At 35.8% G+C, this 72,089-nt stretch overlaps 3 protein-coding genes across 3 annotated transcripts; 1 reads left to right on the top strand and 2 right to left on the bottom strand.

Annotated features, from left to right (window-relative positions):
• Window positions 1–13,369: 13,369 nt before the first annotated feature.
• LOC123037144 lies at window positions 13,370–15,784 on the bottom strand. The gene is made up of 3 exons (XM_044456641.1): window positions 14,510–15,784; window positions 13,879–14,424; window positions 13,370–13,765 (listed from the first exon to the last, which is right to left on the bottom strand). Exons 1-3 carry the CDS (start codon window positions 15,782–15,784, stop codon window positions 13,370–13,372), a joined length of 2,217 nt encoding a protein of 738 aa, XP_044312576.1.
• An 81-nt stretch (window positions 15,785–15,865) lies between these two features.
• On the bottom strand, window positions 15,866–17,857 carry LOC123037143. The gene has a single exon (XM_044456640.1). It carries the CDS (start codon window positions 17,855–17,857, stop codon window positions 15,866–15,868), a length of 1,992 nt encoding a protein of 663 aa, XP_044312575.1.
• Window positions 17,858–18,686: 829 nt separating this feature from the next.
• LOC123037142 lies at window positions 18,687–52,877 on the top strand. The gene is made up of 5 exons (XM_044456639.1): window positions 18,687–18,729; window positions 49,348–49,606; window positions 50,836–51,032; window positions 51,117–51,605; window positions 52,849–52,877. Exons 1-5 carry the CDS (start codon window positions 18,687–18,689, stop codon window positions 52,875–52,877), a joined length of 1,017 nt encoding a protein of 338 aa, XP_044312574.1.
• Window positions 52,878–72,089: the final 19,212 nt, after the last annotated feature.

Genomic DNA, 72,089 nt, shown 5'->3' with positions numbered 1-72,089 from the left:
AAAAATTTGAATGCAGATTTTTAGAGAATCGAATCAGAAGTCTTTAGAGGTATGCCACTTTGGAATCGGCTTAAGTTTGGTAAAGTTATGGACTCTCGAAGTTCAATTTTGGGTCAAAGTTAAACAAGTCAAATTAGAAATAACTGACATGAAAATGGGTGAAAAATTTGATCAAAGTTAAATTGAAAAATTTGAATGCAGATTTTTAGAGAATCGAATCAGAAGTCTTTAGAGGTATGCCACTTTGCAATCGGCTTAAGCTCGGTAAAGTTATGGGCTCCCGAAGTTCAATTTTGGGTCAAAGTTAAACAAGTCAAATTAGAAATAACTGACATGAAAATGGGTCAAAAATTTGATAAACGTAAATTGAAAATTTTGAATGCAGATTTTTAGAGAATCGAATCAGAAGTCTTTAGAGGTATGCCACTTTGGAATCGGCTTAAGTTTGGTTAAGTTATGGACTCTCTAAGTCCTATTTTGGGTCAACGTTAAACAAGTCAAATTAGAAATAACTGACATGAAAATGGGTGAAAAATTTGATCAAAGTCAAAATGAAAAATTTGAATGCAGATTTTTAGAGAATGGAATCAGAAGTCTTTAGAGGTATGCCACTTTAAATCGGCTTAAGTTTGATAAAGTTATGGACTCTCTAAGTCCAATTTTGAGTCACTCTGTTACAAGTTCTCGGAAAACTAGAAATAACTGACATGAAAATGGGTCAAAAATTTGATCAACGTTAAATTGAAAAATTTGAATGCAGATTTTTAGAGAATCGAATCAGAAGTCTTTAGAGGTATGCCACTTTGGAATCGGCTTAAGTTTGGTAAAGTTATGGACTCTCGAAGTTCAATTTTGGGTCAAAGTTAAACAAGTAAATTAGAAATAACTGACATGAAAATGGGTGAAAAATTTGATCAAAGTTAAATTGAAAAATTTAAATGCAGATTTTTAGAGAATCGAATCAGAAGTCTTTAGATGTATGCCACTTTGGAATCGGCTTAAGTTTGGTAAAGCTATGGACTCTCTAAGTCCAATTTTGAGTCACTCTGTTAAAAGTCCTCGGAAAACTAGAAATAACTGACATGAAAATGGGTCAAAAATTTGATCAACGTTAAATTGAAAAATTTGAATGCAGATTTTTAGAGAATCGAATCAGAAGTCTTTAGAGGTATGCCACTTTGGAATCGGCTTAAGTTTGGTAAAGTTATAGACTCTCGAAGTCCAATTTTGGGTCACTCTTTTACAAGTCATCGGAAAACTAAAAATAGCTGACATGAAAATGGTTCAAAAATTTGATCAAAGTTAAATTGAAAAATTTGAATGCAGATTTTTAGAGAATCGAATCAGAAGTCTTTAGAGGTATGCCACTTTGCAATCGGCTTAAGCTCGGTAAAGTTATGGGCTCTCGAAGTTCAATTTTGGGTCAAAGTTAAACAAGTCAAATTAGAAATAACTGACATGAAAATGGGTGAAAAATTTGATCAAAGTTAAATTGAAAAATTTGAATGCAGATTTTAAGAGAATCGAATAAGAAGTCTTTAAGGTATGCCACTTTGGAATCGGCTTAAGTTTGATTAAGTTATGGACTCTCGAAGTTCAATTTTGGGTCAAAGTTAAACAAGTCAAATTAGAAATAACAGACATGAAAATGGGTGAAAAATTTGATCAAAGTTAAATTGAAAAATTTGAATGCAGATTTTTAGAGAATCGAATCAGAAGTCTTTAGAGGTATGCCACTTTGCAATCGGCTTTAGCTTGGTAAAGTTATGGACTCTCGAAGTTCAATTTTGGGTCAAAGTTAAACAAGTCAAATTAGAAATAACTGACATGAAAATGGGTCAAAAATTTGATCAACGTTAAATTGAAAAATTTGAATGCAGATTTTAAGAGAATCGAATCAGAAGTCTTTAAGGTATGCCACTTTGGAATCGGCTTAAGTTTGATTAAGTTATGGACTCTCGAAGTTCAATTTTGGGTCAAAGTTAAACAAGTCAAATTAGAAATAACTGACATGAAAATGGGTGAAAAATTTGATCAAAGTTAAATTGAAAAATTTGAATGCAGATTTTTAGAGAATCGAATCAGAAGTCTTTAGAGGTATGCCACTTTGGAATCGGCTTAAGTTTGATAAAGTTATGGACTCTCTAAGTCCAATTTTGAGTCACTCTGTTACAAGTCCTCGGAAAACTAGAAATAACTGACATGAAAATGGGTCAAAAATTTGATCAACGTTAAATTGAAAAATTTGAATGCAGATTTTAAGAGAATCGAATCAGAAGTCTTTAAGGTATGCCACTTTGGAATCGGCTTAAGTTTGATTAAGTTATGGACTCTCGAAGTTCAATTTTGGGTCAAAGTTAAACAAGTCAAATTAGAAATAACTGACATGAAAATGGGTGAAAAATTTGATCAAAGTTAAATTGAAAAATTTGAATGCAGATTTTTAGAGAATCGAATCAGAAGTCTTTAGAGGTATGCCACTTTGCAATCGGCTTTAGCTTGGTAAAGTTATGGACTCTCGAAGTCCAATTTTGAGTCACTCTGTTAAAAGTCCTCGGAAAACTAGAAATAACTGACATGAAAATGGGTCAAAAATTTGATCAACGTTAAATTGAAAAATTTGAATGCAGATTTTTAGAGAATCGAATCAGAAGTCTTTAGAGGTATGCCACTTTGGAATCGGCTTAAGTTTGGTAAAGTTATAGACTCTCGAAGTCCAATTTTGGGTCACTCTTTTACAAGTCATCGGAAAACTAAAAATAACTGACATGAAAATGGTTCAAAAATTTGATCAACGTTAAATTGTAAAATTTGAATGCAGATTTTTAGAGAATCGAATCAGAAGTCTTTAGAGGTATGCCACTTTGCAATCGGCTTAAGCTCGGTAAAGTTATGGGCTCTCGAAGTTCAATTTTGGGTCAAAGTTAAACAAGTCAAATTAGAAATAACTGACATGAAAATGGGTCAAAAATTTGATCAACGTTAAATTGAAAAATTTGAATGCAGATTTTAAGAGAATCGAATCAGAAGTCTTTAGAGGTATGCCACTTTGGAATCGGCTTAAGTTTGATTAAGTTATGGACTCTCGAAGTTCAATTTTGGGTCAAAGTTAAACAAGTCAAATTAGAAATAACTGACATGAAAATGGGTGAAAAATTTGATCAAAGTTAAATTGAAAAATTTGAATGCAGATTTTTAGAGAATCGAATCAGAAGTCTTTAGAGGTATACAACTTTGGAATCGTCTTAAGTTTGATAAAGTTATGGACTCTCTAAGTCCAATTTTGAGTCACTCTGTTACAAGTCCTCGGAAAACTAGAAATAACTGACATGAAAATGGGTCAAAAATTTGATCAACGTTAAATTGAAAAATTTGAATGCAGATTTTTAGAGAATCGAATCAGAAGTCTTTAGAGGTATGCCACTTTGCAATCGGCTTTAGCTTGGTAAAGTTATGGACTCTCGAAGTTCAATTTTGGGTCAAAGTTAAACAAGTCAAATTAGTAATAACTGACATGAAAATGCGTGAAAAAATTGATCAAAGTTAAATTGAAAAATTTGAATGCAGATTTTTAGAGAATCGAATCAGAAGTCTTTAGAGGTATGCCACTTTGCAATCGGCTTAAGCTCGGTAAAGTTATGGGCTCTCGAAGTTCAATTTTGGGTCAAAGTTAAACAAGTCAAATTAGAAATAACTGACATGAAAATGGGTCAAAAATTTGATCAACGTTAAATTGAAAAATTTGAATGCAGATTTTAAGAGAATCGAATCAGAAGTCTTTAAGGTATGCCACTTTGGAATCGGCTTAAGTTTGATAAAGTTATGGACTCTCTAAGTTCAATTTTGGGTCAAAGTTAAACAAGTCAAATTAGAAATAACTGACATGAAAATGGGTGAAAAATTTGATCAAAGTTAAATTGAAAAATTTGAATGCAGATTTTTAGAGAATCGAATCAGAAGTCTTTAGAGGTATGCCACTTTGGAATCGGCTTAAGTTTGATAAAGTTATGGACTCTCTAAGTCCAATTTTGAGTCACTCTGTTACAAGTCCTCGGAAAACTAGAAATAACTGACATGAAAATGGGTCAAAAATTTGATCAACGTTAAATTGAAAAATTTGAATGCAGATTTTTAGAGAATCGAATCAGAAGTCTTTAGAGGTATGCCACTTTGCAATCGGCTTTAGCTTGGTAAAGTTATGGACTCTCGAAGTTCAATTTTGGGTCAAAGTTAAACAAGTCAAATTAGAAATAACTGACATGAAAATGGGTGAAAAATTTGATCAAAGTTAAATTGAAAAATTTGAATGCAGATTTTTAGAGAATCGAATCAGAAGTCTTTAGAGGTATGCCACTTTGGAATCGGCTTAAGTTTGGTAAAGTTATGGACTCTCTAAGTCCAATTTTTAGTCACTCTGTTACAACAAGTCAAATTAGAAATAACTGACATGAAAATGGGTCAAAAATTTGATCAACGTTAAATTGAAAAATTTGAATGCAGATTTTAAGAGAATCGAATCAGAAGTCTTTAGAGGTATGCCACTTTGGAAACGGCTTAGGTTTGGTAAAGTTATGGACTCTCTAAGTCCAATTTTTAGTCACTCTGTTACAAGTCCTCGGAAATCTAGAAATAACTGACATGAAAATGGGTCAAAAAATTAATCGACGTTAAATTGAAAAATTTGAATGCAGAATTTTAGAGAATCGAATCAGAAGACTTTAGAGGTATGCCACTTTGCAATCGGCTTTAGCTTGGTAAAGTTATGGACTCTCGAAGTTCAATTTTGGGTCAAAGTTAAACAAGTCAAATTAGAAATAACTGACATGAAAATGGGTGAAAAATTTGATCAAAGTTAAATTGAAAAATTTGAATGCAGATTTTTAGAGAATCGAATCAGAAGTCTTTAGAGGTATGCCACTTTGCAATCGGCTTAAGCTCGGTAAAGTTATGGGCTCTCGAAGTTCAATTTTGGGTCAAAGTTAAACAAGTCAAATTAGAAATAACTGACATGAAAATGGGTCAAAAATTTGATCAACGTTAAATTGAAAAATTTGAATGCAGATTTTAAGAGAATCGAATCAGAAGTCTTTAAGGTATGCCACTTTGGAATCGGCTTAAGTTTGATTAAGTTATGGACTCTCGAAGTTCAATTTTGGGTCAAAGTTAAACAAGTCAAATTAGAAATAACTGACATGAAAATGGGTGAAAAATTTGATCAAAGTTAAATTGAAAAATTTGAATGCAGATTTTTAGAGAATCGAATCAGAAGTCTTTAGAGGTATGCCACTTTGGAATCGGCTTAAGTTTGATAAAGTTATGGACTCTCTAAGTCCAATTTTGAGTCACTCTGTTACAAGTCCTCGGAAAACTAGAAATAACTGACATGAAAATGGGTCAAAAATTTGATCAACGTTAAATTGAAAAATTTGAATGCAGATTTTAAGAGAATCGAATCAGAAGTCTTTAAGGTATGCCACTTTGGAATCGGCTTAAGTTTGATTAAGTTATGGACTCTCGAAGTTCAATTTTGGGTCAAAGTTAAACAAGTCAAATTAGAAATAACTGACATGAAAATGGGTGAAAAATTTGATCAAAGTTAAATTGAAAAATTTGAATGCAGATTTTTAGAGAATCGAATCAGAAGTCTTTAGAGGTATGCCACTTTGGAATCGGCTTAAGTTTGATAAAGTTATGGACTCTCTAAGTCCAATTTTGAGTCACTCTGTTACAAGTCCTCGGAAAACTAGAAATAACTGACATGAAAATGGGTCAAAAATTTGATCAACGTTAAATTGAAAAATTTGAATGCAGATTTTAAGAGAATCGAATCAGAAGTCTTTAAGGTATGCCACTTTGGAATCGGCTTAAGTTTGATTAAGTTATGGACTCTCGAAGTTCAATTTTGGGTCAAAGTTAAACAAGTCAAATTAGAAATAACTGACATGAAAATGGGTGAAAAATTTGATCAAAGTTAAATTGAAAAATTTGAATGCAGATTTTTAGAGAATCGAATCAGAAGTCTTTAGAGGTATGCCACTTTGGAATCGGCTTAAGTTTGATAAAGTTATGGACTCTCTAAGTCCAATTTTGAGTCACTCTGTTACAAGTCCTCGGAAAACTAGAAATAACTGACATGAAAATGGGTCAAAAATTTGATCAACGTTAAATTGAAAAATTTGAATGCAGATTTTTAGAGAATCGAATCAGAAGTCTTTAGAGGTATGCCACTTTGCAATCGGCTTTAGCTTGGTAAAGTTATGGACTCTCGAAGTTCAATTTTGGGTCAAAGTTAAACAAGTCAAATTAGAAATAACTGACATGAAAATGGGTGAAAAATTTGATCAAAGTTAAATTGAAAAATTTGAATGCAGATTTTTAGAGAATCGAATCAGAAGTCTTTAGAGGTATGCCACTTTGGAATCGGCTTAAGTTTGGTAAAGTTATGGACTCTCTAAGTCCAATTTTTAGTCACTCTGTTACAACAAGTCAAATTAGAAATAACTGACATGAAAATGGGTGAAAAATTTGATCAAAGTTAAATTGAAAGATTTGAATGCAGATTTTTAGAGAATCGAATCAGAAGTCTTTAGAGGTATGCCACTTTGGAAACGGCTTAGGTTTGGTAAAGTTATGGACTCTCTAAGTCCAATTTTTAGTCACTCTGTTACAAGTCCTCGGAAATCTAGAAATAACTGACATGAAAATGGGTCAAAAAATTAATCGACGTTAAATTGAAAAATTTGAATGCAGAATTTTAGAGAATCGAATCAGAAGACTTTAGAGGTATGCCACTTTGCAATCGGCTTTAGCTTGGTAAAGTTATGGACTCTCGAAGTTCAATTTTGGGTCAAAGTTAAACAAGTCAAATTAGAAATAACTGACATGAAAATGGGTGAAAAATTTGATCAAAGTTAAATTGAAAAATTTGAATGCAGATTTTTAGAGAATCGAATCAGAAGTCTTTAGAGGTATGCCACTTTGGAAACGGCTTAAGTTTGGTAAAGTTATGGACTCTCTTAGTCCAATTTTTAGTCACTCTGTTACAAGTCCTCGGAAAACTAGAAATAACTGACATGAAAATGGGTCAAAAATTTGATCAACGTTAAATTGAAAAATTTGAATGCAGATTTTTAGAGAATCGAATTAGAAGTCTTTAGAGGTATGCCACTTTGCAATCGGCTTTAGCTTGGTAAAGTTATGGACTCTCGAAGTTCAATTTTGAGTCAAAGTTAAACAAGTCAAATTAGAAATAACTGACATGAAAATGGGTGAAAAATTTGATCAAAGTTAAATTGAAAAATTTGAATGCAGATTTTTAGAGAATCGAATCAGAAGTCTTTAGAGGTATGCCACTTTGGAATCGGCTTAAGTTTGGTAAAGTTATAGACTCTCGAAGTTCAATTTTGGGTCACTCTGTTACAAGTCATCGGAAAATTGGAAATAACTGACATTGAAAAATTTGAATGCAGATTTTTAGAGAATCGAATCAGAAGTCTTTAGAGGTATGCCACTTTGGAATCGGCTTAAGTTTGGTTAAGTTATGGACTCTCTAAGTCCTATTTTGGGTCAACGTTAAACAAGTCAAATTAGAAATAACTGACATGAAAATGGGTGAAAAATTTGATCAAAGTTAATTGAAAGATTTGAATGCAGATTTTTAGAGAATCGAATCAGAAGTCTTTAGAGGTATGCCACTTTGGAAACGGCTTAGGTTTGGTAAAGTTATGGACTCTCTAAGTCCAATTTTTAGTCACTCTGTTACAAGTCCTCGGAAATCTAGAAATAACTGACATGAAAATGGGTCAAAAAATTAATCGACGTTAAATTGAAAAATTTGAATGCAGAATTTTAGAGAATCGAATCAGAAGACTTTAGAGGTATGCCACTTTGCAATCGGCTTTAGCTTGGTAAAGTTATGGACTCTCGAAGTTCAATTTTGGGTCAAAGTTAAACAAGTCAAATTAGAAATAACTGACATGAAAATGGGTGAAAAATTTGATCAAAGTTAAATTGAAAAATTTGAATGCAGATTTTTAGAGAATCGAATCAGAAGTCTTTAGAGGTATGCCACTTTGGAAACGGCTTAAGTTTGGTAAAGTTATGGACTCTCTTAGTCCAATTTTTAGTCACTCTGTTACAAGTCCTCGGAAAACTAGAAATAACTGACATGAAAATGGGTCAAAAATTTGATCAACGTTAAATTGAAAAATTTGAATGCAGATTTTTAGAGAATCGAATTAGAAGTCTTTAGAGGTATGCCACTTTGCAATCGGCTTTAGCTTGGTAAAGTTATGGACTCTCGAAGTTCAATTTTGAGTCAAAGTTAAACAAGTCAAATTAGAAATAACTGACATGAAAATGGGTGAAAAATTTGATCAAAGTTAAATTGAAAAATTTGAATGCAGATTTTTAGAGAATCGGATCAGAAGTCTTTAGAGGTATGCCACTTTGGAATCGGCTTAAGTTTGGTAAAGTTATAGACTCTCGAAGTTCAATTTTGGGTCACTCTGTTACAAGTCATCGGAAAATTGGAAATAACTGACATTGAAAAATTTGAATGCAGATTTTTAGAGAATCGAATCAGAAGTCTTTAGAGGTATGCCACTTTGGAATCGGCTTAAGTTTGGTTAAGTTATGGACTCTCTAAGTCCTATTTTGGGTCAACGTTAAACAAGTCAAATTAGAAATAACTGACATGAAAATGGGTGAAAAATTTGATCAAAGTTAATTGAAAAATTTGAATGCAGATTTTTAGAGAAACGAATCAGAAGTCTTTAGAGGTATGCCACTTTGGAATCGGCTTAAGTTTGATAAAGTTATGGACTCTCTAAGTCCAATTTTGAGTCACTCTGTTAAAAGTCCTCGGAAAACTAGAAATAACTGACATGAAAATGGGTCAAAAATTTGATCAACGTTAAATTGAAAAATTTGAATGCAGATTTTTAGAGAATCGAATCAGAAGTCTTTAGAGGTATGCCACTTTGGAATCGGCTTAAGTTTGGTAAAGTTATAGACTCTCGAAGTCCAATTTTGGGTCACTCTTTTACAAGTCCTCGGAAAACTAGAAATAACTGACATGAAAATGGGTCAAAAATTTGATCAACGTTAAATTGAAAAATTTGAATGCAGATTTTAAGAGAATCGAATCAGAAGTCTTTAAGGTATGCCACTTTGGAATCGGCTTAAGTTTGATTAAGTTATGGACTCTCGAAGTTCAATTTTGGGTCAAAGTTAAACAAGTCAAATTAGAAATAACTGACATGAAAATGGGTGAAAAATTTGATCAAAGTTAAATTGAAAAATTTGAATGCAGATTTTTAGAGAATCGAATCAGAAGTCTTTAGAGGTATGCCACTTTGGAATCGGCTTAAGTTTGATAAAGTTATGGACTCTCTAAGTCCAATTTTGAGTCACTCTGTTACAAGTCCTCGGAAAACTAGAAATAACTGACATGAAAATGGGTCAAAAATTTGATCAACGTTAAATTGAAAAATTTGAATGCAGATTTTTAGAGAATCGAATCAGAAGTCTTTAGAGGTATGCCACTTTGCAATCGGCTTTAGCTTGGTAAAGTTATGGACTCTCGAAGTTCAATTTTGGGTCAAAGTTAAACAAGTCAAATTAGAAATAACTGACATGAAAATGGGTGAAAAATTTGATCAAAGTTAAATTGAAAAATTTGAATGCAGATTTTTAGAGAATCGAATCAGAAGTCTTTAGAGGTATGCCACTTTGGAATCGGCTTAAGTTTGGTAAAGTTATGGACTCTCTAAGTCCAATTTTTAGTCACTCTGTTACAACAAGTCAAATTAGAAATAACTGACATGAAAATGGGTGAAAAATTTGATCAAAGTTAAATTGAAAGATTTGAATGCAGATTTTTAGAGAATCGAATCAGAAGTCTTTAGAGGTATGCCACTTTGGAAACGGCTTAGGTTTGGTAAAGTTATGGACTCTCTAAGTCCAATTTTTAGTCACTCTGTTACAAGTCCTCGGAAATCTAGAAATAACTGACATGAAAATGGGTCAAAAAATTAATCGACGTTAAATTGAAAAATTTGAATGCAGAATTTTAGAGAATCGAATCAGAAGACTTTAGAGGTATGCCACTTTGCAATCGGCTTTAGCTTGGTAAAGTTATGGACTCTCGAAGTTCAATTTTGGGTCAAAGTTAAACAAGTCAAATTAGAAATAACTGACATGAAAATGGGTGAAAAATTTGATCAAAGTTAAATTGAAAAATTTGAATGCAGATTTTTAGAGAATCGAATCAGAAGTCTTTAGAGGTATGCCACTTTGGAAACGGCTTAAGTTTGGTAAAGTTATGGACTCTCTTAGTCCAATTTTTAGTCACTCTGTTACAAGTCCTCGGAAAACTAGAAATAACTGACATGAAAATGGGTCAAAAATTTGATCAACGTTAAATTGAAAAATTTGAATGCAGATTTTTAGAGAATCGAATTAGAAGTCTTTAGAGGTATGCCACTTTGCAATCGGCTTTAGCTTGGTAAAGTTATGGACTCTCGAAGTTCAATTTTGAGTCAAAGTTAAACAAGTCAAATTAGAAATAACTGACATGAAAATGGGTGAAAAATTTGATCAAAGTTAAATTGAAAAATTTGAATGCAGATTTTTAGAGAATCGAATCAGAAGTCTTTAGAGGTATGCCACTTTGGAATCGGCTTAAGTTTGGTAAAGTTATAGACTCTCGAAGTTCAATTTTGGGTCACTCTGTTACAAGTCATCGGAAAATTGGAAATAACTGACATTGAAAAATTTGAATGCAGATTTTTAGAGAATCGAATCAGAAGTCTTTAGAGGTATGACACTTTGGAATCGGCTTAAGTTTGGTTAAGTTATGGACTCTCTAAGTCCTATTTTGGGTCAACGTTAAACAAGTCAAATTAGAAATAACTGACATGAAAATGGGTGAAAAATTTGATCAAAGTTAATTGAAAAATTTGAATGCAGATTTTTAGAGAAACGAATCAGAAGTCTTTAGAGGTATGCCACTTTGGAATCGGCTTAAGTTTGATAAAGTTATGGACTCTCTAAGTCCAATTTTGAGTCACTCTGTTAAAAGTCCTCGGAAAACTAGAAATAACTGACATGAAAATGGGTCAAAAATTTGATCAACGTTAAATTGAAAAATTTGAATGCAGATTTTTAGAGAATCGAATCAGAAGTCTTTAGAGGTATGCCACTTTGGAATCGGCTTAAGTTTGGTAAAGTTATAGACTCTCGAAGTCCAATTTTGGGTCACTCTTTTACAAGTCATCGGAAAACTAAAAATAACTGACATGAAAATGGGTCAAAAATTTGATCAACGTTAAATTGAAAAATTTGAATGCAGATTTTTAGAGAATCGAATCAGAAGTCTTTAGAGGTATGCCACTTTGCAATCGGCTTAAGCTTGGTAAAGTTATGGGCTCTCGAAGTTCAATTTTGGGTCAAAGTTAAACAAGTCAAATTAGAAATAACTGACATGAAAATGGGTGAAAAATTTGATCAACGTTAAATTGAAAAATTTGAATGCAGATTTTAAGAGAATCGAATCAGAAGTCTTTAAGGTATGCCACTTTGGAATCGGCTTAAGTTTGATTAAGTTATGGACTCTCGAAGTTCAATTTTGGGTCAAAGTTAAACAAGTCAAATTAGAAATAACTGACATGGAAATGGGTGAAAAATTTGATCAAAGTTAAATTGAAAAATTTGAATGCAGATTTTTAGAGAATCGAATCAGAAGTCTTTAGAGGTATGCCACTTTAGAATCGGCTTAAGTTTGATAAAGTTATGGACTCTCTAAGTCCAATTTTGAGTCACTCTGTTACAAGTCCTCGGAAAACTAGAAATAACTGACATGAAAATGGGTCAAAAATTTGATCAACGTTAAATTGAAAAATTTGAATGCAGATTTTTAGAGAATCGAATCAGAAGTTTTTAGAGGTATGCCACTTTGGAATCGGCTTAAGTTTGGTTAAGTTATGGACTCTCGAAGTTCAATTTTGGGTCAAAGTTAAACAAGTCAAATTAGAAATAACTGACATGAAAATGGGTCAAAAATTTGATCAACGTTAAATTGAAAAATTTGAATGCAGATTTTAAGAGAATCGTATCAGAAGTCTTTAGAGGTATGCCACTTTGGATTCGGCTTAAGTTTGATTAAGTTATGGACTCTCGAAGTTCAATTTTGGGTCAAAGTTAAACAAGTCAAATTAGAAATAACTGACATGAAAATGGGTGAAAAATTTGATCAAAGTTAAATTGAAAAATTTGAATGCAGATTTTTAGAGAATCGAATCAGAAGTCTTTAGAGGTATGCCACTTTGGAATCGGCTTAAGTTTGGTTAAGTTATGGACTCTCGAAGTTCAATTTTGGGTCAAAGTTAAACAAGTCAAATTAGAAATAACTGACATGAAAATGGGTGAAAAATTTGATCAAAGTTAAATTGAAAAATTTGAATGCAGATTTTTAGAGAATCGAATCAGAAGTCTTTAGAGGTATGCCACTTTGGAAACGGCTTAAGTTTGGTAAAGTTATGGACTCTCTTAGTCCAATTTTTAGTCACTCTGTTACAAGTCCTCGGAAATCTAGAAATAACTGACATGAAAATGGGTCAAAAAATTAATTGACGTTAAATTGAAAAATTTGAATGCAGATTTTTAGAGAATCGAATCAGAAGTCTTTAGAGGTATGCCACTTTGGAATCGGCTTAAGTTTGCTAAAGTTATGGACTCTCTAAGTCCAATTTTGAGTCACTCTGTTACAAGTCCTCGGAAAACTAGAAATAACTGACATGAAAATGGGTCAAAAATTTGATCAACGTTAAATTGAAAAATTTGAATGCAGATTTTTAGAGAATCGAATCAGAAGTCTTTAGAGGTATGCCACTTTGGAATCGGCTTAAGTTTGATAAAGTTATGGACTCTCTAAGTCCAATTTTGAGTCACTCTGTTACAAGTCATCGGAAAACTAGAAATAACTGACATGAAAATGGGTTAAAAATTTGATCAACGTTAAATTGAAAAATTTGTGGTCAGAAATAAAAACGAGTTGAGTTGCGTATGTATTAATGTATTAATTTTATTATTGCCAGTTGCGAAGCCTATTTGACACTGAATTGAATTTCGCAATATGACGCCGTCTTAGCGGCGTTGCCAGAAACCCAAAAGACATTGCATACATGTTTTTTTTTACATAGATTAAATATATAAAATAGAATAGAGATGGCATTATGCGCCTATATATTAGAGATGATTAAAGCTGCAAGCGTTCACGAACATCCCGGCCCGCCCTGAAACACAGTTTCTGAATGGGGCAATACAGCAACTTTCGAGATGGGTCTGATCATCTCTCCTGTCGGGGTCTTCAATTTGACTGCTCGAACGAGATTGTCCTTCCCTGGATAGGTTTCCATAACCCGAGCGATGTGCCAAGATGCCGGTGGTGAATTGGACTTTTTACGAGCACAACATCACCGGTCGAGATGTTGGGTGTTGAAGTAGTCCATTTTGGACGTTGCTGCAGAGTAGTCAGATACTCCTGATGCCATTTTCTCCAGAATCCTTGAAGCATAGACTGGATGCTTTGCCAATATCCTAATCGGCCCACTGGGATGTGACTCAAAACGGGATCTAGCACTGTTGTTAATGGTCGCCCAATTAAGAAGTGAGCTGGGGATAGGTAGTTGGTTTCCGTATCCGGTGTGTAGCACAAGGGGCGTGAATTTATCACTGCGCTTATTTGAGCAAGAAGTGTGCGCATCTGTTCAAAGGTGAGCGTTGAGTTTCCGGTAATTCTGCGAAGATGCAGCTTGACACAACGAACTGCCGACTCCCATTTCCCTCCCCAGTGAGGGGCTCTCGGGGAATAAATACCCATTGGATACCATCATCCGCTAGTGTGCTAGACACGGTGTCCTTGTGTGTCTGTGAAGAAAGCAATTCTTGCATCTCGTCGAGGGATCGCTTAGCTCCAATAAAATTTGTGCCATTGTCACTGTAGATCTTACTGCACTTGCCACGTACCGATATAAAGCGCCGCAAGGCAGCCAAGAAGGTTTCTGTCGTCAAATCTGTGGCAAGTTCCAGGTGGATGGCCGAGGTGACCATGCAAACAAATAGGCATATGTAGCCCTTGCTGATACGTGGCTTCCGAACCTTTGCATCCTTCAGAAGTATTGGACCTGCATAGTCGCAACCAGTATATATAAATGGAAGCGCTTGTGTAATGCGTACGCTGGGTAAATCAGCCATTTGTTGCTGGGATGTGTGGTAGCGTTGACGAAAGCAAGCTAAACAGTCGTGGGTTATTTTGCGAATTAGATTACGTGCTCCAAATATCCAGAATTTTTGCCGAACAATAACAAAAAGTGAGGAAACGCCAGGGTGGAGGTTCACTCGGTGCTCGTGTTCCAGAATCAGCTTTGAGATGCGGTGTGTTTTTTGGTAGCAATACTCGGTGTTTTGCATCGTTTGACAACTGCGATTGGTGCAGTCGTCCGCCTACCTTCAGCAAATCGTTTTCGTCGATTATGGGTGCCAGTTTGATCAGCTGTGATCGGTTCCTTAAAGGTTTTTTACCGAGGAGCAATTGGTAATCGTCTTTGAAACAACCTTGTGCTTGTTTTATGCACAGAATCCTTGCCTCCCTAATCTCGTCAAATGTGAGAGCGCTAGATACCCTTTTGGGAGTTAGGTTTCGTGTACGTTGAATAAACCGCTTCACGTAGCCAACAATATGGACGAGCTTGATCCAAGAAGACACTCGCTCGGTTAGTTCATCAAATGGATGAACCGGGGTTGCTTCAGCCAGTGTGGCCAAACAGTTGGATTTGACTTCTCCTTGAATGCGTTTGTCTGTAAGAGATAAACCGAAACGTGAGTCGTTTAACTTTACCAGATACTGCACCTTGTCCCGTAGCCATAAAGGCCCATTCCACCACAAATGGAAGTCGATGAGATCAGCAGCCATCAGTCCCCTGGACGCACAGTCCGCTGGGTTTGTTTTGGAATCTACGTGATGCCAAGCACTCCTTGGAATAGTGTCAAGGATTTCCGAGGTTCTGTTTCCAACAAATGTCTTGAGTTGGGCTGGCGTATACGATAACCAGGTGAGCACTATTGATGAGTCGGACCAGCCAAAAACAGTTATGTTTTTGTGGCGCAATGCAGATGTGATCGAGCGAATCAGTTGGCTAAGGAGAAGTGCTGCGCAAAGTTCTAGACGTGGCAAGGATTGTTGTTTCAGTGGAGCCACCCTTGTTTTCGCAGCCACAATGGATACCGAGATGGAGCCATCGTCACTCGTGACTCTGCTGTACACCACAGCAGCATATGCCTTGGTTGACGCATCCGAAAATCCGTGGAGTTCGATGTTGTCCGGGTCGTTGGCGACAAATCGTGGTAGTTGAAATGTTTGAAGATTGTCCAGATCTGCTCTCCACTTTAGCCAGTTGTCCGCCAGTTTAGTTGGGAGTGGGTCATCCCAATCCAAATTCAAGAGCCATAGCTTTTGGAACAGGATTTTGAATTGGATTACAATGGGTGCCAAGAGTCCGAGAGGATCAAATATCCTCGAGACGTCGGACAAAACTTGTCTCTTTGTGCAATCAGGATTTTTAGCAAGACCGGCCTTGTACGTTAGAATGTCTTTTCCAGGATGCCAGTACAGTCCGAGAACCTTTACTGGTGACGTTTGCGCAGGTTGTGTGTCGCTATCATCCGTTTGTATACATGGTGTATTTGATACCCATTTCCCGAGTTCAAGATTTGCACGAGACATCAGCTGAATCAGCTCGTTTCGGTTCCGAAGTAGCTCATCCTCACTGTTTGACCCAGTAAGAACGTCATCTACATAGAAATCCTACAGCAGGATTTTCGACGCATTTGGGTATTCCTCTTGATGATCTACAGCAAGTTGTTCCAGCACTCGCACGGCCAGGAATGGTGCGCATGAAGTTCCGTAGGTTATAGTGCACAATTGGAAGTGCTTGATGGAATCGGATGGATCTTCTCTCCAAACGATTTTCTGGAAGTTTCTGTGCTTTTCGTTGACCCATATCTGGCGGAACATTTTTACGATATCCGCTGAGAATGCAAATTTGTACATTCGAAAACGAAGACACACAGCGAATAGATCGCGCTGGATACTGGGACCTGTAAACAGGGTGTCATTTAAAGCCTTACCATTGGCGTCACGAAAAGATCCATCGAAAACTACTCGTAGCTTCCGACCCAGAACTGGGTGGTGTGGTAGATAAAACTGATTTCCAGTAGCGTTTTCTTCTGGTGGCACCTCTCGCATGTGCCCCAGATTTGTGTATTCCCGCATAAAGTATACGTACTGTGTACGCAGCTGCTCGTTCTGTTGCAGCCGCCGCTCAACCGATTTAAAGCGTTTGAGCGCTCCTTGTAGAGTTTCTCCGAAATCGGGGCTTTCAGTGTTGAATGGAAGATCCACGATATACTTCCCGTTTTCATCGCGACTGTGAGTGGCGAGAAAGTGCTTCTCGACCTGATCATCCTCCGGATCCAATTTTACGCTGCTTTGAACGTTTTCCAATTGCCAAAACTTCTGAAGCGTGGCGTCTATGTCTACTGTTGTAGTCAGTGCAATAGCGTTGCTTGGATTTGATGTGATGAGTGAGGTTATTACCCATCCGAACACCGAAGAAATGGCGATAAGATTACCCTTGTTGCCGTACATCTTTCGTCCTGTAAACACCGACCATACGTGTTCGCTTCCCAATAGAATGTCAACAGGTGAGTTTGTGTTGAATTCTGTATCCGCCAACTGCAGATCCTTGAATGCCTCGAGTGCCGATGCATCGATGTTTTGGCGTTCCAGCGAAGAAGTAATTCTGCCTAGGACGTGGGCGTAGACAACCAAATGATCCTCGGAGATACGGGACTTGATATGCAAGGTGCTGCATCCCCTTGTCGTGTCTGCTTTCACCGAAGAGATTCCCGTGACCAAGATGCGTGATGCCGAACGTGTCAATCCGAGAGCTTGAATGCAACGCTCGGATACGTAGGAAAGCTCCGAGCCTGTGTCCAATAAGAGACGGCATGTTACGAGGTCACCTTTTGCGTTTTGAACATAAACCATGGCAGTTGGTAAAATGCTTCGCTTAATTTCCGTTTCCTGTGTAGATTTTGCAGTGCCCTGTGCACATACAACTGATTGAGTGCCCTCTCCTTGGGCGAAATGACTGAGAGTCACCGAAGTGTTGTTGGACGCACCTATGTTTCGCTCGTCCTCGCCTTCTATCTGGGCAAGATTCCCAATAGCCTGTGGATTCGCTTGGACATGTAGAAGGGAGTGATGGTTTCCCTTGCATTGCCTACATTTGTATGTCGACTTGCACTTGCTGACTCCATGACCAGGTCGCAAGCAGTTGTAGCACAGTGATTTCTCCTTTACGAAGGATCGTCTCTGCATTCCAGACATATCCAAGAACAGCTGACAGTTATACAGAGTGTGTTCTTTTGAATTACATTTGATGCAGCCATTGCCTTCGATCGCAACCATCGATTGTGTGACCCTTTTTGGTTTTTCTGCATGTGTTGTTGTCTTGCTACCAGTCGCAAGCTCCCTTTTACTCAGTTCCAGTTCCTCGCAACGAGAATCCAGAAATTTGAAGAATTCCTCGAGAGTGGGGGAATCTGTGTCCATGCTGCGCTCAATCCACCTACGCCGCGTGTCGGCGTCAAGTTTCTCCAGGTTCAGATAGATGATCCAGCAATCGCGTCCCATCTGGTTGACTGCATCCAATCCGCGAATAATTTCGTTTGCTCCGTCTGACACCTTCCGTAGAATTGATGCATCTACCTTTGTAGTTGTTGGCAGGTTCATAAACTGCTCCAAAAATGAGTTTACAATGTGCCGTGGCGATTGTACCTTTCCTTCAGACGTTCCCAAGCGGTGTTGTAAGCTGTATCCGTAATGGCCAAATGCCGTACCAAGTTGGCAGCCTCATCAACAATAAGTGTTTTCAAGTGATGGAACTTCTGTGTGTTGGACAAATGTTGCTTGTTATGAATTGTGCTTTCATAAATGTCTTGAAAAGAGGGCCACTCTGTGTAGTTGCCAGAGAATCGTTTTATTTGAATTTTCGGCAATTCACTGAGATTGGAATTCGCCGCATGTACCGAACTTGAATTCGCCAAAGAGACGTCACCACCAACATGAACCGGCGTGCTCGAATGACCCTGATTTGCAGCCAGTCGCTCAAATAGTTGTTGGTTTTGTTGTAGCAAATTTACAATTGCGTCGCCGTTGAAGTGCAGACCGTTGCTGCCATTCACAATGCCTGTAGATGTACTCGGTTGTAGAGCATCACTTCTGTCCTTGAGAATTGCGTTCGCCCTTAGGTACTTTTCTTCGTAAATTGCGTTATCCATCTCCGGATCGACATAACCTCCTACCTCCTCGTGGAGAGCAATGCAATCGCCGAACTGGTTGAACTCCTTCCAAGCTTCGTGGAGAAGTTGTACGCGCGTGGAGATCTCCGCCTGTGTTGCAGATTCCGCTTGCTCAGCCCATGAGAGACAACGTGTGATGTTACCCTTGAGTCTGGAACGGCTTTTCACCAATGCTTTTAACTGTTCCATAGCAAACAATTAACCTGAGAATCAAAGCACTTCACTAACTGTCCAAGAATCCGGAACGAAGGACCAACAATATGGTCAGAAATAAAAACGAGTTGAGTTGCGTATATGTGGACTGTATTAATTTTATTATTGCCAGTTGCGAAGCCTATTTGACACTGAATTGAATTTCGCAATATGACGCCGTCTTAGCGGCGTTGCCAGAAACCCAAAAGACATTGCATACATGTTTTTTTTTTTTACATAGATTAAATATATAAAATAGAATAGAGATGGCATTATGCGCCTATATATTAGAGATGATTAAAGCTGCAAGCGTTCACGAACAATTTGAAAGCAGATTTTTAGAGAATCGAATCAGAAGTCTTTAGAGGTATGCCACTATGGAATCGGCTTAAGCTTGGTAAAGTTATGGACTCTCGAAGTTCAATTTTGGGCAACGTTAAACCAGCCAAATTAGAAATAACTGACATGAAAATGGGTCAAAAATTTGATCAACGTTAAATTGAAAAATTTGAATGCAGATTTTTAGAGAATCGAATCAGAAGTCTTTAGAGGTATGCCACTTTGGAATCGGCTTAAGTTTGGTAAAGTTATGGACTCTCGAAGTCCAATTTTGAGTCACTCTTTTACAAGTCATCGGAAAACTAGAAATAACTGACATAAAAATGGGTCAAAAATTTGGACAAATTAAATTGAAAAATTTGAATGCAGATTTTTAGAGAATCGAATCAGAAGTCTTTAGAGGTATGCCACTTTGGAATCGGCTTAAGTTTGGTAAAGTTATGGACTCTCTAAGTCCAATTTTGAGTCACTCTGTTACAAGTCATCGGAAAACTAGAAATAACTGACATGAAAATGTGTCAAAAATTTGATCAACGTTAAATTGAAAAATTTGAATGCAGATTTTTAGAGAATCGAATCAGAAGTCTTTAGAGGTATGCCACTTTGGAATCGGCTTAAGTGTGGTAAAGTTATGGACTCTCGAAGTCTAATTTTGGGTCACTCTTTTACAAGTCATCGGAAAACTAGAAATAACTGACATGAAAATGGGTCAAAAATTTGATCAACGTTAAATTGAAAAATTTGAATGCAGATTTTTAGAGAATCGAATCAGAAGTCTTTAGAGGTATGCCACTATTGAATCGGCTTAAGCTTGGTAAAGTTATGGACTCTCGAAGTTCAATTTTGGGTCAACGTTAAACAAGTCAAATTAGAAATAACTGACATGAAAATGGGTCAAAAATTTGATCAACGTTAAATTGAAAAATTTGAATGTAGATATTTAGAGAATCGAATCAGAAGTCTTTAGAGGTATGCCACTTTGGAATCGGCTAAAGTGTGGTAAAGTTATGGACTCTCGAAGTCTAATTTTGGGTCACTCTTTTACAAGTCATCGGAAAACTAGAAATAACTGACATGAAAATGGGTCAAAAATTTGATCAACGTTAAATTGAAAAATTTAATGCAGATTTTTAGAGAATCGAATCAGAAGTTTTTAGAGGTATGCCACTTTGGAATCGGCTTAAGTTTGGTAAAGTTATGGACTCTCGAAGTTCAATTTTGGGTCAAAGTTAAACAAGTCAAATTAGAAATAACTGACATGAAAATGGGTCAAAAATTTGATCAAAGTTAAATTGAACAAGAAAGGAAAGCTAACTTCGGGCGGAGCCGAAGTTGAAATACCCTTGCAGAATATTCTGCAAATTATATTCTCCAAAATCATTCATAATGCATTCTTAATACTCATAAAAATCCCAATTTCCTAACTTTAAAAACACTAAAGTTATGGCATTTCCAATCGTTCAGTTATATGCCAGTTATAGAATATAGTCGGCCGATCCTTATGAAATTTGATATGTCGGATTGATTAGGCAAAAATAAAACCCATAGAAAATCCCAACTTCCTAACTTAACAAACACCAAAGTTATGGCATTTCCGATCAATCAGTTATATGGCAGCTATAAGATATAGTCGGCCGATCCTTATGAAATTTGGTACGTCTGATTGATTGGCCAAATATAAAACCCATAGAAAATCCCAACTTCCTAACTTTACAAACACCAAAGTTATGGCATTTCCGATCAATCAGTTATATGGCAGCTATAAGATATAGTCGGCCGATCCTTATGAAATTTGGTACGTCGGATTGATTGGCCAAATATAAAACCCATAGAAAATCCCAACTTCCTAACTTTACAAACACCAAAGTTATGGCATTTCCGATCAATCAGTTATATGGCAGCTATAAGATATAGTCGGCCGATCCTTATGAAATTTGGTACGTCGGATTGATTGGCCAAATATAAAACCCATAGAAAATCCCAACTTCCTAACTTTACAAACACCAAAGTTATGGCATTTCCGATCAATCAGTTATATGGCAGCTATAAGATATAGTCGGCCGATCCTTATGAAATTTGGTACGTCGGATTGATTGGCCAAATATAAAACCCATAGAAAGTCCCAACTTCCTAATCTAACAAACAGCAGAGTTATGGCATTTCCGATCAATCAGTTATATGGCAGCTATAGGATATAGTCGGCCGATCCCGGCCGTTCCGACTTATATACTGCGTGCAAAGGAAAGAAGGGTGTGTGCAAAGTTTCAATTCGATATCTTTAAAACTGAGAGACTAGTTCGCGTAGAAACAGACAGACGGACAGACAGACGGACAGACGGACAGACGGACATGGCTATATCAACTCAGGAGGTGATCCTGATCAAGAATATATATACTTTATAGGGTCGGAGATGTCTCCTTCACTGCGTTGCACACTTTTGACCAAAATTATAATACCCTCTGCAAGGGTATAACAATGATAGATTCTTAATGAGTACGAATGTCGCTATGGCATGAACCACCAAAAAAAAAAAATCTTTTTTTTTCAAGAAATGGCGTCTACTCAAAGAATAAAGTCGATTTTTTCACTAATTTTTCGACTTTGTCGAATTTTTAAAAATATTATTAATTCAAAATTTTTATTTTTTGTTGGTTCATGCGATAGCGATATATTTAAAGAATATTCACGCCAAATTTCAAGTAAATCGACTGATTAGAACTTGAGTTAGAGTGGCGACCGCATCAAAAAAAGTAGTTTCGAGAAAAACGCGTTTAAAGTTCCAGTCGTTCGCTCAACTGGTCTAGGTGCCACGTCACTAAAACGGCAATAACTTTGAAAATAATTTGAGTTTTGAAAATTCCTTTTAGAGAGATATTTTTGAATATCCAAACTATCGAATTATGAAAAAAAAAATTTTCGATTTTCTCAAATTTCTAGACTAGAAGACCCCCTTAAGTTTGGTAAAGTTATGGACTCTCTAAGTCCAATTTTAAGTCACTCTGTTACAAGTCCTCGGAAAGTCCTCAAAGTTAAATTGAAAAAATTTGAATGCAGATTTTTAGAGAATCGAATCAGAAGTCTTTAGAGGTATGCCACTTTGCAATCGGCTTAAGTTTGGTTAAGTTATGGACTCTCTAAGTCCTATTTTGGGACAACGTTAAACAAGTCAAATTAGAAATAACTGACATGAAAATGGGTGAAAAATTTGATCAAAGTTAAATTGAAAAATTTGAATGAAGATTTTTAGAGAATCGAATCAGAAGTCTTAAGAGGTATGCCACTTTGGAATCGGCTTAAGTTTGGTTAAGTTATGGACTCTTGAAGTTCAATTTTGGGTCAAAGTTAAACAAGTCAAATTAGAAATAACTGACATAAAATTGGTGAAAAATTTGATCAAAGTTAAATTGAAAAATTTGAATGCAGATTTTTAGAGAATCGAATCAGAGGTCTTTAGAGGTATGCCACTTTGGAATCGGCTTAAGTTTGGTAAAGTTATGGACTCTCTAAGTCCAATTTTGAGTCACTCTGTTACAAGCCCTCGGAAAACTAGAAATAACTGACATGAAAATGGGTCAAAAATTTGATCAACGTTAAATTGAAAAATTTGAATGCAGATTTTTAGAGAATCGAATCAGAAGTCTTTAGAGGTATGCGGCTTTGGAATCGGCTTAAGTTTGGTAAAGTTATGGACTCTCGAAGTTCAATTTTGGGTCAAAGTTAAACAAGTCAAATTAGAAATAACTGACATAAAAATGGGTGAAAAATTTGCTCAACGTTAAATTGAAAAATTTGAATGCAGATTTTTAGGTAATCGAATCAGAAGTCTTTAGAGGTATGCCACTTTGCAATCGGCTTAAGTTTGGTTAAGTTATGGACTCTCTAAGTCCTATTTTGGGACAACGTTAAACAAGTCAAATTAGAAATAACTGACATGAAAATGGGTGAAAAATTTGATCAAAGTTAAATTGAAAAATTTGAATGCAGATTTTTAGAGAATCGAATCAGAAGTCTTTAGAGGTATGCTACTTTGGAATCGGCTTAAGTTTGGTAAAGTTATGGACTCTCTAAGTCCAATTTTCAGTCACTCTGTTACAAGTCCTCGGAAAACTAGAAATAACTGACATGAAAATGGGTCAAAAATTTGATCAACGTTAAATTGAACAAGAAAGGAAAGCTAACTTCGGGCGGAGCCGAAGTTGATATACCCTTGCAGAATACTCTGTAAATTATATTCTCCAAAATTATTCATATGATGCATTCTTAATACTCATAAAAAATCCCAACTTCCTAACTTTAAAAACACCAAAGTTATAGCATTTCCAATCATTCAGTTATGTATATGGCAGCTTTAGAATATAGTCGGCCGATCCTTATGAAATTTAATATGTCGGATTGATTGGGCAAAAATAAAACCCATAGAAAATCCCAACTTCCTAACTTAACAAACACCAAAGTTATGGCATTTCCGATCAATCAGTTATATGGCAGCTATAAGATATAGTCGGCCGATCCTTATGAAATTTGGTAGGTCGGATTAATTGGCCAAATATAAAACCCATAGAAAATCCCAACTTCCCAACTTTACAAACACCAAAGTTATGGCATTTCCGATCAATCAGTTATATAGCAGCTATAGGATATAGTCGGCCGATCCTTATGAAATTTGGTATGTCGGATTGATTGGCCAAATATAATACCCATAGAGAGTCCCAACTTCCTAACTTAACAAACAGCAGAGTTATGGCATTTCCGATCAATCAGTTATATGGCAGCTATAGGATATAGTCGGCCGATCCCGGCCGTTCCGACTTATATACTGCGTGCAAAGGAAAGAAGGGTGTGTGCAAAGTTTCAATTCGATATCTTTAAAACTGAGAGACTAGTTCGCGTAGAAACAGACAGACGGACAGACAGACGGACAGACAGACGGACAGACAGACGGACAGACGGACAGACGGACAGACGGACATGGCTATATCAACTCAGGAGGTGATCCTGATCAAGAATATATATACTTTATAGGGTCGGAGATGTCTCCTTCACTGCGTTGCACACTTTTGACCAAAATTATAATACCCTCTGCAAGGGTATAAAAATTTGAATGCAGATTTTTAGAGAATCGAATCAGAAGTCTTTAGAGGTATGCGGCTTTGGAATCGGCTTAAGTTTGGTAAAGTTATGGACTCTCGAAGTTCAATTTTGGGTCAAAGTTAAACAAGTCAAATTAGAAATAACTGACGTAAAAATGGGTGAAAAATTTGATCAAAGTTAAATTGAAAAATTTGAATGCAGATTTTTAGAGAATCGAATCAGAAGTCTTTAGAGGTATGCCACTTTGGAATCGGCTTAAGTTTGGTAAAGTTATGGACTCTCTAAGTCCAATTTTAAGTCACTCTGTTACAAGTCCTCGGGAAGTCCTCAAAGTTAAATTGAAAAATTTGAATGCAGATTTTTAGAGAATCGAATCAGAAGTCTTTAGAGGTATGCCACTTTGGAATCGGCTTAAGTTTGGTTAAGTTATGGACTCTCTAAGTCCTATTTTGGGTCAACGTTAAACAAGTCAAATTAGAAATAACTGACATGAAAATGGGTGAAAAATTTGATCAAAGTTAAATTGAAAAATTTGAATGCAGATTTTTAGAGAAACGAATCAGAAGTCTTTAGAGGTATGCCACTTTGGAAACGGCTTAGGTTTGGTAAAGTTATGGACTCTCGAAGTTCAATTTTGGGTCAACGTTAAACAAGTCAAATTAGAAATAACTGACATGAAAATGGGTCAAAAATTTGATCAACGTTAAATTGAAAAATTTGAATGTAGATATTTAGAGAATCGAATCAGAAGTCTTTAGAGGTATGCCACTTTGGAATCGGCTAAAGTGTGGTAAAGTTATGGACTCTCGAAGTCTAATTTTGGGTCACTCTTTTACAAGTCATCGGAAAACTAGAAATAACTGACATGAAAATGGGTCAAAAATTTGATCAACGTTAAATTGAAAAATTTGAATGCAGATTTTTAGAGAATCGAATCAGAAGTCTTTAGAGGTATGCCACTTTGGAATCGGCTTAAGTGTGGTAAAGTTATGGACTCTCGAAGTTCAATTTTGGGTCAACGTTAAACAAGTCAAATTAGAAATAACTGACATGAAAATGGATCAAAAAATTAATCGACGTTAAATTGAAAAATTTGAATGCAGATTTTTAGAGAATCGAATCAGAAGTCTTTAGAGGTATGCCACTTTGGAATCGGCTTAAGTTTGATTAAGTTATGGACTCTCGAAGTTCAATTTTGGGTCAAAGTTAAACAAGTCAAATTAGAAATAACTGACATGAAAATGGGTCAAAAATTTGATCAACGTTAAATTGAAAAAGTTGAATGCAGATTTTTAGAGAATCGAATCAGAAGTCTTTAGAGGTATGCCACTATTGAATCGGCTTAAGCTTGGTAAAGTTATGGACTCTCGAAGTTCAATTTTGGGTCAACGTTAAACAAGTCAAATTAGAAATAACTGACATGAAAATGGGTCAAAAAATTAATCGACGTTAAATTGAAAAATTTGAATGCAGATTTTTAGAGAATCGAATCAGAAGTCTTTAGAGGTATGCCACTTTGGAATCGGCTTAAGTTTGGTAAAGTTGTGGACTCTCGAAGTTCAATTTTGGGTCAAAGTTAAACAAGTCAAATTAGAAATAACTGACATGGAAATGGGTGAAAAATTTGATCAAAGTTAAATTGAAAAATTTGAATGCAGATTTTTAGAGAATCGAATCAGAAGTCTTTAAGGTATGCCACTTTGGAATCGGCTTAAGTTTGATTAAGTTATGGACTCTCGAAGTTCAATTTTGGGTCAAAGTTAAACAAGTCAAATTAGAAATAACTGACATGGAAATGGGTGAAATATTTGATCAAAGTTAAATTGAAAAATTTGAATGCAGATTTTTAGAGAATCGAATCAGAAGTCTTTAGAGGTATGCCACTTTGGAATCGGCTTAAGTTTGGTAAAGTTATAGACTCTCGAAGTCCAATTTTGGGTCACTCTTTTACAAGTCATCGGAAAACTAAAAATAACTGACATGAAAATGGGTCAAAAATTTGATCAACGTTAAATTGAAAAATTTGAATGCAGATTTTTAGAGAATCGAATCAGAAGTCTTTAGAGGTATGCCACTATGGAATCGGCTTAAGCTTGGTAACGTTATGGGCTCTCGAAGTTCAATTTTGGGTCAAAGTTAAACAAGTCAAATTAGAAATAACTGACATGAAAATGGGTCAAAAATTTGATCAACGTTAAATTGAAAAATTTGAATGCAGATTTTAAGAGAATCGAATCAGAAGTCTTTAAGGTATGCCACTTTGGAATCGGCTTAAGTTTGATTAAGTTATGGACTCTCGAAGTTCAATTTTGGGTCAAAGTTAAACAAGTCAAATTAGAAATAACTGACATGGAAATGGGTGAAATATTTGATCAAAGTTAAATTGAAAAATTTGAATGTAGATATTTAGAGAATCGAATCAGAAGTCTTTAGAGGTATGCCACTTTGGAATCGGCTAAAGTGTGGTAAAGTTATGGACTCTCGAAGTCTAATTTTGGGTCACTCTTTTACAAGTCATCGGAAAACTAGAAATAACTGACATGAAAATGGGTCAAAAATTTGATCAACGTTAAATTGAAAAATTTAATGCAGATTTTTAGAGAATCGAATCAGAAGTTTTTAGAGGTATGCCACTTTGGAATCGGCTTAAGTTTGGTAAAGTTATGGACTCTCGAAGTTCAATTTTGGGTCAAAATTAAACAAGTCAAATTAGAAATAACTGACATGAAAATGGGTCAAAAATTTGATCAAAGTTAAATTGAAAAATTTGAATGCAGATTTTTAGAGAATCGAATCAGAAATCTTTAAAAGTATGCCACTTTGGAATCGGCTTAAGTTTGGTTAAGTTATGGAACTCTAAGTCCAATTTTGAGTCACTCTTTTACAAGTCATCGGAAAATTAGAAATAACTGACATGAAAATGAGTCAAAAATTAATCGACATTAAATTGAAAAATTTGAATGGAGATTTTTAGAGAATCGAATCAGAAGTCTTTAGAGGTATGCCACTTTGGAATCGGCTTAAGTTTGGTTAAGTTATGGACTCTTGAAGTTCAATTTTGGGTCAAAGTTAAACAAGTCAAATTAGAAATAACTGACAAAAAATTGGTGAAAAATTTGATCAAAGTTAAATTGAAAAATTTGAATGCAGATTTTTAGAGAATCGAATCAGAAGTCTTTAGAGGTATGCCACTTTGGAATCGGCTTAAGTTTGGTTAAGTTATGGAACTCTAAGTCCAATTTTGAGTCACTCTTTTACAAGTCATCGGAAAATTAGAAATAACTGACATGAAAATGGGTCAAAAATTTGATCAAATTAAATTGAAAAATTTGAATGCAGATTTTTAGAGAATCGAATCAGAAGTCTTTAGAGGTATGCCACTTTGGAATCGGCTTAAGTGTGGTAAAGTTATGGACTCTCGAAGTCTAATTTTGGGTCACTCTTTTACAAGTCATCGGAAAACTAGAAATAACTGACATTAAAATGGGTCAAAAATTTGATCAACGTTAAATTGAAAAATTTGAATGCAGATTTTTAGAGAATCGAATCAGAAGTCTTTAGAGGTATGCCACTATTGAATCGGCTTAAGCTTGGTAAAGTTATGGACTCTCGAAGTTCAATTTTGGGTCAACGTTAAACAAGTCAAATTAGAAATAACTGACATGAAAATGGGTCAAAAATTTGATCAACGTTAAATTGAAAAATTTGAATGTAGATATTTAGAGAATCGAATCAGAAGTCTTTAGAGGTATGCCACTTTGGAATCGGCTAAAGTGTGGTAAAGTTATGGACTCTCGAAGTCTAATTTTGGGTCACTCTTTTACAAGTCATCGGAAAACTAGAAATAACTGACATGAAAATGGGTCAAAAATTTGATCAACGTTAAATTGAAAAATTTAATGCAGATTTTTAGAGAATCGAATCAGAAGTTTTTAGAGGTATGCCACTTTGGAATCGGCTTAAGTTTGGTAAAGTTATGGACTCTCGAAGTTCAATTTTGGGTCAAAATTAAACAAGTCAAATTAGAAATAACTGACATGAAAATGGGTCAAAAATTTGATCAAAGTTAAATTGAAAAATTTGAATGCAGATTTTTAGAGAATCGAATCAGAAATCTTTAAAAGTATGCCACTTTGGAATCGGCTTAAGTTTGGTTAAGTTATGGAACTCTAAGTCCAATTTTGAGTCACTCTTTTACAAGTCATCGGAAAATTAGAAATAACTCACATGAAAATGAGTCAAAAAATTAATCTACATTAAATTGAAAAATTTGAATGCAGATTTTTAGAGAATCGAATCAGAAGTCTTTAGAGGTATGCCACTTTGGAATAGGCTTAAGTTTGGTTAAGTTATGGACTCTTGAAGTTCAATTTTGGGTCAAAGTTAAACAAGTCAAATTAGAAATAACTGACAAAAAATTGGTGAAAAATTTGATCAAAGTTAAATTGAAAAATTTGAATGCAGATTTTTAGAGAATCGAATCAGAAGTCTTTAGAGGTATGCCACTTTGGAATCGGCTTAAGTTTGGTTAAGTTATGGAACTCTAAGTCCAATTTTGAGTCACTCTTTTACAAGTCATCGGAAAATTAGAAATAACTCACATGAAAATGAGTCAAAAAAATTAATCTACATTAAATTGAAAAATTTGAATGCAGATTTTTAGAGAATCGAATCAGAAGTCTTTAGAGGTATGCCACTTTGGAATCGGCTTAAGTTTGGTTAAGTTATGGACTCTTGAAGTTCAATTTTGGGTCAAAGTTAAACAAGTCAAATTAGAAATAACTGACAAAAAATTGGTGAAAAATTTGATCAAAGTTAAATTGAAAAATTTGAATGCAGATTTTTAGAGAATCGAATCAGAAATCTTTAAAAGTATGCCACTTTGGAATCGGCTTAAGTTTGGTTAAGTTATGGAACTCTAAGTCCAATTTTGAGTCACTCTTTTACAAGTCATCGGAAAATTAGAAATAACTCACATGAAAATGAGTCAAAAAATTAATCTACATTAAATTGAAAAATTTGAATGCAGATTTTTAGAGAATCGAATCAGAAGTCTTTAGAGGTATGCCACTTTGGAATCGGCTTAAGTTTGGTTAAGTTATGGACTCTCTAAGTCCAATTTTGAGTCACTCTGTTACAAGTCATCGGAAAACTATAAATAACTGGCATGAAAATGTGTCAAAAATTTGATCAACGTTAAATTGAAAAATTTGAATGTAGATATTTAGAGAATCGAATCAGAAGTCTTTAGAGGTATGCCACTTTGCAATCGGCTAAAGTGTGGTAAAGTTATGGACTCTCGAAGTCTAATTTTGGGTCACTCTTTTACAAGTCATCGGAAAACTAGAAATAACTGACATGAAAATGGGTCAAAAATTTGATCAACGTTAAATTGAAAAATTTAATGCAGATTTTTAGAGAATCGAATCAGAAGTCTTTAGAGGTATGCCACTATTGAATCGGCTTAAGCTTGGTAAAGTTATGGACTCTCGAAGTTCAATTTTGGGTCAACGTTAAACAAGTCAAATTAGAAATAACTGACATGAAAATGGGTCAAAAATTTGATCAACGTTAAATTGAAAAATTTGAATGTAGATATTTAGAGAATCGAATCAGAAGTCTTTAGAGGTATGCCACTTTGCAATCGGCTAAAGTGTGGTAAAGTTATGGACTCTCGAAGTCTAATTTTGGGTCACTCTTTTACAAGTCATCGGAAAACTAGAAATAACTGACATGAAAATGGGTCAAAAATTTGATCAACGTTAAATTGAAAAATTTAATGCAGATTTTTAGAGAATCGAATCAGAAGTTTTTAGAGGTATGCCACTTTGGAATCGGCTTAAGTTTGGTAAAGTTATGGACTCTCGAAGTTCAATTTTGGGTCAAAATTAAACAAGTCAAATTAGAAATAACTGACATGAAAATGGGTCAAAAATTTGATCAAAGTTAAATTGAAAAATTTGAATGCAGATTTTTAGAGAATCGAATCAGAAATCTTTAAAAGTATGCCACTTTGGAATCGGCTTAAGTTTGGTTAAGTTATGGAACTCTAAGTCCAATTTTGAGTCACTCTTTTACAAGTCATCGGAAAATTAGAAATAACTCACATGAAAATGAGTCAAAAAATTAATCGACATTAAATTGAAAAATTTGAATGCAGATTTTTAGAGAATCGAATCAGAAGTCTTTAGAGGTATGCCACTTTGGAATCGGCTTAAGTTTGGTTAAGTTATGGACTCTTGAAGTTCAATTTTGGGTCAAAGTTAAACAAGTCAAATTAGAAATAACTGACAAAAAATTGGTGAAAAATTTGATCAAAGTTAAATTGAAAAATTTGAATGCAGATTTTTAGAGAATCGAATCAGAAGTCTTTAGAGGTATGCCACTTTGGAATCGGCTTAAGTTTGGTTAAGCTATGGAACTCTAAGTCCAATTTTGAGTCACTCTTTTACAAGTCATCGGAAAATTAGAAATAACTGACATGAAAATGGGTCAAAAAATTTATCGACGTTAAATTGAAAAATTTGAATGCAGATTTTTAGAGAATCGAATCAGAAGTCTTTAGAGGTATGCCACTTTGGAATCGGCTTAAGTTTGGTTAAGTTATGGACTCTTGAAGTTCAATTTTGGGTCAAAGTTAAACAAGTCAAATTAGAAATAACTGACAAAAAATTGGTGAAAAATTTGATCAAAGTTAAATTGAAAAAGTAATGACATTTCCGATTAATCAGTTATATGGCAGCTATAGGATATAGTCGGCCGATCCCGGCCGTTCCGACTTATATACTGCGTGCAAAGGAAAGAAGGGTGTGTGCAAAGTTTCAATTCGATAGCTTTAAAACTGAGAGACTAGTTTGCGTAGAAACAGACAGACGGACAGACGGTCAGACGGACATGGCTATATCAACTCAGGAGGTGATCCTGATCAAGAATATATATACTTTATATGGTCGGAGATGTCTCCTTCACTGCGTTGCACACTTTTGACCAAAATTATAATACCCTCTGCAAGGGTATAATAACTGACATGAAAATGGGTGAAAAATTTGATCAAAGTTAAATTGAACAAGAAAGGAAAGCTAACTTCGGGCGGAGCCGAAGTTGATATACCCTTGCAGAATACTCTGTAAATTATATTCTCCAAAATTATTCATATGATGCATTCTTAATACTCATAAAAAATCCGAACTTCCTAACTTTAACAACAACAAAGTTATGGCATTTCCGATCGTTCAGTTATATGGCAGCTATAGGATATAGTCGGCCGATCCTTATGAAATTTGATAGGTCGGATTGATTGGCCAAAAATAAAATCCATAGAAAATCCCAACTTCCTAACTTTACAAACACCAAAGTTATGGCATTTCCGATCAATCAGTTATATGGCAGCTATAGGATATAGTCGGCCGATCCTTATGAAATTTGGTAGGTCGGATTGATTGGCCAAAAATAAAATCCATAGAAAATCCCAGCTTCCTAACTTTACAAACACAAAAGTTATGGCATTTCCGATCAATCAGTTATATGGCAGCTATAGGATATAGTCGGCCGATCCTTATGAAATTTGGTAGGTCGGATTGATTGGCCAAATATAAAACCCATAGTAAATCCCAGCTTCCTAACTTTACAAACACCAAAGTAATGACATTTCCGATTAATCAGTTATATGGCAGCTATAGGATATAGTCGGCCGATCCCGGCCGTTCCGACTTATATACTGCGTGCAAAGGAAAGAAGGGTGTGTGCAAAGTTTCAATTCGATAGCTTTAAAACTGAGAGACTAGTTTGCGTAGAAACAGACAGACGGACAGACGGTCAGACGGACATGGCTATATCAACTCAGGAGGTGATCCTGATCAAGAATATATATACTTTATATGGTCGGAGATGTCTCCTTCACTGCGTTGCACACTTTTGACCAAAATTATAATACCCTCTGCAAGGGTATAAAAATTTGAATGCAGATTTTTAGAGAATCGAATCAGAAGTCTTTAGAGGTATGCCACTTTGGAATCGGCTTAAGTTTGGTAAAGTTATGGACTCTCTAAGTCCAATTTTGAGTCACTCTGTTACAAGTCCTCGGAAAACTACAAATAACTGACATGAAAATGGGTCAAAAATTTGATCAACGTTAAATTGAAAAATTTGAATGCAGATTTTTAGAGAATCGAATCAGAAGTCTTTAGAGGTATGCGGCTTTGGAATCGGCTTAAGTTTGGTAAAGTTATGGACTCTCGAAGTTCAATTTTGGGTCAAAGTTAAACAAGTCAAATTAGAAATAACTGACATAAAAATGGGTGAAAAATTTGATCAAAGTTAAATTGAAAAATTTGAATGCAGATTTTTAGAGAATCGAATCAGAAGTCTTCAGAGGTATGCCACTTTGCAATCGGCTTAAGCTTGGTAAAGTTATGGACTCTCGAAGTTCAATTTTGGGTCAAAGTTAAACAAGTCAAATTAGAAATAACTGACATGAAAATGGGTCAAAAATTTAATCAACGTTAAATTGAAAAATTTGAATGCAGATTTTTAGAGAATCGAATCAGAAGTCTTTAGAGGTATGCCACTTTGGAATCGGCTTAAGTTTGGTAAAGTTATGGACTCTCTAAGTCCAATTTTGAGTCACTCTGTTACAAGTCCTCGGAAAACTACAAATAACTGACATGAAAATGGGTGAAAAATTTGATCAACGTTAAATTGAAAAATTTGAATGCAGATTTTTAGAGAATCGAATCAGAAGTCTTTAGAGGTATGCCACTTTGGAATCGGCTTAAGTTTGGTAAAGTTATGGACTCTCTAAGTCCAATTTTGAGTCACTCTGTTACAAGTCCTCGGAAAACTACAAATAACTGACATGAAAATGGGTGAAAAATTTGATCAACGTTAAATTGAAAAATTTGAATGCAGATTTTTAGAGAATGGAATCAGAAGTCTTTAGAGGTATGCCACTTTGGAATCGGCTTAAGTTTGGTAAAGTTATGGACTCTCTAAGTCCAATTTTGAGTCACTATGTTACAAGTCCTCGGAAAACTACAAATAACTGACATGAAAATGGGTGAAAAATTTGATCAACGTTAAATTGAAAAATTTGAATGCAGATTTTTAGAGAATCGAATCAGAAGTCTTTAGAGGTATGCCACTTTGGAATCGGCTTAAGTTTGGTAAAGTTATGGACTCTCTAAGTCCAATTTTGAGTCACTCTGTTACAAGTCATCGGAAAACTAGAAATCACTGACATGAAAATGGGTGAAAAATTTGATCAACGTTAAATTGAAAAATTTGAATGCAGATTTTTAGAGAATCGAATCAGAAGTCTTTAGAGGTATGCCACTTTGGAATCGGCTTAAGTTTGGTAAAGTTATGGACTCTCTAAGTCCAATTTTGAGTCACTCTGTTACAAGTCCTCGGAAAACTACAAATAACTGACATGAAAATGGGTCAAAAATTTGATCAACGTTAAATTGAAAAATTTGAATGCAGATTTTTAGAGAATCGAATCAGAAGTCTTTAGAGGTATGCCACTTTGGAATCGGCTTAAGTTTGGTAAAGTTATGGACTCTCTAAGTCCAATTTTGAGTCACTCTGTTACAAGTCCTCGGAAAACTACAAATAACTGACATGAAAATGGGTGAAAAATTTGATCAACGTTAAATTGAAAAATTTGAATGCAGATTTTTAGAGAATCGAATCAGAAGTCTTTAGAGGTATGCCACTTTGGAATCGGCTTAAGTTTGGTAAAGTTATGGACTCTCTAAGTCCAATTTTGAGTCACTCTGTTACAAGTCCTCGGAAAACTACAAATAACTGACATGAAAATGGGTCAAAAATTTGATCAACGTTAAATTGAAAAATTTGAATGCAGATTTTTAGAGAATCGAATCAGAAGTCTTTAGAGGTATGCCACTTTGCAATCGGCTTAAGTTTGGTTAAGTTATTGAACTCTAAGTCCAATTTTGAGTCACTCCTTTACAAGTCATCGGAAAATTAGAAATAACTCACATGAAAATGGGTCAAAAAATTAATCGACGTTAAATTGAAAAATTTGAATGCAGCTTTTAGAGAATCAAATCAGAAGTCTTTAGAGGTATGCCACTTTGCAATCGGCTTAAGTTTGGTTAAGTTATGGAACTCTAAGTCCAATTTTGAGTCACTCCTTTACAAGTCATCGGAAAATTAGAAATAACTCACATGAAAATGGGTCAAAAAATTAATCGACGTTAAATTGAAAAATTTGAATGCAGATTTTTAGAGAATCGAATCAGAAGTCTTTAGAGGTATGCCACTTTGCAATCGGCTTAAGCTTGGTAAAGTTATGGACTCTCGAAGTTCAATTTTGGGTCACTCTGTTACAAGTCCTCGGAAAACTACAAATAACTGACATGAAAATGGGTCAAAAATTTGATCAACGTTAAATTGAAAAATTTGAATGCAGATTTTTAGAGAATCGAATCAGAAGTCTTTAGAGGTATGCCACTTTGCAATCGGCTTAAGTTTGGTTAAGTTATGGAACTCTAAGTCCAATTTTGAGTCACTCCTTTACAAGTCATCGGAAAATTAGAAATAACTCACATGAAAATGGGTCAAAAAATTAATCGACGTTAAATTAAAAATTTGAATGCAGATTTTTAGAGAATCGAATCAGAAGTCTTTAGAGGTATGCCACTTTGCAATCGGCTTAAGTTTGGTTAAGTTATGGAACTCTAAGTCCAATTTTGAGTCACTCCTTTACAAGTCATCGGAAAATTAGAAATAACTCACATGAAAATGGGTCAAAAAATTAATCGACGTTAAATTGAAAAATTTGAATGCAGATTTTTAGAGAATCGAATCAGAAGTCTTTAGAGGTATGCCACTTTGCAATCGGCTTAAGCTTGGTAAAGTTATGGACTCTCGAAGTTCAATTTTGGGTCAAAGTTAAACAAGTCAAATTAGAAATAACTGACATGAAAATGGGTCAAAAATTTGATCAACGTTAAATTGAAAAATTTGAATGCAGATTTTTAGAGAATCGAATCAGAAGTCTTTAGAGGTATGCCACTTTGGAATCGGCTTAAGTTTGGTAAAGTTATGGACTCTCTAAGTCCAATTTTAAGTCACTCTGTTACCAGTCCTCGGAAAGTCCTCAAAGTTAAATTGAAAAATTTGAATGCAGATTTTTAGAGAATCGAATCAGAAGTCTTTAGAGGTATGCCACTTTGCAATCGGCTTAAGTTTGGTTAAGTTATGGACTCTCTAAGTCCTATTTTGGGACAACGTTAAACAAGTCAAATTAGAAATAACTGACATGAAAATGGGTCAAAAATTTGATCAACGTTAAATTGAAAAATTTGAATGCAGATTTTTAGAGAATCGAATCAGAAGTCTTTAGAGGTATGCCACTTTGCAATCGGATTAAGCTTGGTAAAGTTATGGACTCTCGAAGTTCAATTTTGGGTCAAAGTTAAACAAGTCAAATTAGAAATAACTGACATGAAAATGGGTCAAAAATTTAATCAACGTTAAATTGAAAATTTTGAATGCAGATTTTTAGAGAATCGAATTAGAAGTCTTTAGAGGTATGCCACTTTGGAATCGGCTTAAGTTTGGTAAAGTTATGGACTCTCTAAGTCCAATTTTGAGTCACTCTGTTACAAGTCCTCGGAAAACTACAAATAACTGACATGAAAATGGGTGAAAAAATTTGATCAACGTTAAATTGAAAAATTTGAATGCAGATTTTTAGAGAATCGAATCAGAAGTCTTTAGAGGTATGCCACTTTGGAATCGGCTTAAGTTTGGTAAAGTTATGGACTCTCTAAGTCCAATTTTGAGTCACTCTGTTACAAGTCCTCGGAAAACTACAAATAACTGACATGAAAATGGGTGAAAAATTTGATCAACGTTAAATTGAAAAATTTGAATGCAGATTTTTAGAGAATCGAATCAGAAGTCTTTAGAGGTATGCCACTTTGGAATCGGCTTAAGTTTGGTAAAGTTATGGACTCTCTAAGTCCAATTTTGAGTCACTCTGTTACAAGTCCTCGGAAAACTACAAATAACTGACATGAAAATGGGTCAAAAATTTGATCAACGTTAAATTGAAAAATTTGAATGCAGATTTTTAGAGAATCGAATCAGAAGTCTTTAGAGGTATGCGGCTTTGGAATCGGCTTAAGTTTGGTAAAGTTATGGACTCTCGAAGTTCAATTTTGGGTCAAAGTTAAACAAGTCAAATTAGAAATAACTGACATAAAAATGGGTGAAAAATTTGATCAAAGTTAAATTGAAAAATTTGAATGCAGATTTTTAGAGAATCGAATCAGAAGTCTTTAGAGGTATGCCACTTTGCAATCGGCTTAAGCTTGGTAAAGTTATGGACTCTCGAAGTTCAATTTTGGGTCAAAGTTAAACAAGTCAAATTAGAAATAACTGACATGAAAATGGGTCAAAAATTTGATCAACGTTAAATTGAAAAATTTGAATGCAGATTTTTAGAGAATCGAATCAGAAGTCTTTAGAGGTATGCCACTTTGGAATCGGCTTAAGTTTGGTAAAGTTATGGACTCTCTAAGTCCAATTTTAAGTCACTCTGTTACCAGTCCTCGGAAAGTCCTCAAAGTTAAATTGAAAAATTTGAATGCAGATTTTTAGAGAATCGAATCAGAAGTCTTTAGAGGTATGCCACTTTGCAATCGGCTTAAGTTTGGTTAAGTTATGGACTCTCTAAGTCCTATTTTGGGACAACGTTAAACAAGTCAAATTAGAAATAACTGACATGAAAATGGGTCAAAAATTTGATCAACGTTAAATTGAAAAATTTGAATGCAGATTTTTAGAGAATCGAATCAGAAGTCTTTAGAGGTATGCCACTTTGCAATCGGTTTAAGCTTGGTAAAGTTATGGACTCTCGAAGTTCAATTTTGGGTCAAAGTTAAACAAGTCAAATTAGAAATAACTGACATGAAAATGGGTCAAAAATTTAATCAACGTTAAATTGAAAATTTTGAATGCAGATTTTTAGAGAATCGAATTAGAAGTCTTTAGAGGTATGCCACTTTGGAATCGGCTTAAGTTTGGTAAAGTTATGGACTCTCTAAGTCCAATTTTGAGTCACTCTGTTACAAGTCCTCGGAAAACTACAAATAACTGACATGAAAATGGGTGAAAAATTTGATCAACGTTAAATTGAAAAATTTGAATGCAGATTTTTAGAGAATCGAATCAGAAGTCTTTAGAGGTATGCCACTTTGGAATCGGCTTAAGTTTGGTAAAGTTATGGACTCTCTAAGTCCAATTTTGAGTCACTCTGTTACAAGTCCTCGGAAAACTACAAATAACTGACATGAAAATGGGTGAAAAATTTGATCAACGTTAAATTGAAAAATTTGAATGCAGATTTTTAGAGAATCGAATCAGAAGTCTTTAGAGGTATGCCACTTTGGAATCGGCTTAAGTTTGGTAAAGTTATGGACTCTCTAAGTCCAATTTTGAGTCACTCTGTTACAAGTCCTCGGAAAACTACAAATAACTGACATGAAAATGGGTCAAAAATTTGATCAACGTTAAATTGAAAAATTTGAATGCAGATTTTTAGAGAATCGAATCAGAAGTCTTTAGAGGTATGCGGCTTTGGAATCGGCTTAAGTTTGGTAAAGTTATGGACTCTCGAAGTTCAATTTTGGGTCAAAGTTAAACAAGTCAAATTAGAAATAACTGACATAAAAATGGGTGAAAAATTTGATCAAAGTTAAATTGAAAAATTTGAATGCAGATTTTTAGAGAATCGAATCAGAAGTCTTTAGAGGTATGCCACTTTGCAATCGGCTTAAGTTTGGTTAAGTTATGGAAGTCTAAGTCCAATTTTGAGTCACTCCTTTACAAGTCATCGGAAAATTAGAAATAACTCACATGAAAATGGGTCAAAAAATTAATCGACGTTAAATTGAAAAATTTGAATGCAGATTTTTAGAGAATCGAATCAGAAGTCCTTAGAGGTATGCCACTTTGCAATCGGCTTAAGCTTGGTAAAGTTATGGACTCTCGAAGTTCAATTTTGGGTCAAAGTTAAACAAGTCAAATTAGAAATAACTGACATGAAAATGGGTCAAAAATTTGATCAACGTTAAATTGAAAAATTTGAATGCAGATTTTTAGAGAATCGAATCAGAAGTCTTTAGAGGTATGCCACTTTGGAATCGGCTTAAGCTTGGTAAAGTTATGGACTCTCTAAGTCCAATTTTAAGTCACTCTGTTACAAGTCCTCGGAAAGTCCTCAAAGTTAAATTGAAAAATTTGAATGCAGATTTTTAGAGAATCGAATCAGAAGTCTTTAGAGGTATGCCACTTTGCAATCGGCTTAAGTTTGGTTAAGTTATGGACTCTCTAAGTCCTATTTTGGGACAACGTTAAACAAGTCAAATTAGAAATAACTGACATGAAAATGGGTGAAAAATTTGATCAAAGTTAAATTGAAAAATTTGAATGCAGATTTTTAGAGAATCGAATCAGAAGTCTTTAGAGGTATGCCACTTTGGAATCGGCTTAAGTTTGGTAAAGTTATGGACTCTCTAAGTCCAATTTTGAGTCACTCTGTTACAAGTCCTCGGAAAACTACAAATAACTGACATGAAAATGGGTCAAAAATTTGATCAACGTTAAATTGAAAAATTTGAATGCAGATTTTTAGAGAATCGAATCAGAAGTCTTTAGAGGTATGCGGCTTTGGAATCGGCTTAAGTTTGGTAAAGTTATGGACTCTCGAAGTTCAATTTTGGGTCAAAGTTAAACAAGTCAAATTAGAAATAACTGACATACAAATGGGTGAAAAATTTGATCAAAGTTAAATTGAAAAATTTGAATACAGATTTTTAGAGAATCGAATCAGAAGTCTTTAGAGGTATGCCACTTTGGAATCGGCTTAAGTTTGGTAAAGTTATGGACTCTCTAAGTCCAATTTTGAGTCACTCTGTTACAAGTCCTCGGAAAACTACAAATAACTGACATGAAAATGGGTCAAAAATTTGATCAACGTTAAATTGAAAAATTTGAATGCAGATTTTTAGAGAATCGAATCAGAAGTCTTTAGAGGTATGCCACTTTGGAATCGGCTTAAGTTTGGTAAAGTTATGGACTCTCTAAGTCCAATTTTGAGTCACTCTGTTACAAGTCCTCGGAAAACTACAAATAACTGACATGAAAATGGGTCAAAAATTTGATCAACGTTAAATTGAAAAATTTGAATGCAGAATTTTAGAGAATCGAATCAGAAGTCTTTAGAGGTATGCGGCTTTGGAATCGGCTTAAGTTTGGTAAAGTTATGGACTCTCGAAGTTCAATTTTGGGTCAAAGTTAAACAAGTCAAATTAGAAATAACTGACATAAAAATGGGTGAAAAATTTGATCAAAGTTAAATTGAAAAATTTGCAGATTTTTAGAGAATCGAATCAGAAGTCTTTAGAGGTATGCCACTTTGGAATCGGCTTAAGTTTGATTAAGTTATGGACTCTCGAAGTTCAATTTTGGGTCAAAGTTAAACAAGTCAAATTAGAAATAACTGACATGAAAATGGGTCAAAAATTTGATCAAAGTTAAATTGAAAAATTTGAATGCAGATTTTTAGAGAATCGAATCAGAAGTCTTTAGAGGTATGCCACTTTGGAATCGGCTTAAGTTTGGTAAAGTTATGGACTCTCTAAGTCCAATTTTAAGTCACTCTGTTACAAGTCCTCGGAAAGTCCTCAAAGTTAAATTGAAAAATTTGAATGCAGATTTTTAGAGAATCGAATCAGAAGTCTTTAGAGGTATGCCACTTTGCAATCGGCTTAAGTTTGGTTAAGTTATGGAACTCTAAGTCCAATTTTGAGTCACTCCTTTACAAGTCATCGGAAAATTAGAAATAACTCACATGAAAATGGGTCAAAAAATTAATCGACGTTAAATTGAAAAATTTGAATGCAGATTTTTAGAGAATCGAATCAGAAGTCTTTAGAGGTATGCCACTTTGCAATCGGCTTAAGCTTGGTAAAGTTATGGACTCTCGAAGTTCAATTTTGGGTCAAAGTTAAACAAGTCAAATTAGAAATAACTGACATGAAAATGGGTCAAAAATTTGATCAACGTTAAATTGAAAAATTTGAATGCAGATTTTTAGAGAATCGAATCAGAAGTCTTTAGAGGTATGCCACTTTGGAATCGGCTTAAGCTTGGTAAAGTTATGGACTCTCTAAGTCCAATTTTAAGTCACTCTGTTACAAGTCCTCGGAAAGTCCTCAAAGTTAAATTGAAAAATTTGAATGCAGATTTTTAGAGAATCGAATCAGAAGTCTTTAGAGGTATGCCACTTTGCAATCGGCTTAAGTTTGGTTAAGTTATGGACTCTCTAAGTCCTATTTTGGGACAACGTTAAACAAGTCAAATTAGAAATAACTGACATGAAAATGGGTGAAAAATTTGATCAAAGTTAAATTGAAAAATTTGAATGCAGATTTTTAGAGAATCGAATCAGAAGTCTTTAGAGGTATGCCACTTTGGAATCGGCTTAAGTTTGGTAAAGTTATGGACTCTCTAAGTCCAATTTTGAGTCACTCTGTTACAAGTCCTCGGAAAACTACAAATAACTGACATGAAAATGGGTCAAAAATTTGATCAACGTTAAATTGAAAAATTTGAATGCAGATTTTTAGAGAATCGAATCAGAAGTCTTTAGAGGTATGCGGCTTTGGAATCGGCTTAAGTTTGGTAAAGTTATGGACTCTCGAAGTTCAATTTTGGGTCAAAGTTAAACAAGTCAAATTAGAAATAACTGACATACAAATGGGTGAAAAATTTGATCAAAGTTAAATTGAAAAATTTGAATGCAGATTTTTAGAGAATCGAATCAGAAGTCTTTAGAGGTATGCCACTTTGCAATCGGCTTAAGTTTGGTTAAGTTATGGAACTCTAAGTCCAATTTTGAGTCACTCCTTTACAAGTCATCGGAAAATTAGAAATAACTCACATGAAAATGGGTCAAAAATTAATCGACGTTAAATTGAAAAATTTGAATGCAGATTTTTAGAGAATCGAATCAGAAGTCTTTAGAGGTATGCCACTTTGCAATCGGCTTAAGCTTGGTAAAGTTATGGACTCTCGAAGTTCAATTTTGGGTCAAAGTTAAACAAGTCAAATTAGAAATAACTGACATAAAAATGGGTGAAAAATTTGATCAAAGTTAAATTGAAAAATTTGCAGATTTTAAGAGAATCGAATCAGAAGTCTTTAGAGGTATGCCACTTTGCAATCGGCTTAAGCTTGGTAAAGTTATGGAACTCTAAGTCCAATTTTGAGTCACTCTTTTACAAGTCATCGGAAAATTAGAAATAACTCACATGAAAATGGGTCAAAAATTTGATCAACGTTAAATTGAAAAATTTGAATGCAGATTTTTAGAGAATCTAATCAGAAGTCTTTAGAGGTATGCGGCTTTGGAATCGGCTTAAGTTTGGTAAAGTTATGGACTCTCGAAGTTCAATTTTGGGTCAAAGTTAAACAAGTCAAATTAGAAATAACTGACATGAAAATGGGTCAAAAATTTGATCAAAGTTAAATTGAAAAATTTGAATGCAGATTTTTAGAGAATCGAATCAGAAGTCTTTAGAGGTATGCCACTTTGGAATCGGCTTAAGTTTGGTAAAGTTATGGACTCTCTAAGTCCAATTTTAAGTCACTCTGTTACAAGTCCTCGGAAGGTCCTCAAAGTTAAATTGAAAAATTTGAATGCAGATTTTTAGAGAATCGAATCAGAAGTCTTTAGAGGTATGCCACTTTGGAATCGGCTTAAGTTTGATTAAGTTATGGACTCTCTAAGTCCTATTTTGGGACAACGTTAAACAAGTCAAATTAGAAATAACTGACATGAAAATGGGTGAAAAATTTGATCAAAGTTAAATTGAAAAATTTGAATGCAGATTTTTAGAGAATCGAATCAGAAGTCTTTAGAGGTATGCCACTTTGGAATCGGCTTAAGTTTGGTAAAGTTATGGACTCTCTAAGTCCAATTTTAAGTCACTCTGTTACAAGTCCTCGGAAAGTCCTCAAAGTTAAATTGAAAAATTTGAATGCAGATTTTTAGAGAATCGAATCAGAAGTCTTTAGAGGTATGCCACTTTGCAATCGGCTTAAGTTTGGTTAAGTTATGGAACTCTAAGTCCAATTTTGAGTCACTCCTTTACAAGTCATCGGAAAATTAGAAATAACTCACATGAAAATGGGTCAAAAAATTAATCGACGTTAAATTGAAAAATTTGAATGCAGATTTTTAGAGAATCGAATCAGAAGTCTTTAGAGGTATGCCACTTTGCAATCGGCTTAAGCTTGGTAAAGTTATGGACTCTCGAAGTTCAATTTTGGGTCAAAGTTAAACAAGTCAAATTAGAAATAACTGACATGAAAATGGGTCAAAAAATTTGATCAACGTTAAATTGAAAAATTTGAATGCAGATTTTTAGAGAATCGAATCAGAAGTCTTTAGAGGTATGCCACTTTGCAATCGGCTTAAGCTTGGTAAAGTTATGGACTCTCTAAGTCCAATTTTAAGTCACTCTGTTACAAGTCCTCGGAAAGTCCTCAAAGTTAAATTGAAAAATTTGAATGCAGATTTTTAGAGAATCGAATCAGAAGTCTTTAGAGGTATGCCACTTTGCAATCGGCTTAAGTTTGGTTAAGTTATGGACTCTCTAAGTCCTATTTTGGGACAACGTTAAACAAGTCAAATTAGAAATAACTGACATGAAAATGGGTGAAAAATTTGATCAAAGTTAAATTGAAAAATTTGAATGCAGATTTTTAGAGAATCGAATCAGAAGTCTTTAGAGGTATGCCACTTTGGAATCGGCTTAAGTTTGGTAAAGTTATGGACTCTCTAAGTCCAATTTTGAGTCACTCTGTTACAAGTCCTCGGAAAACTACAAATAACTGACATGAAAATGGGTCAAAAATTTGATCAACGTTAAATTGAAAAATTTGAATGCAGATTTTTAGAGAATCGAATCAGAAGTCTTTAGAGGTATGCGGCTTTGGAATCGGCTTAAGTTTGGTAAAGTTATGGACTCTCGAAGTTCAATTTTGGGTCAAAGTTAAACAAGTCAAATTAGAAATAACTGACATACAAATGGGTGAAAAATTTGATCAAAGTTAAATTGAAAAATTTGAATGCAGATTTTTAGAGAATCGAATCAGAAGTCTTTAGAGGTATGCCACTTTGCAATCGGCTTAAGTTTGGTTAAGTTATGGAACTCTAAGTCCAATTTTGAGTCACTCCTTTACAAGTCATCGGAAAATTAGAAATAACTCACATGAAAATGGGTCAAAAAATTAATCGACGTTAAATTGAAAAATTTGAATGCAGATTTTTAGAGAATCGAATCAGAAGTCTTTAGAGGTATGCCACTTTGCAATCGGCTTAAGCTTGGTAAAGTTATGGACTCTCGAAGTTCAATTTTGGGTCAAAGTTAAACAAGTCAAATTAGAAATAACTGACATAAAAATGGGTGAAAAATTTGATCAAAGTTAAATTGAAAAATTTGCAGATTTTAAGAGAATCGAATCAGAAGTCTTTAGAGGTATGCCACTTTGCAATCGGCTTAAGCTTGGTAAAGTTATGGAACTCTAAGTCCAATTTTGAGTCACTCTTTTACAAGTCATCGGAAAATTAGAAATAACTCACATGAAAATGGGTCAAAAATTTGATCAACGTTAAATTGAAAAATTTGAATGCAGATTTTTAGAGAATCTAATCAGAAGTCTTTAGAGGTATGCGGCTTTGGAATCGGCTTAAGTTTGGTAAAGTTATGGACTCTCGAAGTTCAATTTTGGGTCAAAGTTAAACAAGTCAAATTAGAAATAACTGACATGAAAATGGGTCAAAAATTTGATCAAAGTTAAATTGAAAAATTTGAATGCAGATTTTTAGAGAATCGAATCAGAAGTCTTTAGAGGTATGCCACTTTGGAATCGGCTTAAGTTTGGTAAAGTTATGGACTCTCTAAGTCCAATTTTAAGTCACTCTGTTACAAGTCCTCGGAAGGTCCTCAAAGTTAAATTGAAAAATTTGAATGCAGATTTTTAGAGAATCGAATCAGAAGTCTTTAGAGGTATGCCACTTTGCAATCGGCTTAAGTTTGGTTAAGTTATGGACTCTCTAAGTCCTATTTTGGGACAACGTTAAACAAGTCAAATTAGAAATAACTGACATGAAAATGGGTGAAAAATTTGATCAAAGTTAAATTGAAAAATTTGAATGCAGATTTTTAGAGAATCGAATCAGAAGTCTTTAGAGGTATGCCACTTTGGAATCGGCTTAAGTTTGATTAAGTTATGGACTCTCGAAGTTCAATTTTGGGTCAAAGTTAAACAAGTCAAATTAGAAATAACTGACATGAAAATGGGTCAAAAATTTGATCAAAGTTAAATTGAAAAATTTGAATGCAGATTTTTAGAGAATCGAATCAGAAGTCTTTAGAGGTATGCCACTTTGGAATCGGCTTAAGTTTGGTAAAGTTATGGACTCTCTAAGTCCAATTTTAAGTCACTCTGTTACAAGTCCTCGGAAAGTCCTCAAAGTTAAATTGAAAAATTTGAATGCAGATTTTTAGAGAATCGAATCAGAAGTCTTTAGAGGTATGCCACTTTGGAATCGGCTTAAGTTTGGTAAAGTTATGGACTCTCGAAGTTCAATTTTGGGTCAAAGTTAAACAAGTCAAATTAGAAATAACTGACATAAAAATGGGTGAAAAATTTGATCAAAGTTAAATTGAAAAATTTGAATGCAGATTTTTAGAGAATCGAATCAGAAGTCTTTAGAGGTATGCCACTTTGGAATCGGCTTAAGTTTGGTAAAGTTATGGACTCTCGAAGTTCAATTTTGGGTCAAAGTTAAACAAGTCAAATTAGAAATAACTGACATAAAAATGGGTGAAAAATTTAATCAAAGTTAAATTGAAAAATTTGAATGCAGATTTTTAGAGAATCGAATCAGAAGTCTTTAGAGGTATGCCACTTTGCAATCGGCTTAAGTTTGGTTAAGTTATGGAACTCTAAGTCCAATTTTGAGTCACTCCTTTACAAGTCATCGGAAAATTAGAAATAACTCACATGAAAATGGGTCAAAAAATTAATCGACGTTAAATTGAAAAATTTGAATGCAGATTTTTAGAGAATCGAATCAGAAGTCTTTAGAGGTATGCCACTTTGCAATCGGCTTAAGCTTGGTAAAGTTATGGACTCTCGAAGTTCAATTTTGGGTCAAAGTTAAACAAGTCAAATTAGAAATAACTGACATGAAAATGGGTCAAAAATTTGATCAACGTTAAATTGAAAAATTTGAATGCAGATTTTTAGAGAATCGAATCAGAAGTCTTTAGAGGTATGCCACTTTGGAATCGGCTTAAGTTTGGTAAAGTTATGGACTCTCTAAGTCCAATTTTGAGTCACTCTGTTACAAGTCCTCGGAAAACTACAAATAACTGACATGAAAATGGGTCAAAAATTTGATCAACGTTAAATTGAAAAATTTGAATGCAGATTTTTAGAGAATCGAATCAGAAGTCTTTAGAGGTATGCGGCTTTGGAATCGACTTAAGTTTGGTAAAGTTATGGACTCTCGAAGTTCAATTTTGGGTCAAAGTTAAACAAGTCAAATTAGAAATAACTGACATAAAAATGGGTGAAAAATTTGATCAAAGTTAAATTGAAAAATTTGCAGATTTTTAGAGAATCGAATCAGAAGTCTTTAGAGGTATGCCACTTTGCAATCGGCTTAAGCTTGGTAAAGTTATGGAACTCTAAGTCCAATTTTGAGTCACTCTTTTACAAGTCATCGGAAAATTAGAAATAACTCACATGAAAATGGGTCAAAAATTTGATCAACGTTAAATTGAAAAATTTGAATGCAGATTTTTAGAGAATCGAATCAGAAGTCTTTAGAGGTATGCGGCTTTGGAATCGGCTTAAGTTTGGTAAAGTTATGGACTCTCGAAGTTCAATTTTGGGTCAAAGTTAAACAAGTCAAATTAGAAATAACTGACATGAAAATGGGTCAAAAATTTGATCAAAGTTAAATTGAAAAATTTGAATGCAGATTTTTAGAGAATCGAATCAGAAGTCTTTAGAGGTATGCCACTTTGGAATCGGCTTAAGTTTGGTAAAGTTATGGACTCTCTAAGTCCAATTTTAAGTCACTCTGTTACAAGTCCTCGGAAGGTCCTCAAAGTTAAATTGAAAAATTTGAATGCAGATTTTTAGAGAATCGAATCAGAAGTCTTTAGAGGTATGCCACTTTGCAATCGGCTTAAGTTTGGTTAAGTTATGGACTCTCTAAGTCCTATTTTGGGACAACGTTAAACAAGTCAAATTAGAAATAACTGACATGAAAATGGGTGAAAAATTTGATCAAAGTTAAATTGAAAAATTTGCAGATTTTTAGAGAATCGAATCAGAAGTCTTTAGAGGTATGCCACTTTGCAATCGGCTTAAGCTTGGTAAAGTTATGGAACTCTAAGTCCAATTTTGAGTCACTCTTTTACAAGTCATCGGAAAATTAGAAATAACTCACATGAAAATGGGTCAAAAATTTGATCAACGTTAAATTGAAAAATTTGAATGCAGATTTTTAGAGAATCGAATCAGAAGTCTTTAGAGGTATGCGGCTTTGGAATCGGCTTAAGTTTGGTAAAGTTATGGACTCTCGAAGTTCAATTTTGGGTCAAAGTTAAACAAGTCAAATTAGAAATAACTGACATGAAAATGGGTCAAAAATTTGATCAAAGTTAAATTGAAAAATTTGAATGCAGATTTTTAGAGAATCGAATCAGAAGTCTTTAGAGGTATGCCACTTTGGAATCGGCTTAAGTTTGGTAAAGTTATGGACTCTCTAAGTCCAATTTTAAGTCACTCTGTTACAAGTCCTCGGAAGGTCCTCAAAGTTAAATTGAAAAATTTGAATGCAGATTTTTAGAGAATCGAATCAGAAGTCTTTAGAGGTATGCCACTTTGCAATCGGCTTAAGTTTGGTTAAGTTATGGACTCTCTAAGTCCTATTTTGGGACAACGTTAAACAAGTCAAATTAGAAATAACTGACATGAAAATGGGTCAAAAATTTGATCAAAGTTAAATTGAACAAGAAAGGAAAGCTAACTTCGGGCGGAGCCGAAGTTGATATACCCTTGCAGAATACTCTTGATATTATATTCTCCAAAATTATTCATATGATGCATTCTTAATACTTATAAAATATCCCAACTTCCTAACTTTAAGAACACCAAAGTTATGCCATTTCCGATCGTTCAGTTATATGGCAGCTTTAGGATATAGTCGGCCGATCCTTATGAAATTTGATAGGTCGGATTGATTGGCCAAAAATAAAAGCCATTGAAAATCCCAACTTCCTAACTTAACAAACACCAAAGTTATGGCATATCCGATCAATCAGTTATATGGCAGCTATAGGATATAGTCGGCCGATCCTTATGAAATTTGGTAGGTCGGATTGATTGGCCAAATATAAAACCCATAGGAAATTCCAGCTTCCTAACTTTACAAACACCAAAGTTATGGCATATCCGATCAATCAGTTATATGGCAGCTATAGGATATAGTCGGCCGATCCTTATGAAATTTGGTAGGTCGGACTAATTGGCCAAATATAAAAGCCATAGAAAATCCCAGCTTCCTAACTTTACAAACACCAAAGTTATGGCATATCCGATCAATCAGTTATATGGCAGCTATAGGATATAGTCGGCCGATCCTTATGAAATTTGGTAGGTCGGATTGATTGGCCAAATATAAAACCCATAGGAAATTCCAGCTTCCTAACTTTACAAACACCAAAGTTATGGCATATCCGATCAATCAGTTATATGGCAGCTATAGGATATAGTCGGCCGATCCTTATGAAATTTGGTAGGTCGGACTAATTGGCCAAATATAAAAGCCATAGAAAATCCCAGCTTCCTAACTTTACAAACACCAAAATTATGGCATTTCCGATCAATCAGTTATATGGCAGCTATAGGATATAGTCGGCCGATCCCGGCCGTTCTGACATATATACTGCGTGCAAAGGAAAGAAGGGTGTGTGCAAAGTTTGAACTCGATAGCTTAAAAACTGAGAGACTAGTTCGCGTAGAAACAGACAGACGGACAGACAGACAGACGGACAGACAGACGGACAGACAGACGGACAGACGGACAGACGGACATGGCTATATCAACTCAGGAGGTGATCCTGATCAAGAATATATATACTTTATAGGGTCGGAGATGTCTCCTTCACTGCGTTGCACACTTTTGACCAAAATTATAATACCCTCTGCAAGGGTATAAAAATTTGAATGCAGATTTTTAGAGAATCGAATCAGAAGTCTTTAGAGGTATGCCACTTTGGAATCGGCTTAAGTTTGGTAAAGTTATGGACTCTCTAAGTCCAATTTTAAGTCACTCTGTTACAAGTCCTCGGAAAGTCCTCAAAGTTAAATTGAAAAATTTGAATGCAGATTTTTAGAGAATCGAATCAGAAGTCTTTAGAGGTATGCCACTTTGGAATCGGCTTAAGTTTGGTAAAGTTATGGACTCTCGAAGTTTAATTTTGGGTCAAAGTTAAACAAGTCAAATTAGAAATAACTGACATAAAAATGGGTGAAAAATTTGATCAAAGTTAAATTGAAAAATTTGAATGCAGATTTTTAGAGAATCGAATCAGAAGTCTTTAGAGGTATGCCACTTTGGAATCGGCTTAAGTTTGGTAAAGTTATGGACTCTCGAAGTTCAATTTTGGGTCAAAGTTAAACAAGTCAAATTAGAAATAACTGACATAAAAATGGGTGAAAAATTTGATCAAAGTTAAATTGAAAAATTTGAATGCAGATTTTTAGAGAATCGAATCAGAAGTCTTTAGAGGTATGCCACTTTGCAATCGGCTTAAGCTTGGTAAAGTTATGGAACTCTAAGTCCAATTTTGAGTCACTCTTTTACAAGTCATCGGAAAATTAGAAATAACTCACATGAAAATGGGTCAAAAATTTGATCAACGTTAAATTGAAAAATTTGAATGCAGATTGTTAGCGCACGCTAACCCTTGAAATAAATCATTGTAAACACTCCAATGTAAATAGCCTATAATCCAATGATTATTCCTATCTCACCATTCCTAAATAAGTAAAAACCAAAACTGGGGACTCGACCTTTACAAGAGTTTCCGGGCACTTCGAATAAAACGTTGACCAGAGAAGACAAAAGCTCCGCATTTTTTCTTAGTTTCCTGTAAAACTCATCGACTCTCTAGCTGTGGAACCGAGCGTTGTCCTCGGCATCCTCATCATCGTCAGCATCATCGAAGTCATCAACGACATCCTTACCGTCAGCATCAGCATCGACATCCCCTCTTCACCCATCACCGCAGGCAGCAGTTTCTACGAGCTGAGCCGGCAATTCGTCAACTCCAATCATCCACACAAGGCCACAGCAAGCAAGCTCCGCTACTTAGCTGTCACCTTTTCATGGTCCATCTCGCAAACATCGAATCATCGCCCTATTCCAAAAAGGTAAATGATCGTGGCTAACCTACAAGCCACGTTAAAAAGAAATTTTACATTTTTTCCCTTAAGTACAATCAGGGTAACAGCACCCTTACGGAAATAAATACAGTCCACAAGAATAATAAAGTACACAAACTCAAATAAGTTAAAAAGCCAGTCCCTTTGCACGGTATATTTTAATTTAAAAATCTGTCTCACATTTACACACACACCTGTAGTTACAGAACATAACTACGTGCATTATTGCACGCTCACACTAAAACATTATTACACACACTACAACATAACCACGTGCATAAGTACCCTCGCACACTTGAACATTATTACACTCAAACAGCAAAAATATGCATCAATTGTTTGGCTTCTAACCACGCAATAAACGAATGCAAAAGTTTAAAAACATGCATCACATGCAATAAGCGACATCATACTCTGCTGCATTTCTCGCCTCGACAGCAAGAATCCCAGGTAGTCGACGCACATTACGCGGGTCAAAATCCGAACGGGATTTTACCCACCGCGATAGTCTACATTCCCTATAAAGGCGAACTTATTCGCATGCGAGCTTTGATCGACCCAGGCTCCCAAAGGTCATTTATCAGTGAAAAGGCTCAAAAACGCGTCAGTTTGCCGACCATAAAATGCCACTCAAATATTTCAGGGATCGGAGGTCATTACGTCAGCTCATCGTCCAAAATATGCAAATTTAAACTCACCAACGGGGAAGATCGGTGCTCTATACCAGTTGAGGCTATCGTACTCAAAAGACTAACCAATCTTCTCCCGTCTGTTTCCGTTACGAAACCAAAATCCCCAAGTCTAGATCAATTAAATCTGGCAGATCCCAACTTTTCAACCGCTGCAGAAATTGACATAGTACTGGGAAGCGACATCACTCCCCAGATATTTCTAGAAGGCATAACAACGCCCCTAGACAACAATCTACTCGCTCAGCTCACGGTGTTCGGGTGGTTAATTAGTGGTCCACTCCCCAACACCTCCACAGCCTATGCTTTTTCAACTCTTGTGGAAGAAGACACAGCAGACGTAGGAAAACAGCTACAAAAATTTTGGGAACTTGAAGAAATATCCGTAGCCAAAACCGTAACCGAGGTGGACGAAAATTGCGAAACCCATTACGTCAACACTACTCAAAGGTTACCTGATGGTAGATATATGGTGCGCCTCCCGTTCAAAAGTGAATTCCCCAATACCATGTCCCTAGGTTCTTCCAGAAATATCGCTATGGGGCAATACGCTCGGCTCTACAAAACATTGCTTAAAGACGAGGCCATAAATTTGGAATACTCCCGAGTCCTTCAAGAGTACATTGACCTAGGTCACATGACAGAAGTTCCACCCATGGAAATCATTCAGAAAAATCAATATCTCTCGTTTTACCTTCCTCACCATGCGGTCGTCCGGCCCGAAAGTAAATCCACCAAATTACGCGTGGTATTTAACGCATCGCGTAAAACCCATTCTCAATTTGCATTAAACGATGTTCTCCATAAAGGCCCCGTCCTCCAAGGGGACCTTTTAGGCATCTTACTCAATTGGAGACTGTACAAATTCGTGTTTAACGGCGACATTGAAAAAATGTACAGGCAAATTTTAGTCCATCCGGACGATCGCCCATTCCAGCGTCTGATATTCCGTCCCAAACAATCAGCAATCATGAAAGATTTCCAGCTGAATACGGTCACATTCGGGGTAAACTGCGCTCCATTCCTAGCAATTCGCACGCTGCAACAGCTGGCTACGGACTGCAAAGAAAAATACCCAAGGACAAGCCAAATCCTGCTCCAGGAAACTTATGTCGACGACATACTTGCCGGTGCTCACACTCTCGAGGACGCAAAAAATGCCCAAAGCCAACTTATTGCGTCGCTAAAATCCGCAGGATTTCTCCTCAAAAAGAACACTGCAAATCACATCAAGCTGTTGGAGAATATAGCTGTTGCAGACCGGCTAGATACCGAATTTTTGGAGGTGCCCGAAGCAAGTACGACCAAGACGCTAGGAATAAAATGGGACGCACAGAATGACGTGTTCCAATACAATATAAAAGCACCCACTCCATGCAAAACAATCACCAAAAGAGCAATGCTATCCCACGCATCCACTTTGTTTGACCCGGCAGGATGGCTTACGCCTATCGTAATCCACGCGAAACTGCTGCTCCAATCCCTTTGGAAAGAAGGTCAAGACTGGGACGAGTGTGTCAAGCCAACTACATTGACCACTTGGAACAAATTTCTCGAAGTTTTACCATATATAAAGACCATCAGCATACCCAGATGGGTAGGATACGAGCCAACGCAAGACATCCAATTGCATGGATTTTCGGACGCATCAGAAAAAGCATATTGTGCCGCAATATACATTCGATCTAGTTACGCTGGATCACCCGCCCAATCCCATTTATTAGTTGCTAAAACCAAGGTTGCGCCACTCAAAGCAGTAAGCTTGCCGCGCTTAGAATTATGCGGCGCACATCTCTTGGCACGGCTAGTGCAACATACATTCAAGACAACGCAACTTCCCGAGCTAAAAACCTTCTTGTGGTCGGATTCCACCATAGTCCTAGCATGGCTGGAAAAACCACCAGGTACATGGAAAACGTTTGTCGCAAATCGTACGGCCGCCATATAAGAAAAAACTCACAATGCCAAATGGAGCCACGTAAAATCCCACGATAACCCGGCCGACTTAGGCACCCGCGGCTGTACCCCCACCGAACTCAAAGACTCGCTATTATGGTGGCACGGGCCAAAATGGCTATCAATCCCAGAGGAAAATTGGCCTTGCAGCCAAGCTCCTGCTATCACTCCTCCAGAACAGAAGAAGGTTCAGCAGTTTTTCACGGAATCTGAAAACTGTGATATATGTGAACAATTCACGACTTACTCGCGGGCACTACGAGCAACAGCACGAATTATGCGTTGGTATCAAGCAAATCCCGCAACTCCCAAGGACAGTGCTCTCCAAATCAAAGACGCCAAAACTAGGCTTATTATAGCAGCACAACGCCTTTTCTATCCCAAAGAATATGATCAGTTACTCAGCCAACATCCTATCTCCAACAAAAGCAAGTTAAGTACTTTATGCCCAATCATTGATTCCGTTGGGCAAATTAGAATCAATAGTAGATTAGCCAACGCAAACATACCTTACAAGGAACGATTTCCCATACTATTACCACCCAAATCGAAACTTACCACCCTGTTTATCGACTTCATCCACAGCACTCTTCTTCATGCTCAAAACCAGCTGATGCTAAGAGCGATTCGGCAAGAATTCTTTGTCCCCAAACTAGCCAATCTCGTTAAGGCATCTATTCGCAAATGTATAACATGTACGCGTTTTAAACAAGTCACAAAAAATCAAATTATGGCCGCACTTCCCCCCGAAAGAACACAATTTTCTCCCGCGTTCACTATAACCGGAGTTGACTTCGCGGGTCCATTTAATTTAAAAGCCTCCAATATACGAACCAAGGTAGTTCTCAAAGGCTACGTTTCCGTGTTCGTATGTTTCTCCACTAAAGCGGTCCACTTGGAAGCCGTCTCAGAACTTAGTTCAAAGGCATTCTTGCAAGCATTCGAACGTTTTGTCAGCCGTAGAGGCATCCCAAAAAAGGTTGTGTCAGACAATGGCCGAAATTTCCTTGGCGCCAGTAGAGAACTGACAAAAAACTTCGCAGAGTTCATGAAATCTGCAATTGATCATGTTTCCAGCCTTTACAGCAGTCGTGAACTAGAGTGGCAATTCATACCCCCCCACGCTCCCCATATAGGTGGACTCTGGGAAGCTGCTGTTAAGACCTTCAAAAAGCATTTCACTCGAACCGCAGGTACCAGAATATTCACATTCGAGGAGTTTGCCACATTACTTGCGAAAATAGAGGCCGTTCTTAATTCTCGTCCGCTATGCATACCCAGATCCAATATTGAAGACTTACTGCCACTAACTCCGGGTCATTTCCTTCGAGGAGCACCGTTGACGGCGCTTCCTGAAAATCCCAACGAATCTCTCTCCATACTAAACCGTTGGCAGAAGCTAAAACTTCTTCATCAAGAATTCAGCACCCGATGGCGACATGAATACCTTCATGAACTCCACCGAAGGTATAAATGGAAGCAACCAAAAGCCAACCTTTCAGTTAATGACATCGTCATTATCAAGGACGACGCCTGCCCACCCACGCATTGGCGTCTTGGAAGAGTCATACACTTACATACCTTCATGAACTCCACCGAAGGTATAAATGGAAGCAACCAAAAGCCAACCTTTCAGTTAATGACATCGTCATTATCAAGGACAACGCCTGCCCACCCACGCATTGGCGTCTTGGAAGAGTCATACACTTACATCCAAGCAAAGACCAAAATACGCGCACAGTGGACCTCCAAACCCAAAGTGGACCGCTCACGCGACCCATTGTAAAACTCGTGCCTCTCCCAATCAAAGACAACTCGTCCTCGGTTGAACAATAACCGAAATCCCACCCCATTCTCTCTATCTCTCTGTTAAAGTTGTCTCATTTATACCCACATACTAATTCCGTAATTAATTCCGTAGATAAGATACAAGTGCCGCATGTTCCACAAAGGTCATCCTTTGCGCGTATGCGCTAAATTCATCAAGCTGAGCATCCTGGAACGCCGTCGCGCCGCACAAAGAATGGGCTACTGCTCAAATTGCCTGGCCACCACACATCGCGTGCATCAATGCGATTCCAAAGAGGTGTGTCACAAGTGTGGAGACCTGCATCACACTTTGCTGCACCACGGCTACACCACCACGGAAGCTCCAGAAGCATCAAAGAAGGAAGGACATCAACCGCGCAGCCCACGAAAGGACAGCTCTTCAACAAGCATCAACCGACCCGTTCGAGCGAGTCGTTCCAAAACAAGGAACACTTCCGAACGCCGCCCTCCGAGACGCAGTATCTCACCATCTCAGACGCTTCACCAGCTGCAGGAAGCCATCAAAAGCCTAACCAAGCTTAAAACCGCCATCCGGCAGGGGGGCGGCATGTTAGCGCACGCTAACCCTTGAAATAAATCATTGTAAACACTTCAATGTAAATAGCCTATAATCCAATGATTATTCCTATCTCACCACTTCGAATAAAACGTTGACCAGAGAAGACAAAAGCTCCGCATTTTTTCTTAGTTTCCTGTAAAACTCATCGACTCTCTAGCTGTGGAACCGAGCGTTGTCCTCGGCATCCTCATCATCGTCAGCATCATCGAAGTCATCAACGACATCCTTACCGTCAGCATCAGCATCGACATCCCCTCTTCACCCATCACCGCAGGCAGCAGTTTCTACGAGCTGAGCCGGCAATTCGTCAACTCCAATCATCCACACAAGGCCACAGCAAGCAAGCTCCGCTACTTAGCTGTCACCTTTTCACAGATTTTTAGAGAATCGAATCAGAAGTCTTTAGAGGTATGCGGCTTTGGAATCGGCTTAAGTTTGGTAAAGTTATGGACTCTCGAAGTTCAATTTTCGGTCAAAGTTAAACAAGTCAAATTAGAAATAACTGACATAAAAATGGGTGAAAAATTTGATCAAAGTTAAATTGAAAAATTTGAATGCAGATTTTTAGAGAATCGAATCAGAAGTCTTTAGAGGTATGCCACTTTGGAATCGGCTTAAGTTTGGTTAAGTTATGGAACTCTAAGTCCAATTTTGAGTCACTCTTTTACAAGTCATCGGAAAATTAGAAATAACTCACATGAAAATGGGTCAAAAAATTAATCGACGTTAAATTGAAAAATTTGAATGCAGATTTTTAGAGAATCGAATCAGAAGTCTTTAGAGGTATGCCACTTTGCAATCGGCTTAAGCTTGGTAAAGTTATGGACTCTCGAAGTTCAATTTTGGGTCAAAGTTAAACAAGTCAAATTAGAAATAACTGACATGAAAATGGGTCAACGTTAAATTTAACAAGAAAGGAAAGCTAACTTCGGGCGGAGCCGAAGTTGAAATACCCTTGCAGAATATTCTGCAAATTATATTCTCCAAAATTATTCATATGATGCATTCTTTATACTCATAAAAATCCCAACTTCCTAACTTTAAAAACACCAAAGTTATGGCATTTCCAATCGTTCAGTTATGTATATGGCAGCTATAGAATATAGTCGGCCGATCCTTATGAAATTTGATATGTCGGATTGATTGGGCAAAAAATAAAACCCATAGAAAATTCCAACTTCCTAACTTAACAAACACTTAAGTTATGGCATTTCCGATCAATCAGTTATATGGCAGCTATAAGATATAGTCGACCGATCCTTATGAAATTTGGTAGGTCGGATTGATTGGCCAAATATAAAACCCATAGAAACTTCCTAACTTAACAAACAGCAGAGTTATGGCATTTCCGATCAATCAGTTATATGGCAGCTATAGGATATAGTCGGCCGATCCCGGCCGTTCCGACTTATATACTGCGTGCAAAGGAAAGAAGGGTGTGTGCAAAGTTTCAATTCGATATCTTTAAAACTGAGAGACTAGTTCGCGTTGAAACAGACAGACGGACAGACAGACGGACAGACAGACGGACAGACAGACGGACAGACGGACAGACGGACAGACGGACATGGCTATATCAACTCAGGAGGTGATCCTGATCAAGAATATATATACTTTATAGGGTCGGAGATGTCTCCTTCACTGCGTTGCACACTTTTGACCAAAATTATAATACCCTCTGCAAGGGTATAAAAATGTATCGGCGATAGATTCAAAATAATATTTAATAAATCTATTTCTCAAAAGTTGGCATTACCATTAAGGAAAAGTTCGAGGGGGTTGAATTTTATTGATTGATTTTATATTCTATGACATATTCTATGACATATTCTATGACTAAGTACAAATTTTCTTATATGTACCAGTGCTCAATAACAATTCTAAATTAGGTTTAAAATTAAATCTGAAAAACACACCAAAGATCCTTATGAAATTTGGTATGTCTGATACATTGACCAAATAAAAAACCAATACAAAATCCCAATTTCCTAACTTTAAAAACACCAATGTTATGGCATTTCCGATCGTTCAGTTAAATGGCAGCTATAGAATATAGTCGTCCGATCCTTATGAAATTTGGTAGGTCAGATTGATTGGCCAAATATAAAACCCATAAAAAATCCCAATATCCTAACTTTAAAAATAAAAAAAACACCAATGTTATGGCATTTCCGATCGTTCAGTTATATGGCAGCTATAGAATATAGTCGACCGATCCTTTTAAAATTTGGTAGGTCAGATTGATTGGCCAAATATAGAACCCATAAAAAATCCCAACTTCCTAACTTTAAAAACACCAAAGTTATGGCATTTCTGATCGTTCAGTTATATCGCAGCTATAGGATATAGTCGACCGATCCATATGAAATTGGGAACGTCGGATTGATTGGCCAAAAATACAACCCATAGAAAATCCCAACTTCCTAACTTTACAAACACCAAAGTTATGGCATTTCGGATTAATCAGTTATATGGCAGCTATAGGATATAGTCGGCCGATCCTTATGAAATTTGGTAGGTCGGATTGATTGGCCAAATTTAAAACCCATAGAAAGTCCCAACTTCCTAACTTTACAAACACGAAAGTTATGGCATTTCCGATCAATCAGTTATATGGCAGCTATAGGATATAGTCGGCCGATCCCGGCCGTTCCGACTTATATACTGCGTGCAAAGGAAAGAAGGGTGTGTGCAAAGTTTCAATTCGATAGCTTTAAAACTGAGCGACTAGTTTGCGTAGAAACAGACAGACGGACAGACAGACGGACAGACAGACGGACAGACAGACGGACAGACGGACAGACGGACAGACGGACATGGCTATATCAACTCAGGAGGTGATCCTGATCAAGAATATATATACTTTATATGGTCGGAGATGTCTCCTTCACTGCGTTGCACACTTTTGACCAAAATTATAATACCCTCTGCAAGGGTATAAAAATTTGAATGCAGATTTTTAGAGAATCGAATCAGAAGTCTTTAGAGGTATGCCACTTTGCAATCGGCTTAGGCTTGGTAAAGTTATGGACTCTCGAAGTTCAATTTTGGGTCAAAGTTAAACAAGTCAAATTAGAAATAACTGACATGAAAATGGGTCAAAAATTTGATCAACGTTAAATTGAAAAATTTGAATGCAGATTTTTAGAGAATCGAATCAGAAGTCTTTAGAGGTATGCCACTTTGGAATCGGCTTAAGTTTGGTAAAGTTATGGACTCTCGAAGTTCAATTTTGGGTCAGAGTTAACAAATCAAATTAGAAATAACTGACATAAAAATGGGTGAAAAATTTGATCAAAGTTAAATTGAAAAATTTGAATGCAGATTTTTAGAGAATCGAATCAGAAGTCTTTAGAGGTATGCCACTTTGCAATCGGCTTAAGCTTGGTAAAGTTATGGAACTCTAAGTCCAATTTTGAGTCACTCTTTTACAAGTCCTCGGAAAACTAGAAATAACTCACATGAAAATGGGTCAAAAATTTGATCAACGTTAAATTTAACAAGAAAGGAAAGCTAACTTCGGGCGGAGCCGAAGTTGATATACCCTTGCAGAATACTCTGTAAATTATGTTCTCCAAAATTATTCATATGATGCATTCTTAATACTCATAAAAAATCCCAACTTCCTAACTTTAAAAACACCTAAGTTATGACATTTCCAATCGTTCAGTTATATGGCAGCTATAGGATATAGTCGGCCGATCCTTATGAAATTCGGCATTTCGGCATTGATTAGCCAAATATAAAACCCATAGAAAATCCCAACATTCTAACTTTACAAACACCAAAGTTATGGCATTTCCGATCAATCAGTTATATGGAAGCTATAGGATATAGTCGGCCGATCCTTATGAAACTCGGCATGTCGGATTGATTAGCCAAATACAAAACCCATAGAAAATCCCAACTTCCTAACTTAACAAACACCAAAGTTATGGAATTTCCGATCGTTCAGTTATATGGCAGCTATAGGATATAGTCGGCCGATCCCGGCCGTTCCGACTTATATACTGCGTGCAAAGGAAAGAAGGGTGTGTGCAAAGTTTCAATTCGATATCTTTAAAACTGAGAGACTAGTTCGCGTAGAAACAGACAGACGGACAGACAGACGGACAGACAGACGGACATACAGACGGACAGACAGACGGACAGAAAGACGGACAGACAGACGGACAGACAGACGGACAGACGGACAGACGGACAGACGGACATGGCTATATCAACTCAGGAGGTGATCCTGATCAAGAATATATATACTTTATAGGGTCGGAGATGTCTCCTTCACTGCGTTGCACACTTTTGACCAAAATTATAATACCCTCTGCAAGGGTATAAAAATTTGAATGCTGATTTTTAGAGAATCGAATCAGAAGTTTAGAGGTATGCGGCTTTGGAATCGGCTTAAGTTTGGTAAAGTTATGGACTCTCGAAGTTCAATTTTGGGTCAAAGTTAAACAAGTCAAATTAGAAATAACTGACATAACAAGAAAGGAAAGCTAACTTCGGGCGGAGCCGAAGTTGAAATACCCTTGCAGAATATTCTGCAAATTATATTCTCCAAAATTATTCATATGATGCATTCTTTATACTCATAAAAAATCCCAACTTCCTAACTTTAAAAACACCAAAGTTATGGCATTTCCAATCGTTCAGTTATGTATATGGCAGCTATAGAATATAGTCGGCCGATCCTTATGAAATTTGATATGTCGGATTGATTGGGCAAAAAATAAAACCCATAGAAAATTCCAACTTCCTAACTTAACAAACACTTAAGTTATGGCATTTCCGATCAATCAGTTATATGGCAGCTATAAGATATAGTCGACCGATCCTTATGAAATTTGGTAGGTCGGATTGATTGGCCAAATATAAAACCCATAGAAAATCCCAACTTCCTAACTTAACAAACAGCAGAGTTATGGCATTTCCGATCAATCAGTTATATGGCAGCTATAGGATATAGTCGGCCGATCCCGGCCGTTCCGACTTATATACTGCGTGCAAAGGAAAGAAGGGTGTGTGCAAAGTTTCAATTCGATATCTTTAAAACTGAGAGACTAGTTCGCGTTGAAACAGACAGACGGACAGACAGACGGACAGACAGACGGACAGACAGACGGACAGACGGACATGGCTATATCAACTCAGGAGGTGATCCTGATCAAGAATATATATACTTTATAGGGTCGGAGATGTCTCCTTCACTGCGTTGCACACTTTTGACCAAAATTATAATACCCTCTGCAAGGGTATAAAAATGTATCGGCGATAGATTCAAAATAATATTTAATAAATCTATTTCTCAAAAGTTGGCATTACCATTAAGGAAAAGTTCGAGGGGGTTGAATTTTATTGATTGATTTTATATTCTATGACATATTCTATGACATATTCTATGACTAAGTACAAATTTTCTTATATGTACCAGTGCTCATTAACAATTCTAAATTAGGTTTAAAATTAAATCTGAACGAGGACAGAAGCTAACTTCGGCAAGCCGAAGTTTTAATACCCTTGCAGACTTTGACGAAATTGCTAAAAGTGAAAAAGTAGCCAAAGGAATAAGGTATACATAAATAAACTAGATTTTCATCGTTTAATGTCAATTGCTTTTATACTGCAAAAATGTCATATAAAAATAGAAAAAAAGGGATACTTTCGCAGCCTTTAACTATTTTTCCTACGGAAGCTATAAGAAATAGACGTCCGATCGGCAAGCGCTTTTACCCTAATCAAGATATGCGTAAATAAATAAGACTTGGAAAAATTTATGTCAGTAGCTTACACACTACGCGAAAAATTCAGAAAATCATCAAATTTGGACCTATTTCACCCTGTTGTTCCTATGGGAGCTGTAGGATATAGACGTCCGATCGTCACGTGCTTTTATCATAATCAAGGTATGCATAAAAAAATACGATTTGGAAAGATTCATGTCAATTGCTTATATACTGTGCGAAATATCCTAAAAATCATTAAATTTTAACCGATTTCACCCTATTGTTCCTATGGGAGCTATAGGATATAGACGTCCGATCGCCAAGCGCTTTTACCCTGATCAAGGTATGCATAAAAAAATAAGATTTGGAAAGATTTATGTTAATAGCTTTTACACTGCACAAAATATTTTCCATTCTTGAAAGTTATATCCGATTGTTCCTATGGGAGCTATAGGATATAGACGTCCGATCAGCACGCGCTTTCACCTTGATGAAGGAATGTATAAAAAATACGATTTGAAAAAATGTATAGCAATAGCTTTTACACAGCGCGAAATATTCTGAAAAACATAAAATTTGGACCGATTTTACCCTATTTTTCCTATGGGAGCTATAGGATATAGACGTCCGATTGCCACGCGCTTTTACCCTGATCAAGGTATGCATAAAAAAATACGATTTGGAAAAATTCATGTCAATAGCTTTTACACTGCGCGAAATATCATCAATTTTTGCTAGATATATCCGATTGTTCCTATGGGAGCTATAGGATATAGACGTCCGATCGGGGCGATTTTCAAACTTGATCTGCGTACACATGTTTTAGGACGCGTGTGAAAGTTTCAGATCGCTAGCTTTTAAACTGAGCTCACAAACGGTATTGAAACAGACGGACAGACGGACAGACGGACAGACGGACAGACGGACAGACGGACAGACGGACATGGCTATATCGACTCCCCTATTGATCCTGATCAAGAATATATATACTTTATGGGGTCGGAAACGTCTCCTTCACTGCGTTACAAACTTCTGACCAAAATTATAATACCCTCTGCAAGGGTATAAAAAAGGGATACTTTCGCAGCCTTTAACAATTTTTCCTATCTCCTTTAAGATATAGACTTCCGAGCGGCAAGCGCTTTTACCCTAATCAAGATATGCGTAAATAAATAAGAATTGGAAAATTTTATGTTAGTAGCTTACACACTGCGCGAAAGATTCTGATAATCATCAAATTTGGACCGATTTCACCCTATTGTTCCTATGGGAGCTATAGGATATAGACGTCCGATCGGCACGCGCTTTCACCTTGATCAATGTATGCATAAAAAAATAGGATTTGGAAAGATTCATGTCAATAGCTTGTATACTGCGTGAAATATCCTAAAAATCATTAAATTTTAACCGATTTTACCCTTTTGTTCCTATGGGAGCTATAGGATATAGACGTCCGATCGTCACGCGCTTTTACTCTGATCAAGGTACGCATAAAAAAATAAGATTTGGAAAGATTTATGTCAATAGCTTTTACACTGCGCGAAATATCTTCCATTCTTGCAAGTTATATCCGATTGTTCCTATGGGAGCTATAGGATATAGACATCCGATCGGGGCGGTTTTCAAACTTGATCTGCGTACACTTGTTTAAGGACGACTGTGAAAGTTTCAGATCGCTAGCTTTTAAACTGAGCTCGCAAACGGTATTGAAACAGACGGACAGACGGACGGACGGACAGACGGACAGACGGACATGGCTATATCGACTCCCCTATTGATCCTGATCAAGAATAAATATACTTTATAGGGTCGGAAACGTCTCCTTCACTGCGTTACAAGCTTCTGACCAAAATTATAATACCCTCTGCAAGGGTATAAAAAGATTAGCTATACGTAATTAATTTAATTTTTAAATAGCGGATGTAGTATGTACTTGTCTGATTGGCAGCAACTTTTACCCTGAGCAAGGTGTACATAAATAAATTAGATAAATTGCATAGTTTCATGCCAATAGCTTTTATACTGCAAAATTGTCATATACAAATAGGGAAAAAAGGGATATTTTCGCAGCCTTTAACAATTTTTCCTACGGAAGCTATACGATATAGACGTCCAATCGGCAAGCGCTTTTACCCTGATCAAGGTATGCGTAAATAAATAAGACTTGGAAAAATGTGTGTCAATAGCTTATACACATCGCGAAATATTCTGAAAAACATAAAATTTGGACCGATTTTACCCTATTGTTCCAATGGGAGCTATAGGATATAGACGTCCGATCGTCACGCGCTTTTACCCTGATCAAGGAACGCATAAAAAAATAAGATTTGGAAAGATTTATGTCAATAGCTTTTACACTGCGCGAAATATCCTAAAAATCATTAAATTTTAACCGATTTTACCCTATTGTTCCTATGGGAGCTATAGGATATAGACGTCCGATCGCCACGCGCTTTTACCCTGATCAAGGTATGCATAAAAAAATACGATTTGTAAAGATTAATGTCAATAGCTTTTACACTGCGCGAAATATCATAAATTCTTGCAAGATATATCCAATTGTTCCTATGGGAGCTATAGGATATAGACGTCCGATCGGGGCGATTTTCAAACTTGATCTGCGTACACTTGTTTTAGGACGACTGTGAAAGTTTCAGATCGCTAGCTTTTAAACTGAGCTCGCAAACGGTATTGAAACAGACGGACAGACGGACAGACGGACAGACGGACGGACGGACAGACGGACAGACGGACAGACGGACATGGCTATATCGACTCCCCTATTGATCCTGATCAAGAATATATATACTTTATAGGGTCGGAAACGTCTCCTTCACTGCGTTACAAACTTCTGGCCAAAATTATAATACCCTCTGCAAGGGTATAAAAACACACCAAAGATCCTTATGAAATTTGGTATGTCTGATACATTGACCAAATAAAAAACCAATACAAAATCCCAATTTCCTAACTTTAAAAACACCAATGTTATGGCATTTCCGATCGTTCAGTTAAATGGCAGCTATAGAATATAGTCGTCCGATCCTTATGAAATTTGGTAGGTCAGATTGATTGGCCAAATATAAAACCCATAAAAAATCCCAATATCCTAACTTTAAAAATAAAAAAAACACCAATGTTATGGCATTTCCGATCGTTCAGTTATATGGCAGCTATAGAATATAGTCGACCGATCCTTTTAAAATTTGGTAGGTCAGATTGATTGGCCAAATATAGAACCCATAAAAAATCCCAACTTCCTAACTTTAAAAACACCAAAGTTATGGCATTTCTGATCGTTCAGTTATATCGCAGCTATAGGATATAGTCGACCGATCCATATGAAATTGGGAACGTCGGATTGATTGGCCAAAAATACAACCCATAGAAAATCCCAACTTCCTAACTTTACAAACACCAAAGTTATGGCATTTCGGATTAATCAGTTATATGGCAGCTATAGGATATAGTCGGCCGATCCTTATGAAATTTGGTAGGTCGATTGGCCAAATTTAAAACCCATAGAAAGTCCCAACTTCCTAACTTTACAAACACGAAAGTTATGGCATTTCCGATCAATCAGTTATATGGCAGCTATAGGATATAGTCGGCCGATCCCGGCCGTTCCGACTTATATACTGCGTGCAAAGGAAAGAAGGGTGTGTGCAAAGTTTCAATTCGATAGCTTTAAAACTGAGCGACTAGTTTGCGTAGAAACAGACAGACGGACAGACAGACGGACAGACAGACGGACAGACAGACGGACAGACGGACATGGCTATATCAACTCAGGAGGTGATCCTGATCAAGAATATATATACTTTATATGGTCGGAGATGTCTCCTTCACTGCGTTGCACACTTTTGACCAAAATTATAATACCCTCTGCAAGGGTATAAAAATGGGTGAAAAATTTGATCAAAGTTAAATTGAAAAATTTGAATGCAGATTTTTAGAGAATCGAATCAGAAGTCTTTAGAGGTATGCCACTTTGGAATCGGCTTAAGTTTGGTTAAGTTATGGAACTCTAAGTCCAATTTTGAGTCACTCTGTTACAAGTCCTCGGAAAACTAGAAATAACTGACATGAAAATGGGTCAAAAATTTGATCAACGTTAAATTGAAAAATTTGAATGCAGATTTTTAGAGAATCGAATCAGAAGTCTTTAGAGGTATGCCACTTTGGAATCGGCTTAAGTTTGGTTAAGTTATGGAACTCTAAGTCCAATTTTGAGTCACTCTGTTACAAGTCCTCGGAAAACTAGAAATAACTGACATGAAAATGGGTCAAAAATTTGATCAACGTTAAATTGAAAAATTTGAATGCAGATTTTTAGAGAATCGAATCAGAAGTCTTTAGAGGTATGCCACTTTGCAATCGGCTTAAGTTTGGTAAAGTTATGGACTCTCGAAGTTCAATTTTGGGTCAAAGTTAAACAAGTCAAATTAGAAATAACTGACATAAAAATGGGTCAAAAATTTGATCAACGTTAAATTGAAAAATTTGAATGCAGATTTTTAGAGAATCGAATCAGAAGTCTTTAGAGGTATGCCACTTTGGAATCGGCTTAAGTTTGGTAAAGTTATGGACTCTCTAAGTCCAATTTTAAGTCACTCTGTTACAAGTCCTGGGAAATCTAGAAATAACTGACATGAAAATGGGTCAAAAAATTAATCGACGTTAAATTGAAAAATTTGAATGTAGATTTTTAGAGAATCGAATCAGAAGTCTTTAGAGGTATGCCACTTTGCAATCGGCTTAAGTTTGGTTAAGTTATGGACTCTCTAAGTCCTATTTTGGGACAACGTTAAACAAGTCAAATTAGAAATAACTGACATGAAAATGGGTGAAAAATTTGATCAAAGTTAAATTGAAAAATTTGAATGCAGATTTTTAGAGAATCGAATCAGAAGTCTTTAGAGGTATGCCACTTTGCAATTGGCTTAAGCTTGGTAAAGTTATGGAACTCTAAGTCCAATTTTGAGTCACTCTGTTACAAGTCCTCGGAAAACTAGAAATCACTGTCATGAAAATGGGTCAAAAATTTGATCAACGTTAAATTGAAAAATTTGAATGCAGATTTTTAGAGAATCGAATCAGAAGTCTTTAGAGGTATGCCACTTTGGAATCGGCTTAAGTTTGGTAAAGTTATGGACTCTCTAAGTCCAATTTTAAGTCACTCTGTTACAAGTCCTCGGAAAGTCCTCAAAGTTAAATTGAAAAATTTGAATGCAGATTTTTAGAGAATCGAATCAGAAGTCTTTAGAGGTATGCCACTTTGCAATCGGCTTAAGCTTGGTAAAGTAATGGACTCCCGAAGTTCAATTTTGGGTCAAAGTTAAGCAAGTCAAATTAGAAAAAACTGACATGAAAATGGGTCAAAAATTTGATCAACGTTAAATTGAAAAATTTGAATGCAGATTTTTAGAGAATCGAATCAGAAGTCTTTAGAGGTATGCCACTTTGCAATCGGCTTAAGCTTGGTAAAGTTATGGACTCTCGAAGTTCAATTTTGGGTCAAAGTTAAACAAGTCAAATTAGAAATAACTCACATGAAAATGGGTCAAAAATTTGATCAACGTTAAATTGAAAAATTTGAATGCAGATTTTAAGAGAATCGAATCAGAAGTCTTTAAGGTATGCCACTTTGGAATCGGCTTAAGTTTGATTAAGTTATGGACTCTCGAAGTTCAATTTTGGGTCAAAGCTAAACAAGTCAAATTAGAAATAACTGACATGAAAATGGGTGAAAAATTTGATCAAAGTTAAATTGAAAAATTTGAATGCAGATTTTTAGAGAATCGAATCAGAAGTCTTTAGAGGTATGCCACTTTGGAATCGGCTTAAGTTTGGTAAAGTTATGGACTCTCTAAGTCCAATTTTAAGTCACTCTGTTACAAGTCCTCGGAAATCTAGAAATAACTGACATGAAAATGGGTCAAAAAAATTAATATACGTTAAATTGAAAAATTTGAATGTAGATTTTTAGAGAATCGAATCAGAAGTCTTTAGAGGTATGCCACTTTGCAATCGGCTTTAGCTTGGTAAAGTTATGGACTCTCGAAGTTCAATTTTGGGTCAAAGTTAAACAAGTCAAATTAGAAATAACTGACATGAAAATGGGTGAAAAATTTGATCAAAGTTAAATTGAAAAATTTGAATGCAGATTTTTAGAGAATCGAATCAGAAGTCTTTAGAGGTATGCCACTTTGGAAACGGCTTAAGTTTGGTAAAGTTATGGACTCTCTTAGTCCAATTTTTAGTCACTCTGTTACAAGTCCTCGGAAATCTAGAAATAACTGACATGAAAATGGGTCAAAAAATTAATCGACGTTAAATTGAAAAATTTGAATGCAGATTTTTAGAGAATCGAATCAGAAGTCTTTAGATGAATGCCACTTTGCAATCGGCTTTAGCTTGGTAAAGTTATGGACTCTCGAAGTTCAATTTTGGGTCAAAGTTAAACATGTCAAATTAGAAATAACTGACATGAAAATGGGTGAAAAATTTGATCACAGTTAAATTGAAAAATTTGAATGCAGATTTTTAGAGAATCGAAACAGAAGTCTTTAGAGGTATGCCACTTTGGAATCGGCTTAAGTTTGGTTAAGTTATGGATTCTCTAAGTCCAATTTTGAGTCACTCTGTTACAAGTCATCGGAAAATTGGAAATAACTGACATTGAAAAATTTAAATGCAGATTTTAAGAGAATCGAATCAGAAGTCTTTAAGGTATGCCACTTTGGAATCGGCTTAAGTTTGATTAAGTTATGGACTCTCGAAGTTCAATTTTGGGTCAAAGTTAAACAAGTCAAATTAGAAATAACTGACATGAAAATGGGTGAAAAATTTGATCAAAGTTAAATTGAAAAATTTGAATGCAGATTTTTAGAGAATCGAATCAGAAGTCTTTAGAGGTATGCCACTTTGGAATCGGCTTAAGTTTGGTAAAGTTATGGACTCTCTAAGTCCAATTCTTAGTCACTCTGTTACAAGTCCTCGGAAATCTAGAAATAACTGACATGAAAATGGGTCAAAAAATTAATCGACGTTAAATTGAAAAATTTGAATGCAGATTTTTAGAGAATCGAATCAGAAGTCTTTAGAGGTATGCCACTTTGCAATCGGCTTTAGCTTGGTAAAGTTATGAGTAAATTTTGAGTCACTCTGTTACAAGTCCTCGGAAAACTAGAAATAACTGACATGAAAATGGGTCAAAAATTTGATCAACGTTAAATTGAAAAATTTGAATGCAGATTTTTAGAGAATCGAATCAGAAGTCTTTAGAGGTATGCCACTTTGCAATCGGCTTAAGCTTGGTAAAGTAATGGACTCCCGAAGTTCAATTTTGGGTCAAAGTTAAGCAAGTCAAATTAGAAATAACTCACATGAAAATGGGTCAAAAATTTGATCAACGTTAAATTGAAAAATTTGAATGCAGATTTTAAGAGAATCGAATCAGAAGTCTTTAAGGTATGCCACTTTGGAATCGGCTTAAGTTTGATTAAGTTATGGACTCTCGAAGTTCAATTTTGGGTCAAAGCTAAACAAGTCAAATTAGAAATAACTGACATGAAAATGGGTGAAAAATTTGATCAAAGTTAAATTGAAAAATTTGAATGCAGATTTTTAGAGAATCGAATCAGAAGTCTTTAGAGGTATGCCACTTTGGAATCGGCTTAAGTTTGGTAAAGTTATGGACTCTCTAAGTCCAATTTTAAGTCACTCTGTTACAAGTCCTCGGAAATCTAGAAATAACTGACATGAAAATGGGTCAAAAAATTAATATACGTTAAATTGAAAAATTTGAATGTAGATTTTTAGAGAATCGAATCAGAAGTCTTTAGAGGTATGCCACTTTGCAATCGGCTTTAGCTTGGTAAAGTTATGGACTCTCGAAGTTCAATTTTGGGTCAAAGTTAAACAAGTCAAATTAGAAATAACTGACATGAAAATGGGTGAAAAATTTGATCAAAGTTAAATTGAAAAATTTGAATGCAGATTTTTAGAGAATCGAATCAGAAGTCTTTAGAGGTATGCCACTTTGGAAACGGCTTAAGTTTGGTAAAGTTATGGACTCTCTTAGTCCAATTTTTAGTCACTCTGTTACAAGTCCTCGGAAATCTAGAAATAACTGACATGAAAATGGGTCAAAAAATTAATCGACGTTAAATTGAAAAATTTGAATGCAGATTTTTAGAGAATCGAATCAGAAGTCTTTAGATGAATGCCACTTTGCAATCGGCTTTAGCTTGGTAAAGTTATGGACTCTCGAAGTTCAATTTTGGGTCAAAGTTAAACAAGTCAAATTAGAAATAACTGACATGAAAATGGGTGAAAAATTTGATCACAGTTAAATTGAAAAATTTGAATGCAGATTTTTAGAGAATCGAATCAGAAGTCTTTAGAGGTATGCCACTTTGGAATCGGCTTAAGTTTGATTAAGTTATGGACTCTCGAAGTTCAATTTTGGGTCAAAGTTAAACAAGTCAAATTAGAAATAACTGACATGAAAATGGGTGAAAAATTTGATCAAAGTTAAATTGAAAAATTTGAATGCATATTTTTAGAGAATCGAATCAGAAGTCTTTAGAGGTATGCCACTTTGGAATCGGCTTAAGTTTGGTAAAGTTATGGACTCTCTAAGTCCAATTCTTAGTCACTCTGTTACAAGTCCTCGGAAATCTAGAAATAACTGACATGAAAATGGGTCAAAAAATTAATCGACGTTAAATTGAAAAATTTGAATGCAGATTTTTAGAGAATCGAATCAGAAGTCTTTAGAGGTATGCCACTTTGCAATCGGCTTTAGCTTGGTAAAGTTATGAGTAAATTTTGAGTCACTCTGTTACAAGTCCTCGGAAAACTAGAAATAACTGACATGAAAATGGGTCAAAAATTTGATCAACGTTAAATTGAAAAATTTGAATGCAGATTTTTAGAGAATCGAATCAGAAGTCTTTAGAGGTATGGCTCTTTGGAATCGGCTTAAGTTTGATTAAGTTATGGACTTTCGAAGTTCAATTTTGGGTCAAAGTTAAACAAGTCAAATTAGAAATAACTGACATGAAAATGGGTCAAAAATTTTATCAACGTTAAATTGAAAAATTTGAATGCAGATTTTAAGAGAATCGAATCAGAAGTCTTTAAGGTATGCCACTTTGGAATCGGCTTAAGTTTGATTAAGTTATGGACTCTCGAAGTTCAATTTTGGGTCAAAGTTAAACAAGTCAAATTAGAAATAACTGACATGAAAATGGGTGAAAAATTTGATCAAAGTTAAATTGAAAAATTTGAATGCAGATTTTTAGAGAATCGAATCAGAAGTCTTTAGAGGTATGCCACTTTGGAATCGGCTTAAGTTTGGTAAAGTTATGGACTCTCTAAGTCCAATTCTTAGTCACTCTGTTACAAGTCCTCGGAAATCTAGAAATAACTGACATGAAAATGGGTCAAAAAATTAATCGACGTTAAATTGAAAAATTTGAATGCAGATTTTTAGAGAATCGAATCAGAAGTCTTTAGAGGTATGCCACTTTGCAATCGGCTTTAGCTTGGTAAAGTTATGAGTAAATTTTGAGTCACTCTGTTACAAGTCCTCGGAAAACTAGAAATAACTGACATGAAAATGGGTCAAAAATTTGATCAACGTTAAATTGAAAAATTTGAATGCAGATTTTTAGAGAATCGAATCAGAAGTCTTTAGAGGTATGGCTCTTTGGAATCGGCTTAAGTTTGATTAAGTTATGGACTTTCGAAGTTCAATTTTGGGTCAAAGTTAAACAAGTCAAATTAGAAATAACTGACATGAAAATGGGTCAAAAAATTTTATCAACGTTAAATTGAAAAATTTGAATGCAGATTTTAAGAGAATCGAATCAGAAGTCTTTAAGGTATGCCACTTTGGAATCGGCTTAAGTTTGATTAAGTTATGGACTCTCGAAGTTCAATTTTGGGTCAAAGTTAAACAAGTCAAATTAGAAATAACTGACATGAAAATGGGTGAAAAATTTGATAAAAGTTAAATTGAACAAGAAAGGAAAGCTAACTTCGGGCGGAGCCGAAGTTGAAATACCCTTGCAGAATATTCTGCAAATTATATTCTCCAAAATCATTCATAATGCATTCTTAATACTCATAAAAAATCCCAACATCCTAACTTTAAAAGCACCAAAGTTATATCATTTCCAATCGTTCAGTTATATGGCAGCTATAGAATATAGTCGGCCGATCCTTATGAAATTTGATATGTCGGATTGATTAGGCAAAAATAAAACCCATAGAAAATCCCAACTTCCTAACTTAACAAACACCAAAGTTATGGCATTTCCGATCAATCAGTTATATGGCAGCTATAAGATATAGTCGGCCGATCCTTATGAAATTTGGTAGGTCGGATTAATTGGCCAAATATAAAACCCATAGAAAATCCCAACTTCCTAACTTTACAAACACCAAAGTTATGGCATTTCCGATCAATCAGTTATATGGCAGCTATAAGATATAGTCGGCCGATCCTTATGAAATTTGGTACGTCGGATTGATTGGCCAAATATAAAACCCATAGAAAGTCCCAACTTCCTAACTTAACAAACAGCAGAGTTATGGCATTTCCGATCAATCAGTTATATGGCAGCTATAGGATATAGTCGGCCGATCCCGGCCGTTCCGACTTATATACTGCGTGCAAAGGAAAGAAGGGTGTGTGCAAAGTTTCAATTAGATAGCTTTAAAACTGAGAGACTAGTTTGCGTAGAAACAGACAGACGGACAGACAGACGGACAGACGGACAGACGGACATGGCTATATCAACTCAGGAGGTGATCCTGATCAAGAATATATATACTTTATAGGGTCGGAGATGTCTCCTTCACTGCGTTGCACACTTTTGACCAAAATTATAATACCCTCTGCAAGGGTATAAAAATTTGAATGCAGATTTTTAGAGAATCGAATCAGAAGTCTTTAGAGGTATGCCACTTTGGAATCGGCTTAAGTTTGGAAAAGTTATGGACTCTCTAAGTCCAATTTTTAGTCACTCTGTTACAAGTCCTCGGAAATCTAGAAATAACTGACATGAAAATGGGTCAAAAAATTAATCGACGTTAAATTGAAAAATTTGAATGCAGAATTTTAGAGAATCGAATCAGAAGTCTTTAGAGGTATGCCACTTTGCAATCGGCTTTAGCTTGGTAAAGTTATGGACTCTCGAAGTTCAATTTTGGGTCAAAGTTCAACAAGTCAAATTAGAAATAACTGACATGAAAATGGGTGAAAAATTTGATCACAGTTAAATTGAAAAATTTGAATGCAGATTTTTAAGGAATCGAATCAGAAGTCTTTAGAGGTATGCCACTTTGGAAACGGCTTAAGTTTGGTAAAGTTATGGACTCTCTTAGTCCAATTTTTAGTCACTCTGTTACAAGTCCTCGGAAATCTAGAAATAACTGACATGAAAATGGGTCAAAAAATTAATCGACGTTAAATTGAAAAATTTGAATGCAGAATTTTAGAGAATCGAATCAGAAGTCTTTAGAGGTATGCCACTTTGCAATCGGCTTTAGCTTGGTAAAGTTATGGACTCTCGAAGTTCAATTTTGGGTCAAAGTTAAACAAGTCAAATTAGAAATAACTGACATGAAAATGGGTGAAAAATTTGATCAAAGTTAAATTGAAATATTTGAATGCAGATTTTTAGAGAATCGAATCAGAA

The sequence above is a fragment of the Drosophila rhopaloa genome, unplaced genomic scaffold, assembly GCF_018152115.1.
Source record: "Drosophila rhopaloa isolate 14029-0021.01 unplaced genomic scaffold, ASM1815211v1 contig_145, whole genome shotgun sequence".
In the NCBI taxonomy this organism is placed as follows: Eukaryota; Metazoa; Arthropoda; class Insecta; order Diptera; family Drosophilidae; genus Drosophila; species Drosophila rhopaloa.
The sequence above is the reverse complement of the archived record's forward strand: the minus strand, read 5'-3'. Positions and strand labels throughout refer to the sequence as shown.

Coding starts and splice junctions, on each gene's coding strand:
- LOC123037144 (XM_044456641.1), bottom strand. CDS start 15,784: ATGTCTCGTGCAAATCTTGAACTCGGGAAATGGGTATCAAATACACCA. Junction 14,425..14,509: donor ACGAAAACGATTTGCTGAAG/GTAGGCGGACGA, acceptor CGCATCTCAAAG/CTGATTCTGGAACACGAGCA. Junction 13,766..13,878: donor CGGATGATGGTATCCAATGG/GTATTTATTCCC, acceptor ACCTTTGAACAG/ATGCGCACACTTCTTGCTCA.
- LOC123037143 (XM_044456640.1), bottom strand. CDS start 17,857: ATGAACCTGCCAACAACTACAAAGGTAGATGCATCAATTCTACGGAAG.
- LOC123037142 (XM_044456639.1), top strand. CDS start 18,687: ATGGTCAGAAATAAAAACGAGTTGAGTTGCGTATATGTGGACT. Junction 18,730..49,347: donor GAGTTGCGTATATGTGGACT/GTATTAATTTTA, acceptor TCGACTCTCTAG/CTGTGGAACCGAGCGTTGTC. Junction 49,607..50,835: donor CATCGCCCTATTCCAAAAAG/GTAAATGATCGT, acceptor AGGTTCTTCCAG/AAATATCGCTATGGGGCAAT.